At 35.5% G+C, this 72,089-nt stretch overlaps 1 protein-coding gene, 1 long non-coding RNA gene and 1 pseudogene across 4 annotated transcripts; 2 read left to right on the forward strand and 1 right to left on the reverse strand.

Moving 5' to 3' along the window:
- Positions 1-5,089: 5,089 nt before the first annotated feature.
- On the forward strand, positions 5,090-5,726 carry LOC147492900 (protein SMALL AUXIN UP-REGULATED RNA 12 pseudogene; annotated as a pseudogene).
- Positions 5,727-20,820: 15,094 nt separating this feature from the next.
- On the reverse strand, positions 20,821-26,137 carry LOC147492901 (uncharacterized). Of its 3 annotated transcripts, none has more exons than XR_015199313.1 (5): positions 25,211-26,137; positions 24,967-25,042; positions 24,607-24,688; positions 21,319-23,057; positions 20,821-21,201 (listed from the first exon to the last, which is right to left on the reverse strand). It is a non-coding gene; the product is annotated as an uncharacterized LOC147492901 (long non-coding RNA). The 3 variants fall into 3 exon arrangements; XR_015199314.1 differs by having other exon boundaries at positions 20,821-21,500; positions 22,916-23,057; positions 25,211-26,068; XR_015199312.1 differs by having other exon boundaries at positions 20,821-23,057; positions 25,211-26,062.
- A 42,563-nt stretch (positions 26,138-68,700) lies between these two features.
- Positions 68,701-69,537, forward strand: LOC147492902 (uncharacterized). Its single transcript, XM_086567686.1, has one exon. The coding sequence runs from the start codon at positions 68,701-68,703 to the stop codon at positions 69,535-69,537; it is 837 nt and encodes a 278-aa protein (XP_086423812.1).
- Positions 69,538-72,089: the final 2,552 nt, after the last annotated feature.

Consider the following 72,089-nt stretch of genomic DNA (forward strand, 5'->3'; position numbering starts at 1 on the left):
TGTGTTGACTATGTTTTCAATGCATCTTTGCAACCTGATTAGTGGAAGGGAGACCTTTGAGTTTTTATAAAGTTTCTTAACCACCAGAAAATGGAGGTCTAACAACAAAACTTATGCTAATTCAATAAGACCAAAGTATGAGAGAACCAAATTCTTCCTCATTAGTATTTTCTTCTCAATTTGACGATACTGGACAAATTTGGTTCAACTCAAATTCGATGCTCAAATTTGGGAGGTTTATACAAAACTCTGTAAGGACAAAATTGTCAATATGCTAAATACCAACATTTGTGTAATAGAAAATTAACGGAATGGGGGGCAAACTCAATTGATTTTCAAAATGGGTGGTTAACTCAAAACTCATGGTTTTGGGGGGTTAAGTTAAAAAACCCCTTGTTTTTTATTATGTGCATATAACTTTGTTAAAGGACTTGCCATTCTTTGCCACACTAAGGTGTCATATTTGCAACAACGTGACCAATACAATGAGTGAGACTTAGTATAGCTTATGTACTCGGTTACATGTATTTACTGCATGCTTATCCCCTCTAACGTGCATGACGTTGTACATGTGATTCCTCTTGATATTGTCCCATCTCGTACCCTCTTTGTACATTGTAGGCCCTTCCCAAGGGATGCAACATTAGACCCTTTGGTGGTAGGATGCTACATTATGTTTCATCTAATGTCAATGGTTGTAGGGTGTCTTGTGCAGTACATGTGGGCATAGCTGTGGATCATATCTGCAAGTCCTTTGATGCTTTAAATTTTGGAATTGATATGCAACGGGTCCAGCATTCTTATATTTGAGTAGATATGAGCTGTCAGTGTCTTGCCAAAGGTAATTCCAGATTAGCTATGTCTCTTGCCTTGGGTTTCTGTGTAGGTGTAAATGATAATCCCTTTGTCTAAATAAAAGATGCGCGAAGTTTTACCAAATTGTGGGAGATATAGGAAAATATCTGCATTCTTTTTCAAGTTTATGATGTGAAACTTTTCCATGATCGGGTGTACGTGATGGATGTTTAGCTTTTTCTGGTATCTTAGAAGTTTCGCTGCAAGCAACTGATATTCTCCTTTAATTTTTATGGTTTCGTAGTGAACAAGCAACCAATTTTCTGGTAATCTATTGTGATTCACTTTTCATCCCTTAGCACAGCCTATTGTTTTTTGTTTATACAGATTGCATCATTCGGTTGTTATATTTGTCTTCCGTGTCATAAGTGTATACTGTTACTTTTTAATTCTGCATCTCTAGTTTTAAGTAATCAGTAACCACTGCTGTAGCCTGTAGGCAGGTTAAAAAGGAGGGCCTAATAAAAGATACCAAGGGGGTAGTTGGAGTTCTTGGAAATGGTTTAGTATTCTAGCCGTTTAAAGCAGTTGGAATGATCTCACGGGACCTTACATTGTTGTCCTTATAAGGACTCTTGGAGGCAAGAGTAACATGGCTTTCATGTGCTATACATAAGGCATGGTCACCATCAAAACCAGATATATATTTGTTGCTTAGCTATTATAGTCGGTGTCTCTCAATGAAAATGGTAGGCCAACAACCCTATTTCTTCTGCTTTTATCTTCCGTTCACCAACCAATCTCACTTATAGAACATGGGTGACTCCCTCTTAAGGACTGAAACCCAGTACCGATCGGCTGTTTACTTCAGTTCTATACCCTGTTTTGTGACTATATGTCTTGCCTTTTTTTTTTTATAAGTATGTCTTGCCAATCAGAGATGGGTAATTTGTTTAAATGTGAAGTTGGACTCTTAGAGGATAGTTGGGTAATAGGATTTCTTTTACTGGGTAGACAGAGTTCTTAATCATCTTAAGTAGTTCCCTTGGTGTCTATGAGTGTATATTGTGTACAAGTGTATTGTTGATGGAATAGCTGGGCTGAGAATAAAACAATTTGGGAGATGAGACAGTAAGACCAGACAATGGTATCAAGCATTTACTCACCTGCTTTTGCAGATTGCTTTCTTGGCCTTAGAACATGGGAAAAAAGAAAATAAACTTTTCTGGAGTAAGGACAGGCTAGATTTATCTGTGGTGCAAGTTTGAGGTAGAATTATATCTGATTGCAACACCTCTTTGGCGGTATAGCCTGTGTTGATTTTATAGGACCACATGGGAGTTTTTCGATGTGCAGAGCATTAAAAAGCACTTGTATGAGTAGATAGTACGGGTACATGTCCTTGCCTTGCTTTATCTTTAACCCATCTTAACTGATCATCAAAATCTGTTTGTATAGCTTGCAAGTCGCTAAACAGGTTGTAGATAGATAGATAAGAATAAGACTCTTATATAAATGTATATATATAAGAGAATACAAGGCGTTATATAGTCGAGGGGTTTAGGTATAGGATGGATTGCTTAGAGATGCTGTTTAGGCGAATCACGTAATGGTTAGGACTGCTAGAGAATTGTATGATGAATGCGTAGGTGCCATATATTCCCTATTAGTTAGGCCTGACAGACTATTGCACCATTGACAAAATCTTGGTCGGCAACGTGGTTATCAGATAATGGTATGGAGGACAACATTGATCAATGCCATTAGTGCTGATAGAATGGAGTTCATTTGTTCATTTGGATGTGCAATGAATCAATCAAAATGGCAATTTTCTTGAAGTGACCTGTAGTTTGCAAATACAAAGACACAGGGAAGGATAGATGATTCAATGGTTTTCTATTGTCCAACTCCACCTGATGCCTAACCATCACTACCGGATTGCGATGAATACCTTATTTATGCCTTTTTTTCAACGAATAAAGCGCTCGTTCGTAACTACACTCAACCGCTTCTTCTAGACCAAAGCACCTCGCAAAGCTCCACACGTCATGCTCTTTTCCCAAACAGAATAGTTCAATGATGCGTGGAAATGAAAAAACATCAAACCCATCTCCATATTACCATTTACCATTTGGGTTTATTCAATTTTGCCCCTTTTTAATATGGTATTTAGGGTTTGGCTCTTATTGTTTAATTTGTTTTTGGTCCCAATTCTGTCAGTTGATCCAATCAACTTTAACTGCACAGTATGTTTTGCTCATAATTTCAAAATGGTCTAAATATCCTTCACACGTGCCACACTTGACTTTTTTTTTTTAAAACAAAACAAAATGACACGTGTTAAAATCTTACGGTTGACATCCAAGGGTCATTAGCTACTAGCCATTGGAGTTTTGAATGTTGCTCCCAACGGGTATACTGATTATCTACATGTACTGGACCAATTGCTTATTAGTTTTTGCTCATGTCTGACTCCAAATCAAATAATACAATGAGGGTAGCGAAGTTGTCATTGTTGGTGCACCAAAAGTTTGTATTTTCTTTGAAAGATATCACACAATCCATTAATAGAGGAGAGGCTAAAAGCTTAAAAGTATTTTTGAAATAGGGGCCAAAAACAAAAATATATGTAAATGGAATTAAAGAGGAGTTAGGGTGATGAAGCGATATGATGACTTGAAAAAGAGTATAGTTTTGGAATGGGTTTATGAGAGAGACAACAAATTAGTTAATGAGAGAGACGATGATTTCATTAAGAAAGAAGATAAGTTGTTTTCCCGTAAAACCCTAAACATTTTAATCCAAGCCGTCAATGTTTGTACTATAGATACTTGCCACATTGACTTTTAAATCAATATTATCGAAATGAAATTTATATTGGGTTTCAAAATTGAAATTTTATGAAATTAGTATTTACTAGATTCACGCGCAAATCATATAGGTAAAATTGTCATTTTGAAAATATACTACGGTAAATTGACCAAGTCAACTGATAGAACTGGAGCCGAAAACGAATTAAACAACTTAAATGCTGAATACCCTATTAAAAGTGGGGCCAATATTGAATAATCGCTTACCATTTTCTTAAGATGGTCAATATATTTCAGTTTGATTAGGATGCAAAGGGATTTAAGTGAAACGAATTGTCTCTCCGGTATTGGTTTTTGGTAAAGATGTCTCTCCAGTATCACAGTATGTAATAAAGTTCACAAGGGAATACATGGGAAATGTGCTGTGTCGAGTATGGAACTAAAAGAAATTGTGTAGCTACGTTTTGAATAAACTAGGTTATCCATTCTGGAATACAGGAAGTACAGAATTGTTGTTCTCTGACTAAAGGAAATAAAGAGAATACAAGGAAGATAAATGTAGTGGCATCTGAGAAGGCTGGCCATTAAAGACAAAGAAGTAGATACAGGGAATTATTGTTTGGGCCTTTGGGGTCAAGAGTCAACCTCCAAGGTTACACAGGGGGTTCTGTTTTTATGGCTCTTTTATTTGCCACTTTAAATCACAATCCCAACAATCATAAAAAACCAAACAAACCCCAGGTCCCAAAGGGGTACTCCACGGTACACGGTACACAGTACACAGTACACTTAGAGGGAGAGAGAGAGAGAGAGAGAGAGAGAGAGAGAGAGAGAGGTGATGATGGCTTGATGATACTAACAAAGTTGGAACTTCGAAGATGAGTCAACAACCAAAAGGGTTTTGACAGAGTATCTTTATGAGCAATCACTAGAATTTGGTGTGTTTTTGGAACTTAAACAGAGAGCATCTAGAAATCGGAATCCCCTAGAAATATGTTATGTCAGAGGAATTATGAGAAAGTTAGGTGTTTAACATTGTAGATTTACAATCTAAAGTTATATTTTCATTTTCAGACAGAAGAGTCATAACCCAAAAAAAGAAGGAAAAAATGGAATTAAGAAAAGGAAGATTGGTGCTTTACCAAATTTACAGTAGAAACCATAAGTTGAAATAAATATAGGCAGAGGGAAAGGGGTGTTTTTCCAACTCGAAAATGAATGAAGGACAAGGTGGAGAGAGAGAGCAGAGAGAGGGTCCATGTTGTCTTTGGGAGGGGTAACAACTGAGATTATAACCAAAGGGTTAGGCTGCGAACATGTCCTTGTAACACACAGACCTTGTAACACCAGTGGTCTGCTATTTGCCCCCACACACCACATGATTTTGTTTCTTTCTTTCCTACTTATTCCCTCCATATATACCCAACCCACCTTTACCATCCTCTTCACCACCCTCAACTTCACTTCTCTCTTCAACCTCTCTTTTGTTTCTTGCCAAGCACACACTTCAGGGAAAAACATGGCTCTCACAAAATCGAATAAGTTATATCAAACAGCAGTTCTTAAGCAAATTCTTAAGAGATGCTCAAGCTTAGGCAAGAAACATTGCTTCGACGAACAAGGCCTTCCCGTTGATGTACCAAAAGGCCACTTTGTTGTCTATGTTGGAGAGAAGAGAAGCAGATTTATCGTACCAATCTCATTCTTAACTCATCCAGAGTTTCAAAGCTTACTTCAAAGAGCAGAAGAGGAGTTTGGCTTTGATCATGACATGGGTCTAACAATTCCTTGTGAAGAAGTTGTCTTTCGCTCTCTAACATCTATGCTCAGATGAATAACAAAACCTTGATGGTTGTTTTGAAGAAGTTGACCAAGATGAAGCTGCACCACTGCTTCTCTTTTTTCTTCTTTTATATATTTTTTCCTTTTCTTAGTTCTTGAGGTTCATCTGATATTATTGATTCTAACCCCAAGAAAACCCATGAAGATTTGTGGTTTTAGATTTGTACACTTTTAAGTTTCGGTTTTTCCTTGAGGCGGTGCTTTGTCTGCACCCTTTAAGAGGCTGATTAAGTGATTAATGTAGCAAAAGTTTGCTTATTCTCTAATTTATGAAGCATCTCTCCCTCTCTCTCTCTCACTCAAATACCAGTAATACCATTCTACCACACACACATAGTAACATAGAGCAAGCTAGTATGCTTTTGTTAAACAGGCAAATGTCAAGAACATCACTTTCTATAAGTGATCAGAAATTTCAGAATGAGTAGTCAACTGATATCTCTGTCTGCTCACCTATTATGATGTAATGTTTGTCAGAAATGTGAGTGAAAGTCCATGGACTTGTTCATACTGGAGTTTCAGGCTTTGGTATTTTTCCCGTACAAGATGGCAGTGGTGGTTTTGAACTTGCATTCTACAACCTGACCATGATTGCATTGTGAACTCATGTGGGATCCACACATATGGTCGTTGGGGTAGGGATATCTTTTGTTACTAATAGTTTGCATCTAGCTAGGTAAACTTGCTACTGCATATTCTATAGCCATGGGAATAGGGATGGTGTGTGTTCCAAGATGGTTTGTTGGACAGTAAAGAAATCTCCTGTGGGATGTTTTGGTGAGTCATAGCATAATGAGTCACGATAAATTCAATGGTGGCCATCAGATGGCTTGGCCCTGATCGAGTCCGGTTCAGAGCCTTTGATTTCCGTTAGTTGGCCCCGATCGATATCCACCAATCATCATCGTTTTGTTTGTATGGTCTATACAATTCATCTGGTCCATGAACTAGTGTAATAATTATATATGTTCTCCAAAACAATGGACTATGAGGAAATTTATTTACGGATAGTCATCTTTAACAATAATAGTCCAATATGGAAATTTCTAACCTCACCAAAAAGACCGAAGGATTTTTATAAAATTGATGGTTGAACACCATTAGTTATCCTGAAAATTGTGAGCTAGTTTATTGTGGAAAACAATTGTGAGCTAGATCTTGCAAAATTAGAAATTCTGAAAAGAGTTGATCGTTTTGTATGATGATGTCCCCATAAGTCCATAACGCCGAAATCATCCTCGCAAAAGGATCTAATAATGCCATGCACGTTGTTTCATATGAGTCTTCACTGGACTTTTTTGTGCTATAATCAGTCTATTTAATGAATTCCTCTTGCAATACGCCTATCAACAAGTTCGAGTGTTTGAGCCTTTGAGGTACATACCAATATACCATTGGTTTGGATAGAGATTCATTTAATATATTAAAACAGGCTAAAAAGAATATTAGAATGAAAGAAAATCAGAATAACTCACAACACAAAATGAAAAACGTACTTTACTATTATGAAGAAATTGAACAGGGAATGAAATGTGATAACGATATTGCATGGTTGATATTATGCATTTATACCAACTTGTTTCAAGTAGGTTTCTCTATTTGTTCTTATATTGATTCCTTTTGTTTTTCTCATCTTTGAATTGTGTTGAGAGTCCCTTCCGTTGAAAGTTGGGACATTTTGTAGGGTAGGTATGTTGAGTCCTAATAGGGCAGGAAAACAACTTTGCTGTCCGAGTTTGTGTCGGACATTACTTCAATTTATATTTCATTTCCCTTTAAGATAGGGGTAGTGCAGGGAATCGGGTGGGGTTTGACCCGAACCCGACAGTTTTTATAACTGTTTATGGTTTTGGGTCGGATTCGGATACGGGGTTTGAATTTTTTCAAATTTTTAGTGTTACCCAATCCGAAATTTTTGCAGTTCGGATTTGGATTCGGGTTTGGGTGGGATATTTGGTTTCGATTTGGGTTCAGACATTATTAAAAAAATTCAGGCTCGAGTTCAGATATGGCAATGAGTCGTGTTGGGTTGGGTTCGTGTCATGTCATATTCGGGTCATGTGTTAAGAGAGCAAACCTAAACCCGACCCAATTACTAATCGTGTCAAGTTTGTCAAACCCAAACCCAATCCAACCCACCTATATAACTAGTTACCCAATGGGTGACCCGCTAAGCCAACGGGGTTAATTTTGGATCAATTTTTGGATCGAATTCACATACACTTATATGCAAAATATTTAGTATTTCACGATTTTATATATATAAAAGCAAGTTCTGTTTACCACATTTTTTATACTATAGTTTATACCATGCCCTACAACTTTATCTACAACGTGAATTACATCTTAGTTTTTTTATGGATGTACTCAACTAACAATGAAGATCACCTCTATAAAATTTCAACTCATTTGATAATGTTTAACTATGTCAAAAGATGATTGCAAAATCGAAAATTTTGAGCCGTTAAAAAAAATTCAAAGTCGGCAACGATTCTTAACTAGGTTAGAGATTTCCAAATGAAATGAATTTTTGTGGAGATGTTATCAATGGTTAGTAGATCATATCTACAAATTATTAATACTTAACTCATCTTGTAGGGGGTGTGGTATAAACCATGGTTTATATACCACACCCCCTTACAAGATGAATCAAGTACTAATAATTTGTGGATATGATCTACTAACTATAGATAACATCTCCACAAAAATTCATCTCATTTGGAAATCGATCTCTAACATAATTAAAAGTTGTTGTAAACTTTGAATTTTTTTTAACGGTTAAGATTTTTCGATTTTGCAATCATCTTTTGACATAGTTAAACATTATCAAATGATGTAAAATTTTATAGAGCTGATCTTTATGGATAGTTGAACACATCCACAAAAAAAACTAGGTTATAATTCATGTTGTGGGGCATGGTATAAACTATAGTATAAAAAGTGTGGTAAACGGAACCTATAGCCACATTCTCATGCACACATTATAGCCACATTTTTTATATATAAGTGAATTAAGGCTTGGTTTTTTGTGGAGATAATCCCCCACCATGAAGATCATTCTCACAAAAAAATTATAATATTTAAATATGTCTAACTATGTAAAAATTAGTGTTCATTTTTAAATTTTTCATCTAACGGCCAAAAACTTTTGTGAGCATGTTCTAAGGTTAGACTTCTTTGAATGAGCTGAATTTTTATGAGCATATTCTCCATGGTGGGGAGACTATCTACAAAAATTCAGCCCTTAATTCAACTTGTAAGTCTACGATTTTGCTTGGATCCATTTACAATGTGGCTTGCTTATATATATACGGCTGAGAAAAAAGGGTTTATTTCGCCTCCTTCACTTCTTCCACCACTCCAAACCCTTTCTTATTATTTAGGAGATTTGTTTTTAAAACAATTCTACAAGCAAACATTGTATATGGCAATTATTATGTAGAAACATTGCAGAAACACTTTATGACAATTTATGATAAGTTTTGTAGAAACACTGCAGAATGATCAATAGAAGTGGCTATTGGTTTATACCACACCCCCTACAAGATGAATCAAGTGCTAATAATTTGTGGATATGATCTACTAACTATAGATAACATCTCCACAAAAATTCATCTCATTTGGAAATCGATCTCTAACATAATTAAAAGTTGTTGTAAACTTTGAATTTTTTTTGAATTTTTTTTAACGGTTAAGATTTTTCGATTTTGCAATCATCTTTTGACATAATTAAACATTATCAAATGATGTAAAATTTTATAGAGCTGATCTTTATGGATAGTTGAACACATCCACAAAAAAAACTAGGTTATAATTCATGTTGTGGGGCATGGTATAAACTATAGTATAAAAAGTGTGGTAAACGGAACCTATAGCCACATTCTCATGCACACATTATAGCCACATTTTTTATATATAAGTGAATTAAGGCTTGGTTTTTTGTGGAGATAATCCCCCACCATGAAGATCATTCTCACAAAAAAATTATAATATTTAAATATGTCTAACTATGTAAAAATTAGTGTTCATTTTTAAATTTTTCATCTAACGGCCAAAAACTTTTGTGAGCATGTTCTAAGGTTAGACTTCTTTGAATGAGCTGAATTTTTATGAGCATATTCTCCATGGTGGGGAGACTATCTACAAAAATTCAGCCCTTAATTCAACTTGTAAGTCTACGATTTTGCTTGGATCCATTTACAATGTGGCTTGCTTATATATATACGGCTGAGAAAAAAGGGTTTATTTCGCCTCCTTCACTTCTTCCACCACTCCAAACCCTTTCTTATTATTTAGGAGATTTGTTTTTAAAACAATTCTACAAGCAAACATTGTATATGGCAATTATTATGTAGAAACATTGCAGAAACACTTTATGACAATTTATGATAAGTTTTGTAGAAACACTGCAGAATGATCAATAGAAGTGGCTATTACATACCTCAAAACACATAACGGTATGAGAATAATACATATAGAATATGCAAGGAGAATGTCTTAATGTCTTGACAAGTATAGTTGTGCATTTAAAATGGTGTGTCTCTTTTCGTCTAATCAAAATAAATTCCTACGATCACGTAGTTTTTGGGTATGTAATTTAATTTGGTAGGGCGTTCCAACGAATCATATATCATGCTTGATTACAAGTTGGTGATTTTTTTTCCGAATGTTATAGGTTGACACTTTGGCAATTTTGAAGTTTCAGAATGTCACTTACAAGCATTGTCACCAAATATGGCGTTTTTTGAAAAAAAAACGTGTTTAAAACCCGAGATATTGGCAAGGCGTCTGGTTCCAGTTTAAAACCCGAGTTTTTAAAAAAAAAACACGTTTTAAACATTTTAAACCCATTTTAAACTTAAAAAATGTTTAAAACCCGAGATTTTGAAAATCTCCTGTTTAAAACTTTTTTTTTTCCCTAAAAGAAAACGCTAGAAAAGAAAAGGGTTTTGGAGTTTACCTTTTTGAAGAGTGGGCGTTAGATTGACTTATTGAGACCGTTCTATTTTGCTTTGGACTATTAATAATTAATTGAAAATTTTAAAGTTATTAACTTATTTGTAATACTTAATTATGCCATTATGGTTGGTAATTAGTAGTATCTTATTTTGAGTCGTGTTTTGGCATTGAATCTAAAACTTCTAGTATTTGAATGAGTAATGATAATTTGATACTTTCATGTATTTGAATTTTCTTTCATTTGTATTATTATTATTATTATTTTATGTGTCTATTCTTTTTTCCACTCTTATAAAAAATCAAACTCCTTATTTATTATATTATTTATCATCGGTTTTTACCGTTTTTTTTACGTATTATACGTATTATACGTTTTAAAACCGTTTTACTGTTTTAAACCCGTTTTTTATGTCCTACGTTTTTTTACGTTTTTTTTTTTCCGTTTTTTTCCCGAGACATTCCGTTTAAAACACGAACTAAGTTTTTTTCAAGTACACCGTTTTAAACCTGTACCGTACTTGGTGACAATGCTTACAAGTGATTGAGCTTATTCTATCCAATTGATTACTTGCTTAGCAAACAATTTAAATGGCAACTACGACTACATATAACATTTATCAATTGATAGTTACAAAGTTACTATAGTACAATTTTTATTTATTTATTTTTTATTGGTAAGCCTATTTTTAAATGAGATCAGTAACTTATTGGTGCGGCGGGGATTCGAACCCCAGATCTCTGGTATCATCACTCAGAGGTTTTATGTACTTTCACATCAAAATTTCACCATGACCGATCACTTTAATTATACTTATAACATATCTTATTTAATATTTCTAGGTGATCTTTGGAGATATTTCAATATATTAGGTCAAAAACCAAAACCTAATCCAGCGTCCCTTTGTCAATCTTCCCTAGTAGGCAATTTCAAGCTTAAGACTTACATTTTTGTTTCACTTATAAGGTATTAATTTTAAAAGAATGTAATCCAATCCTAGTTATTTATCATTTTAATTCAATATGCTACGCGTATTTATTCAGCATTATTATTACATTTTTTTCTTGACACGTTATTTATATGTTTAATTAGTTTTTTGTTTTTTTCTTTGTCTATATCTTCTCATATATGCTATACAATTAAATTCTTACAACATTTAAAAATTACACTTTAGTATAACCACACGCGTTCATATGCTACTACGTAATGGTCTACATGATTAGAGAGTATGGAGAGTTATTAAGTTTTGTAACTATTTTCATTAGCGGGTTATGAGTAGTCAGTAAATCAATTTTATTATAATTCATTAATTAAATAAAATTATTTAAAAATGATACCCGTTTGTTGAACGGGTATGAAATCTAGTTCTTACTAATGTACCCAACCTTAGACTGGAAAGGAACAAGTTTATGTAACACGAAAAAATAAAATAAAAAAGGTCATGCTTTATCCCTTTCACTTTTGATACCGTACCGTTGGTTTTTTAGCATTTGAAATCTATAGAACTTCTTAAGAGATTGCAAAAATTCATGGATAATAATGTGATGTCCATGGGTTCGAAGTAGGGGCGGATCCAGGATTGCCACTCAAGGGGGAGCTGCTACAACTAACATACACTACAAATATATTTATTTTTTGGTGAATTATACACTATTATAACTAGTATTTTTTTTCGACAGAAGAGTTGGGTGTGCTGCAGCCCACCGCACTATTGTCACCAAGTACAATACGGGTTTTAAAACGGTGAATTTGAAAAAAAAACTTAGTTCGTGTTTTAAACGGAACATCTCGAGAAAAAAACGAAAAGAAAAAGAAAAAACATATAAAAAACGTAGGGCATAAAAAACGGGTTTAAAACGGTAAAATGGGGTTAAAACGTATAATACGTAAAAGAAACGGTAAAAACCGATGATAAATAATATAATAGATAAGGAGTTTGATTTTTTATAAGAGTGGAAAAAAAAATAGGCACATAAAATAAAAAAAATAATAATACAAATAAAAAATGAAAGAAAATTCAAATACATGAAAATATCAAATTATCATTACTCATCCAAATACTATAAGTTTTAGATTCAGTACCAAAACACGACTCTAAATAAGATACTACTAATTACTAACTATAATGGCATAATCAAGTACTACAAATAAGTTAATAACTTTAAAATTTTCAATTATTAATAGTCCAAAACAAAATAGAACTGTCTTAATAAGTCAATCTAACGCCCACTCTTCAAAAAGGTAAACTTCAAAACCCTTTTTCTTCTTGCGTTTTCTTTTAGATTATTATTTTAAAAAAAATTAATAAAGTTTTAAACGGAGATTTTCAAAATCTCGGGTTTTAAACGTTTTTTAAGTTTAAAACGCGTTTTTTTTTTTTTTAAATCCGGATTTTAAACTGGAACAAGATGCCTTGCCAATATCTTGGGTTTTAAATACCGAATTTGGTGACAATGCACCCCACCCCCACCGGATCCGCCCCTGGTTTGAAGGAATATGTATTTAGGAGGATTGGATTTGCTATTCATAACTTGCAGTGCAACTTATAACACGCTTGTCCTCTCCTATTGTGTAATTTCACTTATCTTAATAAAATATTTAGTTTTTGTCAAAAATAAAAAAAATAAATTGTCGCCTTAGGGCATCTCCAATGGGGGGTGTAAACCGTATAAAGTGAAAATTTTACACCCCAAATATAAAAAAACTCTCTCCAATGGGGGTGCTATACCGTAGGTAATAGTGTATTAGCTAATAGAGAGGGGTGGGGAATTCCCTCTCGCCTATTAGTTAATAAAAGCCCGGACGTCACTTAAAATAACGTCTGCTTAACTTAAAACTTCGGACGTTACTTCAACACACGTTTGAAGCTTTATTTTTAACTTCGGACGCCACTCCAAGTGGCGTCCAGTTTAAATTAAAGAGGACGCCACTTGGAGTGACGTCCGAGTTTAAAAATCTATTTTTTTACACTTTTCCATTGGAGAGTATAGAGTGTGGATATTTATGAGCTATACAATACTATATAATTAGAGGTGTAAAATCCTAATGGCACCTACGTGGAGCCTAGGTGGAGGTGTAATTTTACACCCCCCATTGGAGATGCCCTTATACTTGTATGCGTCCACCTCAGCTTCTTCCCAGGGATTAAATCCACTTCTTGCATTTATTCTTTATTAGAGCAATGCAAAGGGCATGCCTTTTAGCGCCATTCCATTTCGAAGAGTCCAATACAATAGTAGCCTCCTGGATGTTTCATTGTGGAAAATTCCTCCCGCTCTATATATTGAATATCACAATAGAATTTGAACAATGGGCCAATTCCCAAACAGTCTCTTGTAGTATTCATCGTTAATCATCAAGGTAGAGCTCCATTAAAAATACAAGAGCTATATTAAGAAGTGGAGGATGAGAGACGACCCCAGGAATCAGTCTTACCAATTTAGTGGCCGAGCTAAGTACTGAGGATTTAAAGAATCAACTTTCTTCACACATAAAAATAATTCTGTACTCCCTAGCCTTTGGGTGGAAGAAAAACCCGCAAGCAGAATAGTGTGATAGTGGCGCAAGAGGCAACGCATTTACTGTAAAACCTTGTCGAGTAACGGAATTCCAAATACATATACTTGCATCTCGAAATGTTTTTTTTTTTATCAGAAGAAACCCATTGCAAGAACTATGAACTCGTGGCTTACAACGTAACAGATGGTCGATAAAGCTTAATTCGAATTTGATGCTTTTAGTCACAATCTTCTTATCCTTTGCATGAGTAAAATTCATACTGACTTTGCGACTGGTTTTTTTTTGCTATCAGTGCTTTACACAGAATACCAATAGAAAGCAATAGTTGGAGAAGCTCGATGGAGGTGCATGTCTACAAAGAATGGAGTCGGCCTAATGACATGAAGTACAGACTCAGCGGAAAATCTATTATTTCATAAGGGAGAGGTTCTCCATTATTTACCCAGGGTAGGCATCCTGTTATTATGCCCATACTTCTGTTTTTGTGAAGAACCAATTATCAGTTATTCACCTGGCAAATTGTAGAAATAAGAAATCCATGCACCATATAAAAAACGTACAGAAAAATGTAGATTTTAGGATCCAAAACTATTGCAGGTTAGAATTTTGAACCATCAATTAATGGAGCAAACAAAAAAAATAATAAAAAAGCTTATAAGATGCAAATTAAACTTGGAATTGGACCCGTAGAGCCATAGATCACCCAAAAAATATATAAGAGAAGCTTCTTGTAGTTAGTGGAGGATTTTTCGGCTCTTATTTATATATATATTATAGTTTTACCTTCTTCAATTGAGGAAGCGTTTATAGGGTGTCCACATGTCATGACTAATTAAGAAAAAGTAGGAGATAAAATAGAAAACAAATATTTATCTTTATCCTTAGATATATATTATAACTATATCTCACCAATCTATTTTTTAGAACACTTGAAGAGACTCTAATTTTTCTAAATTCTATTACTAATTATAAAAAAAATAGGATATAAATAAAAAAACAATCTCAAACATAAGTTTCAATTGAAAAAAACAGTTTTTTAAAACTAAATTTTTCCTTAAACACTATAGCTAATTAAATGTTTTCAAAAGAAAAAACAACCCCATCTAGAGTTTCACAGATTTGAAAACTTTTCAAACAATATATAACGGTAATTTAAAAAAAAAATGAGACAAAAACTAAATTGTTAAAAACAATAGTTTAATTAAAATGTGAAATATGATTTTCTTAAAAAACTTAATTTTTCGATTTGATTAAACGGGTGTAAAAAACCATCCCAATTTCTGATTTAATCTAACATTTATTCATAGTTAAGGATTCCAAAATCATAATTTCACCAATCTATTTTTTAATAACGACATATTCTAATTCCTTAGATATATATATTATAGCTATACCCTCACCAATCTATTTTTCAAAACACTCTGAGAGACTCCAATTTTTTCTAAATTCCATTACTAATTATAAAAAAAAATTTTTTGTTTCAATGATATAAATAAGGAAACACTCCCATTTAGAGTTTTACGAGTCTCTAACTTTTCCTAAATACTATAGCTAAATACTTCAAAATTTATTCATAGTTAATGATTCCAAAAATCATAATTCCGACCACAATAATATTCATGATATATTCCCCAATTTTATTATATATATATATATATATATATATATATATATATATATATATATATATATATATATATATATATTATAGCTATATCCTCACCAATCTATTTTTTGGAACACTCGGAGAGACTTCAGTTTTTTCTAAACTATATTACTAATTATAAAAAAAATATGATATAAATAAATAAACAATCCCATTTAGAGTTTCACAGAGTCTCTAACTTTTCCTAAACACTATAGCTAAATACGAAAAAACAATCTTATCTAGAGTTTCATAAAGTCTCCAACTTTTCCTAAACAATATAGCTAAGTACGGGGAAAAAAATATGAGACAAAAAACTAAATTGCTAAAAACAATAGTTTCTACCGAAAACGATTTTTCTAAATCCCTTTTGATTTGATGCGCCATCCACTGTGGGATTTAAACATTTATTCATAGTTAAGGATTCCGAAAATCACAATTTTGGCCACAATAATTATGACATATTCCAATTAAATTTATGAATTTATAATTTTTTAACACTATTATATAAATTTTCAACTCTATAATATTATATATTTGGCAGAATAACGAGATTCAGTTAAAGTGGACATTGGACTTAAATAAATTATATACCAAACCAAAACAAATTACATGTGGAAAATTAAATTTTACAAAAAATAACATCACAAAATATATAATAAAAAAAAAAAATAACGGCAAAACAATAATGACAAATATTTAAAAATATATATAATACTGAATGAAACTAACGTCAAAGAACAATTAATGGGGAACCAAAAACTGGATGTAAATGCATCGAACTAACCTCAAATAATATTTAACGGGAAATCGGAAATTGGATGCAAATGCAAGCATTAAACTAATCTTAAAAAGTAATTAATGGAAAACCAGAATATGGATAAAACTGTATTAAACTGACTTCAAAGAATAATTAACAGGAAATCAAAATTTAGATGCAAATACATCAAACTAACATAAAAAAATAATTGTTGGAAAATCGGAAATTGGATGCAAAATGCATTAAACTAACCCTCAAAGATTTAATTAATGGAAAATAAAAAATTGGATGCAACTCCATTGAACTAATCTCAAAGAAAAATTAATTGTAAATTGGAAACATGATACAAATGCATGAAACTAATCTTAAAGAATAAATAATGGAAAATCAGAAACCAGATGCAATTGTACTAAACTAATCTCAAAAAATAAACTGGATACAAATACATTGAACTAATCTCAATAAATAATTAACGGGAAATAAAAAACTGGATGCAAATTCATTGAACTAACCTCAAACAATAGTTAATGAGTAATCGAAAACTAGATGCAAATGCAACTTTATCAAATAATAAACGAGAAATCGGAAATCGAAAATCGAAAATTGGATGCAAATGTATTAAACTAATCTCACATAATAATTAATAGAAAATCAGAAACTGGATGCAAATGTATTGGACTGACCTCAAAGAAATAATTAACAATAAATTGAAAATTGGATGCAAATGTATTGAACTAACCGCAAAGAATAATTAACGAGAAATAAAAAATCAGATGCAACTGTATTGAACTAACCTCAAAATATAAATAACGGAAAATCAGAAATTAGATGCAAATGCATTGAACTAACCTCAAAACATAGTTGTGTTATATGTTGTGGGAATGTTTCCATAAGTACAATTTTGCATTTAAAATGGTGTTTATCTTATCTCTTTCCGTATGATTGAGAACTCCTTACTATTCAAGTAGCTTCAATATATATGAACTTCACCTTTATTAGGCAATCTCACAAAACTTCAATCAAATTTCTATTATTTTGAATTGAAGGGTTTTATCAAAGGCGAGTTTTTTTTTTTTTTTTTTTTATTTTTTATTTTTTAATGGAGAGTGAGGTTTTCACATTATAAGAAATTTAGATGAGTGATCAATATAATATTAATATATAATAGTTCTGCATATTTGCAAATATTTTTAAAAATAATTAATATAACAATACACATTCGTAGATAATCTTTGAAGATTCTACATAGTGAGTAATGCATATAATTTAAATAATAATTGATGGGAAATCGGAAACTGGATAATCTTCGATGATCCCACATAATATATCAAACATAATTTATTTTTTATGTCATGTTTGCAAGGACACTACAGATAGATCACTAGAATTTGGTATTACACACCACATTGGATAATTAAAAGAAAATTGGAAACTGGATTCAAATACATAACTGAGCTCAAAAAGTAATTAACGGGAAATTGAAAACTTTATGTAAATATAATAAACTAAACTCAAAAAGTAATTAACCAGATATCGGAAACTGGATGCAATTGCATTAAACTAACGGCAGAGAATAACTAACAGGAAATTATAAATTGGATGCAAATCCTTAAAAAATATTTAACGGAAAATTAGAAATAGTATGCAAATACATCAAACAAACCTCAAATAATAACTAATGGGAAACTGGAAACTGGATACAAATGCATTGAACTAAACTCAAAAAATAATTAACAAAAAATAAAAAACCAAATGCAACTGTATTGAACTAACCTCATAGAATAATTAGTGAGAAATCATAAACTAAATGCAAATGCATATAACCTCAAAGAATAGTTAACAGGAAATCAGAAACCGGATGTAATTGCAGCGAACTAACTTCAAAATATAAATAATCAGAAACTAGATGTAGATGTATTGAACTAACTTTAAAGAGTTATTAACGGAAATCGAAAACTGGATACAAATGCAATGAACTAATCTCAAAGACTAACTAACAAAATATTGAAAAATGGATGAAACTGCACTGAACTAACCTAAATGAATAATTAACAGGAAATTATAAATTTGGTGCAATTGAAGTGAACTAACCTCAAAAAATAATTAACGGAAGATAAAAAACTTGATGCAAAAACATTGAACTAACCTCAAAGAACAATTAACATAAAAACGAAAATTGGATCAACTGCATTGAACTAACCTCAAAGAATAATTAACTAAAAATCAGAAACTGGATGCAGCTGCATTAAACTAAAATAAGAGATTAACTAACGGGAAATCAGAAATTGTATGCAAATGCATTGAAATAACCTCAAAGAATAGTTAACTGAAAATTGAAAGCCGGATAAAACTGTATCACATTGACCTCAAAATATAAATAACTAGAAATTGTAAACTATCGAACTAACCTAGACAAATAATTAACGAGAAATCAGAAGCTGGATGCAGATGTATTGAACTAATCTCAAAGAGTAATTAACAAGAGATTGAAACCTGGATGCAAATACAATGAACTAATCTCAAAGACTAATTAACGAAACATCGAAAACTGGATGCAACTGTACTGAATTAACCTTAATGAATAACAAATAGGAAATCATAAAATGGATGCAATTGCACTGAACTAACCTCAAATAATAATTAACAGGAAATCGAAAACTTGATGCAATTATTGCATTGAACTAACCTCAAAGAATAATTAATGAGAAATTGGAAACTAGATAGAACGTACTATATTGAACTAATCTTAAAGAATAATTAATGGAAAATCAGAAACTTGATGCAAATCCATTGAACTAATAACTCTAAAACATGTTTGTATTATATATAAGGAAAATAAATGTCTCGACAAATATAGTTTTATATTTTAAGTAGTGTTTATCATAATTTTTTTTATTATGATTGGGAATGTCTTGCTATTCAAGTAGCTTCAATACTATTTTCGCCACATTTGATATTTTCACAAAACTTTAATCAAACTTCTATTATTAAACCTAACAACAAAAAGAAGTTGATGAGTTTTATCAAGGTTTGATGTTTCCTTTTTATAGAGAGTGGTGCAAAAAATTTGAATGAGTGATTAATATAATTTTCATATCGATCTCATAACTATGCATAGCTAATTATGCATATATACATAATTGCTAATATTTTTTAGAATAATTTAATATAAAGGCACCCGTTCGTAGGACGGGTTTGGAAGCTAGTCTTCTTCTAATAGGAATACTCACGTATCAGAGCAGATTAACAAAGATACAAGTCCTTAATTTCAATTCCTAATTAGCATCCAAACTCTGACTACTTCATAAATTAAACCATGCATAATTAAAGACAAAATCCTAAACTATGTATACTTAACTCCAATCTAAATATTGTTGACCACCCTTAAGGCTCTTCTTTGGGAATATGTCATCTCGTCACAACTCACAACCAATCTGTTCTTAGCAACAAATTGCTAAGAACAACCAAATGGAATCTAAACTGATTGTCATTGACAATCTACCGCTCTCGTATGGGTTAAAGTCCCAGGCCTTCGTCTTGAATATTGGGAGGTCGTCATACTAATTGGCAGTGGGATTATAGGATGAACATTGGGCTGTCCTATAAGAGTTGTGTCAATACCGATGCCTAAAAGAAAGTTTCACTAGAGTAGATTTCACAAAATAGACAGTACTTTCATGTCTTGAGTTTATGATTTTCAATTGGCAGTAGCATCTCATTCTCTATTTGACACAATCCTATATGGTTCTTATAGTTCTGTTCTGCTCTGCTCATTGTCCATCAGCTTCAAAAATCTTTTGTTCCAGTACCCCTATTATTTCAAATTACAATCCATGGAGCACCATTTCCTCATTTGTGACAGCTAGGAGAACTTTCAGTAATTACTATTTCTGCAGCTTGGTCTTCTTTCCTTGGGCTTTTGGGGATTCATTTCCAATATTCTTCCGCATAATTCGCAGGCAGTGTGTTCCCGTCACACAGTATTTCAGACCATACTTACCTAGTTACCTAGGAGGGGCAATAGGGAACTCGATAACAAGTGTTCCATGTTCTCCGTCTAGTATTGCAGAATTTATCGTGTATCAAAAGGGCTCTAGCACATACTTGCCAACATAAGAACCTGTTTCTAGGCAAGGGCCATCCTTTATTTCAGACTGGTCTTGACAGTTTTTTTAAGTTACACCAGTAATTGGTGGTGTACTTCCCTGAACTAGTGGCTTGCCAGATTGGAAACTTTTCTCCTGTTCATTCTTAATTTTTGATATGTTCTCAAAATATTGATTCTGCTGATTCTGTTCTCCAGTTCTGTTGATAAGTTCAGGGAAGGACATTTATATTTTACATCAACTAAAATAGTGCTAAATTGTTATTGTTCCATACACATTGATGCTTCATTTTCATCCTGTGATACTGATAGTGCAAGGGCGTATCCTGCAGCCATACGTCATCTTAGATATATGTTCCACTGCCATACTTCACACAATGGATAGGGTACCACATTATCAACTAAAATAGTGCTAAATTGTTATTGTTCCATACACATTGATGCTTCATTTTCATCCTGTGATACTGATAGTGCAAGGGCGTATCCTGCAGCCATACGTCATCTTAGACAGGTGTTGATTCTTAAACATCTCCGTATTTACAGAGAAAGGGTCGCGTTCCAACTTCCAAGCACTAAGCTTAAGCTTCTGATAAAGATGCTTATCAAAAAGCTCTTGGGACTTATCATACATCAACTATGAAGGTCACTACTTTGTTGCGAGCGAAAAAACTATTGAGAACTCTAAAGAAGCAACGGGAGCAGGGCTAGGAATGCAAGACACCTGTATTCTTTAGACTCGAGCTTCTTTGGGCACAAGACACTCTCCTACTGAAAGGGCACCCAAAATGCTTTTATCAGTGTTTTATTCACTGGTCCATGGAAGGTCCCTCTATAAATAAATATTGACATGCAATAGCGAAAATATCCTAAGCTCTTGCCGCTCACCATAGTAAACCTGTGAAGTACGTACGCCCTTTGATGGGATCAGAAAGAACCACTTTGTCTTTCGTAGGAAATGTAGAGTCACTGTAACTGAAAGTAACTATTTGGAAAGAGCCTGGGGTCTGTATGCAAGAATCATTTATTCTCCGCTTTGTCGCTTTTATATATCCCTTCGGTTGGAATGACTGGCGAGACCCATCAAGAAATGACTGTCATTTGGGGAACACAGCTTCGTTTATGCTGAACAACCGCTTAGACTTGCCGGTTACTAATAGCTTGTGGTTGTATTCAAGGCTCAACACTCAACAGGCTCAAATTGTATTCCAGACTTTTAGCTTTATCGTGTAGTCCAATTTGAGCCCGTATTCCATCGAGTCCAGTTTTGCTGTCCCAAAAGGAAGCTGTCCAGCTATCCAACCAATCACCTTCAAGTATTTTAGGACTCCCATACAAATATTGTTTTTTGTATTAATTTGCTAATTAAATCGAAGGCCTCCCCTATACCCCTACACCCAAAAATCATACCGAGATTCCAGCTCATTATTATCGAAAAAATAGGAAACTACGTAAAGTTACTTGGTTCTTCAATGTAACGAAATGAAGGAATCATCTTCTTCACTTCCTAGGACGAATCAAACTATCAAAGTATCCAACTGGTTGAACTAAAACGTTTCATATATATGATCATATAACATGCAGAGAATAGGCTGGAGAATCCGTTCAACAGAGATGAAAGTGTGGAGTTTCACAGAGTAGTATTTGTTGTTGATGATAAAGAAACAGATAACAGTAAGTTGTTTTTATTAATTTTCTTTAAGTGAAACTGTTCAACTTATATAGACTCCATACAGAAACAATCTCTGGAGGATATCTAAGAGTTATCTTTTAAGTTGTTACAGACAATGATCTCTTAAGTTGTTACAGAAAATGGGATCTGCTGACACTTGTATAAGACCAAGTCTTCCAAGTCTTTGAGCTGTTGTAGATTAACAGACCAGTGTGTTCTGTGCTCTATTTGATGATGATGACTTGAGTTTAAATGAGAGTTGAAATTGTAAATTAAATTAATCAATTGCTTAGTTGGTAACAAATGTAACATTAATTGCTTGGAATGATTTGAGTTTCTTGATTAACATATCTGTTTTATAGTCATGAGACCTTGTCAAAATAACTTATATTCACCTATTCTAGTTTCTGAACAAACTCAGATGACTGTAAAGTTATCCAATTCATGATGAACATTCGCAGGGAGGAAGACAGACGGTTATAAAGGAGGAAGAACTAAGAAGTAGTGAAGAACTTCGTTTTTGTATAACCAAAAGCCTTAGAGCAAAGTAACTGAATTGGTGGGCGTTATTTTCTCTTTTTTGTTTTTTAAGGTAACACTGACTGAAATATAGGAGGATCTGCTGGAGTAGTGGAAGGGCCTGGATTTAATTAGCGACTGAGAATTTTAATTGCATGAGAGTCCTAAAATACTTGAAGATGATTGGTTGGGTAGCTGGACAGCTTCCTTTCTGGACAGCAAAACTGGACTCGTATTCCATTGATGGTACAGTAAAACGAGAGGAAAAAAAAGTGAAGTGGACAAGAAATTAACCTTCGTAGTCCTTGATATGTTTCCTGTCATGCACTAAACAGTGTTTTTGCAAGACACTTCTTCATGCAGTCCATTCTCCGTGTACCTTCTGAATATGGACTCGACAATTCCATGCACAGGAGCACAGCCCCAAGAAAAATTCCTGCAGAAGAAATGACTTATAATTGGAATAAAAAAATGGAACTGTTCAGTGACTCGGAACTTAACCCACTACCCAAAAATGTCACTCTTGGTAGACTGTACTAATCTTCAAACAAAAAACGCGATATCAAATACAGCATTACTTTTACTGAAAAGCAATTTGCAGCACGTGGCACACTACAGCAAGTCCAACATAGTGAACACACTTTTCTGCATGTGGCCTTTTGTCCACCCAAAGGTTTCCTTTTTTTTGCTAACCAACCATGCACCCAATGGCTAGGGACTACAGAGTTATTTATACTTATGAAGAAGGTGAGTGCGTTAAATCCGCAGACTTAGCGTGACCACTAAATCGCTAAGACTGATTCCCAGCGTTGTCTCTCATCCTCCAGATGACAATATTGATCCTAAAATCGTAAATGGAGCTAAATGGAGCTCTACATTGAATGATTAACGATAAAGACTACAAGAGCCTAAATGGGGTTTGGCCGCATTGTTCAAATTACATAGTGATATTCAACATGGACAGGGAGGAATTTTGCACAATGCCACACCCAGGAAGCCAATGTAGCTCGACGGGAAGACCCTATTTCATCGGACTCTTAGAAATGGAAGGGCATTTATCTTCTGATAACTCAGTCTTTCGAGGTGGTACTACACATATGGATCCTAGAGGACAGCATAGAGCAGGTTTGGGGCAAAAGGCATGTCATCCACATTGCTCCAGTAACGAGTTTATGCAGTAAGGTCTGTGGAAGTTGAGGTACTCCCTGAAAAGAAGCTAAGGTGGAAGCCAATAGGCATACAAGTATCTGGCGACAATATGTTATTGCGTGTGAATTACGGAAACTTGTTTCTTTACAATCTAAGGTTGGGTACATTTGAAGAGTTGAACAGTGGCATGTTAGATCAAGTACTCAAGTATCCGCAGTCACTCACATCAATAGCCTGGTCTCCTTTAATCCTTTAATATAAATGCATAGATAACTTTATCTCCTTCGTATACTGTACTAATCTTAGGCGAGTTATTCTTTTTCGTTGGCTTAAGAAAATCTAACCTACAGAGCACATCGTATGTCCTACAAAATAAAGATCTCAATACACTTAAAGGTGACCTAATTAACCTCTAATTAAATTTCTGGTGATAACTTGTCTAAGGAAGAGCAAACTGTTCAGAGTTCATACAAAACTTAATACATGGAACCTTGTTCAAACCAACACTAATTAAGAAAGTGGTACACTGTATGTTAGTCTATTATGAAAGTACACTGCATTCAGTAACAACAATTATTTATCGTTAACGAATCAAGTAGAGCCTTATAGGCTCCCAAAGGGTTTGAATTGGAACAGGACAACCAGACATTCCAAATTCTACTATGTAAACACGAAACGCCTAAAATAACACAAAGTATAAAAGATACTCCTGGAACACTTCAGGACACTCTGAGAACCTACATTGAAAAACTCTGTAACTTTCAAGGTTAACTTCTGTACTTCAACCCATGGCTTTGAATTGCTGAGCATAATCGTGTAATGTAACAGGTACTGACCTTTGTATAACGCAAGGATGGGCTGTTGAGAACAAGCTATGAAAACTTAAAACGTTGACTTCTAAACCTTTTATCCAGCAACCTGTGTTCCATTACAACATAAGGATTTCAAAAAACATGCGGGCACAGGGAATTTTCATCAATGTTGTTAGCTATACAAATGTGATGTAATCAATCTGATGTTGATAAGTGCCCTTATCAACACCACCTGGAATAAAAATTGGAGAATGAACGAAGAAAAAATTTGAACACCAAGACAAGGCATTGTTAACAAATATTTCAAATTGTGACAAAAAAAACTCAAAATAACCTCTGTTTCCATCTCTTATATATGCATAAAGTTATTTCAGTAATGCTTACAATAAAACTCATCTTGAACAATGTCTGTCTTCGAATCTGCAAGTAGACCTCTCATATTCTGAGCCTAGAATGGACCCTAATAGACATAGGAAAATTAGTTCATGTAAACCAATTCTAGCAAAACCAGTTATCGTACATACTAAGTCTCTTTGGGTAAGTTTGGAGATAGGAACTATTCAGACCACAAAAACTAAACGCCAAAGGTTTTATAGAACACTAGAAGACAATAGGAGGCTAATATTACCCAATGGGAACTCAATGCAGGTTGCGAAATCCTTATGTGAATCTTCTATTCTTCTTACATCGCTTCACGGTTAGGGTGGATGCAATTTAAGACTCTGGCAACACGGTAATTCCAAAGCTTTATAGAAAATCAAGCAATTGGACGTTATCATTGAATGATTCTGCCTTGACCATAGAACAGCTAAGAATAACAACCAAGTAGAAAGTAATTTGTCTGAACGTATTATATCGATCAGTTGTATCAAGCAAAAAAATTTATCAACCAAAAATTTATTATGTATTTTATCAACCAAGTAACATACAGAAAACAAGAATTTATACAAACAAAATCGAAATTAACCGTCCAACCATGACTTGATATCTATCTCCGAACGAACGAATTCAAGCTTCGAGTCGATTCTCTCAAGAACCGACCTTAACTCTTCCTCTGTAAACCCATCAAATTGAGAATATTCCACCAACTCATTCTTGTTTCCATTATACCGATCAAGTATTCTATTAAACTCCTTCTTATCCTCTGGCCATGTTTCAAAACTACATGAATTACTACCACCATCTAGCTCTTTAGGCCTTACAATGATGAAACACGCATCTATGTCACATAATGTAGATAACTCTTGAATTTTTTTCTTCAATCCTTGTTTCCTCTTCATGAAACTAACTTTTTTTTATTTTGGTTTTACACTAAGCACCATCTTGAATAATCACCAACTTCACTGAGAGAGAGAGTTGAGAGTGATGATTGAGAAGTGAGAGCGTGTTTTGTTATTACTTGGGAGTGAAAGAGTTCAATAAATAAGGAAAGTTTTTTACAGCTATTGTCCACCACTTTGACTAATTTTGACCGGCTTGTTTCCAATTTGATATCTATGAGATCTTTTTCTCTCTCTCAATTTTGATTGTGCACCTAATTTTGTGGAATTAAGCTCAAAGCCCAAAGAGGTTAATGCTTCCGAGCCCAGGTCCAGTTCAGATTTCGACTTCAACAGATGTGGCCACACTATCAGCCCCAACTTGAGAATTTGATCGAATAAAGAGAGAACTAACTAACCTTGTCCGGAATATCCACAATATTCTCATGAATTTAAGAATCATCCTGTATCGTGAACTAAACTTTACAAAGTCTACATTCATGGAATTGCTTAATGTGTGATGTTAGTGCACCAACTATATCATTCAGCAACCAGTCCTTGTAGTTCAGCTTGGATTAATGTGTATTCAGAAGCAAATATCCTGAAAATTGACAAGTGAACAGTATTTTGATCCATTGGGATTTGCTTGATGAAGTTATTTTTTTGTTTGATTTTACAATAAGGAAAGGCGGAAAGCATCAACTTATTAGGCATCTAAATTTCAAAACCACATTACATTACATCTAAATCATCAGTAGTGAATAAGTTGCTGATCTAAACCATTGAAATTTGAAACAGATATCCGAGTTCTGTCACGTGGGTGGGGGAGCCAAAACCCCAACTACCAAACTGCAAAAGTACAAAACAAACACAGGGCAATATAATTCTTTTTGTTCACGACAAGCATCATTTGACTTAGCACTGAGTTAGTGATTTTGACTCCAATTTATGATATTTGACAAGACAATTATTTTGTCCTTCAAATCTTTTATTAATAGAAATTTTGAACCAGCTAGAATAATTGTGCGTTCGGCGAGCTTGCTTAGGAACGATCCTAGAGCAGTAGAGCCTAAGTTATGGGCCTAAACGAGCTTTTGACGGAGTAGAAAGGTGGTTAATGGTGGATATTGCACCTTCTATTTTCCAATGCGCATGACAGTACGTAAATTAGATTCAAACAAAAAAGTTTAGTTGAGTCCAAACTAAAATTCAAGCTAAAGAAATTCTAATAGAGAATCAACTTATAAATTAATCAATAATTGATTCTATTCCCATATTCTGAGATTGCTACATTTTTTTCACTAAATGTTTACAACCAATGAAATCAAACTCTACAGTCTACATACAGACTCAAATTTCAACTCGGGACGACTCAGTTCACCTCTTTGCCGTCTCCACAATTTATCCTTTTTTTTTAAACAGAATAAATGCAAATTGAATTGTTCCCATCAACTCAATTTCGTCAATGGTAACAGAAATGTGTATAACCCGGATTGAGTCAACCAGTGAGGACTCAGCGAAAAGATTTCTCAACTGATAGAAGAGGCCGGGAATCATTCAAAAAGTCAACGTAACAATGTCGTTGAAAATCCTCGAGATTAACGAACCGAGCTGATGAAGAGTTTTTAGACTCAGATCGTGAAAGGAATCGGAGAATGTCTTCGAAGAGCAACTCATCACAAGGAATACATAGTGGGCCTTGTTGGTGTGAAAACCCGTAAATTTCTTCGGACTGAACGAGAAGTTTTTGGAACAGTGGGTGGTTCAGGTACGTTGTTCGTACAACAAATCTCTTACTACTTGTTCCTACATTCACTGCCACGTGTCCTGATGGAACATCAGATGGGATTCTATTGCTTTTGTTGCGTGACGCTGCTTTGTGTCTCCATCGGCGGAGTATTTGTCGCAGTTTCACTATCTGCCTGATTTTGCTGCATTTGCCGATAAATACTGGCATTTTGGTCAAGAGATAAAGAGAGACAGAGTTTAGCTTGTTGTTGGTTCTGGTTATTTGGGTGACTGGGTGAGAGAGAGGAGTGAGGGAGTGGAGAGGGGCTTTGTTCGGAGAGTGAGAGATGGTTTTATAAGGATTGGCTTCAAAAAATGGCACTGGACTTTGAGATAATTACAGCATCTTTATATATAGAGTTTTGTTTTACTGAACCCCCCAAAAGTATACCCTTTTGACTTAACCCTCCATTTTAAAAATCATTATGGATTGCCCCACTCTTTCTTTTTTTGTGTGTAACGGACCTTGGTATTTCTCATATTGGCAATTTTGCCCTTATTTCAAATTTGTAAAACCCCCCCATTTTTAACATACGTGCAAGTCTTCATAGAACCATTGAGATTTCTCAATCTTATTGACCGACTGAACCACTCTAAGAGAATCAGAGGACACTTCCATGCATTTCAAACTCATACCTAGGCAGATAATGAGACTTTGCTCAATAGTTTTAAGCTCCTGAAAGATGACTGACTTCGTTGCCTTCAGTACCAGAAAATGCGCGCAACTATGACGACCTTATCAATACTTAGTTAATGATAAATCAGTTTTGATAACTAAGTAGTATTCCTATTTTAATTTATTTTCTGATTTATCATTAAAAGGAGCATTGTCTTTAGATATATATTATAGATATACCCTTTTGGCTCTATTTTTTGAAGCGATTTTAGAGTGCCCACGTCATGTGGCTAATTTCAAAAAATCACTTTGCAAAAAAATAAAATAAAAGAGAAAACAGAAAAGATACCAAATAAGGGGACAAAGAATCGAAAACATTTTTGGAGAGTGTCCACTAAAAATGAATCATTATTAATTCTTTCACTTAAAATCACTATTAACTCTACACTTAAAATGGAAGAAGATTTCAAAACAGATCCAGGCCAACAATTAGTGTGATCAACAAGATTATAAGGGATATCAAAGCTTATTTGCAGGTTAAAATCTCAAAACTGTCAGATACTGTGAGAGGATTGACATTTAAGCTAAATTGTGTCCCTGGATTCCCAAATTGGATTTAATTAGGGATTGCCCTGGTAAGGTCATAGCTGCGCACATTTTCTGGTACTAGTGGCACGAAGGCAGTATCTTTCAAAAGCTTAAAGCTATTAAGCAAGGTCTCATTATCTGCCTAGGTATGAGTTTGAAATGCATGGAAGTGTCCTCTGATTCTCTTTGAGTGGTCCAGTCCATCAATAAGATTGAGAAACCTCCATGGTTCTATGAAGACTAAATTGGTTGCATCTATATTGATAAGCACCCAAAAGTGTATTATGAAACCCCATTGAGACATATAAATTTGGTTAATTATGTGTGTAATAATCATGAAATAAATATGTTTTCATACTTTTGCAGGTATTTGCAGTAAACATGGAAATATTGGTTAAACCTGAAATAAAGCACGAGGAACGGCATTATATCTGAATTCTCCCAAATCCACACGAAGCATCAAACTTCCAAAGCTCTTACCTCTCGAACCAGGACTCCAAATGCGACCACGAGAGATGCTTAGACAATCGTATGCGATGAACTCTACGCGATAGGCGGAAATTGTAACACTTGCCCAAAATACCGGACCTCCATCGATCGCCGCGTGGACCCACTATCTGGGGCCACAAGATTGGATGAGTCATCAATCATGGAGCATGTCAAGACAAAGATAACAAATTATTGGTGCAAAGTTGACACCTTGCATGTAATAAATTAGATTAGGTGTTAATAGTGAAAAAGGCAAGGTGTCACTTTGTTTTAATGTGGTAGATAAAAATGAATCAATGTGGTTTGATAATTCACGTGGGAGGAAATGAGATTTCTCTCAAATGGAGAAGAAATTAGACAAGGGTGGGGGACACTCCATTTACTCCCTTGACTTATTTTTCTCACATGGCATTATTTTAGTTCCTTAGTGAAAATGAGAAGTTAGTTTTAGTTTTTATGAAAAAAAAAGCTTGTAATAGTTTTAATGGAGGAACACTTGTTCTTCTAGAAAATAATAGAAGTGAGTTTGGTTGTTGATATTGCTTCTCTCTCTCTCTCTCTCTCTCTCTCTCTCTCTCTCTCTCTCTCTCTTTCTCTTTTGTGTTTTTTCTTAGTTCATAAATCCTTGTCCCAAGGATCATGAGCTAACTTCCCTTTTGGGGAGTTAATCTAACTCATGTGAGGGTAAACCAATTATTGTTGGTTTGGTAGGTTTAGGAAGAACAACTAACTCTACATCCTACCCCAAAATGGTAGTTGGTGTAGAGTTTAGTTAGAAATCAAGCAATGAGCTTAGAGATAAGTCATTGTTTGGTTTCACTTGCTAGCATGTATGAGCTCTTTAGTGAGCCATGCATGCTAGGGATCAAATCTATTTTTCCGTTAGGGACTTGTCTATGAGTCTAGGAAGAATCAAAATCTTTTTCAAATCAACATTAATAATAGTTTCACATGAGGAGGATTAACTCTCCAACTTCTCTTTCAAATTTCTATTTCGGTATTAAGAGCATGTTTTCCTTGTTAATGTTTTTTATTAATGTTTGTGTAGGAAGGAAAAATCCCACATTTATATTATATCCTTACTCCTTAATTTCCCTTTATTGTAACATCTAATTTTTAGTTGTTCTAAGCTTTAGGTTAGTTCGAATCCTTATTCAAACTCTACCTAAACGTAAGATCGTGAGTAATGAACCTTGATTGCTTTTACATTAATTTAGAGAGTTCAAAACTCTAAGTAGTGTTCTCCAAGTATATATCAAATGGCGCTTTCTTTGTTCTAAAGCCATAGAACTTGTGCTAAAGATCGGAAGTTGCATCAAGGGGAACCCCATTCTCTTCCTTCCTTTCCTTTTCGCTTTGTTTACGTTTTTTTTTTTTTTTATTTTTGCCTTGAAATAGACACGTAATCTAAAAAATTTCGCTTCACTTCCGGTACCAAAAAGTTAGGACTGGGAAAGATAAATACAAAGCGATTATAAGACTTTTGAGAAAATTTGAAAAGTATTCTGAATTATTGGACAAGCGTCTTGCGAGGTGTAGAGTCGCGTCTTGTGAGTGGGACCAGCGTCCTGCGGGTGAATTTCTTCAGTTGTTGCTCGGTTCAACCATCTACATTGATCCATTTCCGTGCCTAAATATCCGGCATTGTACCTGAAAATATCGATAATCCTTTGGGATTAATCGCGTCGACGAATTGAAACGTTTGTTTCAAGGGCGAAAACGCGGGAAGCTACAGGTTCCAATTTTCAGTATTATTGTAATTTTTTTATTATTATTATTATGTTTTTTTGCATGTATGCCATGTATATAGTATTAGGAAAAACTTATGGATTATTATTTAAGCTTTAGCCTCGAATTATGCATGAATCAAGTTTGTATACCGGTAAATATTTATATAAGATTATTCGGACATGATTTGCATATGAATGTATATTTACATATTAATGGTACTGTTTTGCATGGGTATATGTCTTTCTACGTATAAATGTTGCTTGTTCAATGTTTGATATTTCTCACGATATCTCGCTGCGGTATTGTCTAATAAGTCGATTTTGTCAAGAAAGAGGAGAACATTCCAACGAGGGTTAAAATCTGAGTTGGGTAAGTTGTTTCTAAACCCTACGGGGTAAAGCTGCTCTCTATAGGACATTCACAATCTCAAGGAGTATTGTCGAAATCGATTTATTATGCAATACAAGAGTCGTATTTTAGTTTAGGTATAATACTTTGCATGTTTAGTTTTGTCATCTCTCCTGCGTATGTATACTGTATTCGTATGCTAATGTATTTAGATACGTATGAGTGATTCAAATTCGACTGCACCTGTTCTTGTTGATATACATTTACGTAATATCGATTTACAAATTAGCGTACATATACGAGTATTACTGATGTATATTTGCCTGTACGTATGGAAATATTTATCGATGACACAAGCTTGCCTATTCGTATAGCTATACGTATGAGTAGAGTACCTTCACATGCTACTGCACCTAGCATTGTATGAGTAGATCGTATTTGTATGTTTGTATTTTAAACCTTGCATAAATCTTAAAAAAAAAAAAAAAAAAAAAAAAAAAAAAAAAAAAAAATTAATTTAATACCACCCTTGCATAAATTTTAATTCCATAAATCTTAATCATATTCCAATGGTGTCTAGGAAACTTGAAAGATTGAGGTTACTTAATTAGAATCGTTTGCACGAAATCCTCCCTCATATCTCTCTTGTGACTGGGCCGTTGGTTTATGCACACGTATTCCTAGCTTCCCCTTTCGTTAGCGGCAGCTTAGGCATATGTTGTTCAACCCTAATGCTTAAGATAATAATAAAATTCGAGTCCTCATAATTCCTTCTGTAAGTTAGATTTAATTTTATGCTTGCATGAGATTAAGGTCTGGTTCCACTAAAGAAATTGAACATACCTATCGTCGAAAAAAATACGATAAGCAATTGCGTAAGTTCTCACATAAAAATTGTTCTTCTTCTGCTAATTACCTTCATCACAATCCTTCGTCACCATCAACTTCTGTCATTATGGCCGACGATCCTACACCAGCAGAGAAGCCCCTCTCGGACTTCTATCTTTGCATTCATGGAAGGACCTTCTTCCCCGCATCAAACTTGAGGACATTGTCGGTGATTTTCGTATCCCACCAAACGTTTTCAGTTTGTTACCAATATATCATGGTTTGGAGCACGAAAAACCATACAATCATCTTCGTAGACTTCAACAAGTGGCAACAACATTTCATCATCCAGCAGTCTCTAAGGAACAACTCTTGCTTCGACTGTTTCCATTCACTTTAGCGGAAAAAGCGTCAATCTGGCTAGCAGGACAACAATCACAATCCATAGACACATGGAATAAACTAGTTCAAGCTTTTATGCTTCAGTTTTACACTCAGAAGAAAACAACTGAAATGCTTCAGAAAATTCAATTCTTCCGTCAAAATCCTCATGAATCCTTTACGGAAGCATGGAGTCGTTTTACTGATCTTCTGTTAGAATGTCCTCACCACCAACTAGAAAAAGTTGTCCTTGTTCGTTCATTCTTTAATGGTCTGTCTGATCATCAAAAAGAAACTCTTGATATAATGAACGGAGGTTGCTTCATGGACAAAGGAGCTACTGAAGCTTATACTTTTCTTGAAAAACAAGCGAAAAAAGGTACACACTGGGGTAACACCGAAGTCGCCTAGATCATCAAAGGATCTTGTTACAAAAGCCACATCTATTTTTTGAGGTAAAACCCGATCCCGAAATAAAAATTTGATAGAATCCCTAACTAAAAAGTAGATGCCCTTGCGGTTCAAGTAAACGATCAACTACCAAAACCGGTCATGAGCGTTGACACCACTCCTTGTGTCCCTTTGTCTTAGTCCCCGATCATCCCGATGCATATTGTCCCTTGTTATATGCTTCCCCTACTCAACAAGCGGAGGAGGAGGCATGTGCATTCAACATTCCTAATGCACCGTGGAGACAACATCCGAATTTAAACGGCTTGACGTCAAAATAACCAACAAATGAGGGCTCCTCCCGGTTTTCAAGCTAATCAACCCGTTCGACCTACCAATAATTTTATTCCATACCGCCAAGGAAATAATCAACAATACCAACAAGGTCAATTTCAAAATAATTCTAATGCTAATTATCGGACCAACCGCACCTTGTTCCAAATTAATCCAAATCCTAACTATAATCAACAACTTCTAAGCAATAATCGAGAACTACTACATTGCCTGCACAACTGCGCCAACCATTACGGATAGGACAAATGAGACTTTCTTGGCTTACATGAACCAACAAATCTCAAATTTTAACGTCTATCCAACAATCACTTCAAAGAATTGGCGCAAGAAAAGAGTCGAAAAGGCGTGTTTTCTGCACAAGCGCTTCCAAACCCTAAACCAACAAACACGACCTTTGAACTCCACCAATGCCCTCGCACAAGCACCCCAAACAAAGGTGAGGTGCATGCAATCACTACTCTACGATCTGGAAAAACTGTCGACAATCAGATACGTATGCGAGATGATCAACCAAAGGAAAAAGAGGGTTCCAAGGAATCTAGTTCTAATAATAAACCTATGGAAGATTCCCCTGATACAACAAAGTCAACACCTCCGAATGTAGGAAACAAGCAAGTAGACCCTTTGCCAAATTCATACTAAGGCACCGTTTCCTGCACGCGGCAAAGAATAAACCCGATGACAATTTTGTTTGAAATTCGAGACTTTTCAAAATTTAACAATCAACTTACCTTTTCTCGATGCCTTAAAACTATTACCAAAACATGCAAAATTTCCGAAGATATGTGCACCACAAAAAGGAGAACTAATGTTCCTCAACAAGTGTTTCTCGAACGGTTTCCTCCATCACCAACACAATGGTATAGTAAAATACAAGGACCCCGGTAGACCAAGCGGTTCCATGCACCTTAGGTGACAAATACACGGCTCTTCTGGCTTATTAGACCTAGGAGCTAGTGTGAACTTACTTCCATATTATTTATTTAAACAACTAGGACTTCATGAGCTCAAACCTACCACCATGACTCTACAGTTAGCTGATCGTTCCATAAAGTATCCAAAAGGAATTGTGGAAAACGTCCTTGTAAAAGTCTAAGATTTCTTCTATCCTGTAGACTTTGTTATTTTGGATACAGAAGTTGCATGTGATTCCATTCCTATCATCTTAGGGCGTCCGTTCCTCGCCACTGCTAATGCTCTTATTAACTGTAGAGATGGTTCCATGACCATGTCCTTCGGAAATCTTTCGGTCGAGGTGAATGTGTTCAAGTTGATGAAACAACTTCCGAGCGACATTGATGGTGAGGTCAACGGGGTTGACAAACATTCCGCAAAGAGTATTTCACAAACTCTTTTCCCCGAAGATGAAGTGTACCAATTTCTTTCCTTTAGCTTAATCTGAGTTTGAGGGCGATGATTACACACAAGAAGTAAATGAGTTATTAGAGTCAGTACCATTATTTGACCCTACAACAGTGATGTCAAGTAACTTGGATGATCATCAATCTGTTTACTACATGGATGGTGACCTTCCTCAAGAATCTTTAATACCCACTCCGCCCACCCCTGAATTAAAACCACTTCCTTCGAAATTAAAATATGTACAAACTTTGATGTTGATGGTCGGTCGTCCCGGTTATTATTTCTTCACAATTATTTGACGATCAGGAAACTCGTTTAATTAATGTCATTCAACAACATCGTTATGCTATTGGATGGTCCCTCGATGACATTAAAGGCATTGAACCTAATGTGTGCACCCATCGCATACACGGAAGAAAATGCTAAGACGCGTCGATGAACCACAATTACGCTTAAACCCTACCATGAAAGGCGTGGTCCGAGAGGAAGTGTTAAAATTACTAGATGCGGGTATTATTTACCCTATCTCCGATAGTGTTTGGGTGAGTCCCGTACGCGTGGTTCCAAAGAAATCGGCATTACGGTTTGTGCGAAATGATAAAGATGAATGCATTTCCGCTCATATCCCAAAAAAATGGCGAATATGCATTGACTATCGCAAACTTAATGCGTCACTCCGTAAGGATCACTTTCCACTTCCATTCATCGATCGGATGCTCGAACGTTAGCCGGTCATGCCTATTACTTTGCTTTCTTGATGGTTATTCGAGTTATTTTCGGATAGTCATCAACCCTGGCGATCAAGAAAAGACAACGTTCACTGTCCATTTGGTACATTTGCATATAGGCGAATGCCTTTTGGCCTTTGCAATGCACTGGTACTTTCCAACGCTGCATGCTTCATATTTTCAGTGATATGGTTGAACGGTTTATGGAGGTATTCATGGACGACTTCTCAATTTATGGAGATTCTTTCGATAGCTGTCTATCAAATCTTGAAAAAGTCTTTACACATTGTGAAGAGAAAAACCTTGTTCTTAATTGGGAAAAATGCCATTTCATGGTTACTAAAGGAATAGTTTTAGGACATATCGTTTCAAAGGACGGAATCGAAGTCGACAAAGCTAAGATAGAAAAAATTGCTTCACTTCCTATACCAAAAACAGTTCGAGACATTCGCGCATTCTTAGGACACGCAGGTTTCTATAGGAGATTTATTCAAGATTTCTCAAAGGTTGCTAGACCTTTAACCAATCTCCCCGCTTAAAGATGCCGCTTTTGATTTCAGTTTGATTGCAAACAAACAAGCCTTTGAGGTATTAAAACCGCTTTAACTACCGCTCCCATAATTCAACCACCGATTGGTCTAAACCTTTTGAATTAATGTGTGACGCGATATGCTATTGAGCTGTATTAGGGCAACGCCGAGAAGATAAGTCGGTTGTCATTTATTATCGAGTAAAACCCTTAATGAAGCTCAACGTAACTATACCACCACCGAGAAAGTTTCTTCGCCGTTGTATATCGCTTAGATAAGTTTCGGCCTTACCTAGTGGGTTCTCCAACTATTGTCTACACTGACCATGCGGCACTTCGTTATCTGTTAGCGAAAAAAGATGCAAAACAAAGGTTGATCCAATGGATTCTCCTTTTGCAAGAGTTTACTCTCGAAATAAGAGATAAAAAATGTAGCGAAAATGTGGTTGCAGACCATTTATCAAGACTTGTCAGTGATGTTGATACTGATACCGAACCTATCTGTGATTCCTTTCTAGATGAACACTTGTACTCTATTTTTTCGTCCCCTTGGTACGCAGACATTGTAAATTACTTAGTTACCGAGGAAGTTCCTTTATCTTGGTCTCGTAATGACCGGAAAAAGTTTTTATCCACTGTGAAATTCTATTTCTGGGATGATCCCTATCTTTTCAAGTATTGTTCAGACCAACTAATCCGCCGTTGCATTCCCCGACCGAACACAACGATGTGTTATCCTTCCGCCATGAACAATCTTGTGGTGGTCATTTTAGTGGTAAGAAAAAAACGCGCCAAGGTTCTACAATGTGGTTTTTATTGGCCAACACTGTTTAGAGATGCACATGAGCATTGCAAAGCATGCAATCGCTGCCAGCAGTTAGGTCGCATTACTCAACGCAATATGATGCCCTTAAATCCCATTCTAATTGTGGAAATCTTTGATGTATGGGGCATCGACTTCATGGGTCCATTTCCAAATTCTCATGGCTTCCTATACATACTTGTAGCAATTGACTATGTGTCAAAATGGATTGAGGCATTGGCATGTCGTGCTAACGATCATAAAACGGTCGTTTTGTTTGTAAAAGAAAATATTTTCTCTCGATTTGGTGTTCCAAAAGCTATAATTAGTGACGGGGGAAAATATTTCTGCAATAAAATTTTGAATCATTAGTAAAGAAATATGGAGTCACGCACAAAGTGGCAACTCAGTATCATCCTCAAACCGTTGGTCAAGTAGAAGTCTCTAATCGAAAATAAAATCCATTTTGGAAAAAGCTGTCAATCCATCTAGGAAAGATCGGTCTCTACGATTATCGATGCCTTGTGGGCATCTGAGAATAGCTTTTAAGACACCTATAGGGATGTCTCCGTATCGCCTCGTTTTTGGAAAACCCCGTCATCCGGCGGTTGAACTTGAGCACCGTGCTCTATGGGCCATCAAAAGCCTCAATTATAACACTAACGTGGCGGTAAAAGAGAAAATTGCGGTTAAATGAGCTTGAGGAAATTCGAGAGTGATGCCTATGATCTCTCGAAATCTATAAAGCTAACATGAAAAGAGTGCATGACAAGCACATATTGCGAAAAGAGTTCAAAGTCGGTCAAAAAGTTTTGATGTACAACTCAAGATTACACATCTTTCCGGAAAATTAAAAACTTCGATGGTCCGGGTCCTTTCAATCGTCTCTCTGTCACTCCTTATGAGGCTATCTCGTGAAAAACGTAAATGATGGTAGCGAATTTCAAGTAAATGGCCAAATAGCTTTAAACATTATCATGAGTTGCGCTCTCCGGATGTCGAAGAGACTCTTCTCAATGATCCAAATTACACATCTAATAGATTCTGGGTGTACTTCTTTCCATGTATTTAAACAGGAAAAGTATGCCATTAGGGTAGCCGGGCCCTCTTCTATTTTATTTTCTAACAATCCCTAGAGTGTGTGGTTGCAAAGCGCCCGAACCTTAGTCCACAAAAACTCTACTTCGTGAACCGAGTATAAATGTCTTCGATAATCGAGCAAACGCGTGCCTCCGGAAAACAATGGGTACCAAAATTTCAACTCCTTCTTTCTCCTCCCTTTTCTATTCTCTTCCTCGCGAACTCCAACTTATCATTTGGTCCAAATCTCTCCCATCTCGAATTGGTAATGGTCGGTAGTACTTTTGCTTTCGAAAGCGGCGGCGGGATGGGATGGTGTATGAACCTGCCAAACTCCTTTCGTCCAGGTCTTGATCTTTTATCTGAGATGAGCCGGTATAAGGTATATTATTGTCTGACACCAGCTCAACAGGATAAACTTCGTCGTCGTCCCGTTGCTCCCACAGGTTGGGATTCGTCTTGAGGATCTGACGTTAAAAGACTCACATTCGTCTTGAGGATTTGACGTTAAAAGACTCACATATCTTGAGGATCTGACGTTAAAAGACTCAACATGTATATACTCGTTTTGTTTTATTAGCACCCAGCATGGTGCCCAAAGAGAGTCGTGATATGCACCATCGGACATTTCCTAGTTCGTACGGGCAATGGATTCCACCAGGCCAACCCCGTTCAGTTTTTTATGTGATTGTTTCGGGGCGGTTTGAGGCTATACCATATGTACTAAGGGTAATATTATTATTAGACCATTGCACATTGGTCAAGGATGGTACCGTCCCAAACCCTAGGCCCCAAAACATAAAGGATAAGCCACAATCATTTGGATTGGGTTAAGCCGAGCCGACATGAAAAAGTTGCCCGAGTTAAGCTATTGTGATGTGTTGTTTTATTTGGATTTCCGGTGTTGTTGACATGTTCTTCTCGACTTGTACATTTGTATATAAAAGTATAAATAAATAAAACCAAAAAAAAAAATGTTTGAATGTGATTTTTCATATTCTAGTGGATGGCATTTTTAATACTGATCGTTTCGATATCTCATCCGTTCAATTTGGAGTTGAAACGAATCGAATTTCCACGTTTGAAATTTTGGAATATTTCGGGACATAAGAGGAATTTCTGTAATTCATTTGTACTTGGGCCAAAATTTTGACCCGACCCAAAAACCAAAGATCCGGGTACAAAGCCCACGCGCGGGGCACCCACGCGTCCACCCCCCTCACTTCTTCTTCCACAAAAATCGGATCTTGGTCCCCCCACAATCCACTCCACTTTCCTTGCATGCATACCAAAGATGAATTCGACCACAAGATGGGCCAAACTCCACCAAACTCAACCCCCTTCCTCCAGCACCACCTCCTCCACCTCCTCTTGCTATTTGCACCATCAAAACTTAATTTACACCGTGCTATGGCAGCACGAAGAAGAATTACAGTCGAGAGAAATTTCACAAATCTCTATAATTTCGGGATGTTTCACCCATTTTTCGATGAGGAAATTGCTAGTAGAGAGTGGGAATATCTATTGCATCGAATCCCAGCTCAATATTCCGAAGAATTGGTGTTGAAATTTTATAACAATGGAGGTTTCCGGGGTGACGAATTTTGGATTACGGCGGATGGGATGGAACGTGAACTCACGCTGGAGTTGATTTCGAATACCGCGCAGATTCCGACATTAACTCGATAGCCCGACCATTATTGTCGAGTATCCGACCACGAGGGATTTGATGTTTGACACGCTTCGAGGGGAGTACAACACTGGCTCGAATTGCGTGTACCAAAGATTCGCCGAGGCGTAACCAATTAGCCGTCACTCAATGGGTGGGCGACAACGTCCATTGGAACTTCAAAGACGTCTGACGTGAACAAGACTTTCTTGCACCTGCTGTGGATCCTACAGGAGAGGAAGCACACTTTCTGTATGGTCCATTTCCTGGGCCATATTCTTACGACCGCGTCAAATAGGTCAGCTCCTCTTGCTGTACTTGTTACTCAGCTTATGCTTAACTTAGGGTTCCAGTCTGCTACTCCTTTCATTGAAACAAGGTCTTTCGAGAATTTTGGAATTTTTGAGACTTGTGTTTTAGACCATTGGGACCCAGTAGCTAGAGATGACATTGAGCATGATAACGTACCTCCTCCTCCTCCTTCACCACCAGACTGTTTTAATGAAGATACCATGCGCCGAATCAATACTCCTATGGATGCCTTGAGGAACATGAATTCTAGTATGCGCAGGATGTTTCTTCGCCAGGAAGAGATGATTACTTCCCAGAATGAATTCCAGCAAGAAATGAGAAATCGCCAAGGCCAATTCCAGAGAATGATGATGGCAAATCAGCAGCAATTCAAGATCGGTTACTTTCTGATCTATAGGCCACATTCCGGACCGGTCATTTCGGCTGAAGTTAAATTAAGTGGCGAGGCGTAAAACCGAGTTCATCTTCTCGCTAACCCGGAGGATTCCACGAGTGTTTATTTCCTTTGGTTTAGAAATGACTATGTCATTTATTTCCCTTATGCATTGCATTTTTATTTGTTTAGCTAAATTATTATTATATATCGGTTGATTTCTCATAATTTTGTATCTCCGACGGTTTGAATGAGAAATTATTTATGCGAATATAGTACTTCAAAAATATGAGTTTGCTCATTGATTCATTGGGCCTACTCTCAAAGCCCAACGGTCAGAACCCAACGGACTGATCCAAACGGTCAGATGCCCAACGGTCAGAAATCAAGTTATAAATACAACTCTCCTTTCCACTTTCACTCATTCCCTTCTCTCACTCTTCACACATTCTTCTTCACAAATTTTCAATTTCTTGAACATAATGAATAAACTAGAGCGATGGGAAAAGGAGCAACGCGAATGGGCTATCACATTAATCGTGATAACAGTGTTTATCATTATTCTCTTGTCACTCATGCACAACATGATCCAGAACATCTAGATCTATGTAACCGTTTTCTTTTTTGTGATTTTCATTTTGTATATTAGTATGGTGTGTTAAATAATTCTCCCACATTTGTACGGGTTACGTATTAATTGGAGAAGTTCCGTATTAAATATTTGTGTATATTAGTTGTCTTTTCCTCTATAAATAAATAAATATATATATATATATATATATATATATATATATATATATATATATAATAATAATAATAATAATAATAATAAGTAAATAAATAAACAAACCATAACAAAGAAAGGCCATCCAAAACTCACCAAAATAATTAATGGATACACATAGTGTTCGGAGAAAATCGCAGATGCTACAAGGTACACATAACACTTGTCACACATGCAGCTTCGATTATTCTATCCATATTCTATTCTTGAGTTATGATCATTATTTCTGAAATTACGTGTAAGTTTAACTACCCCCGTGAAACTTTCCTCCGTATTTTCTAAACATTAAACCATCTCATTAATTGTATTTGGATATCGACATGACAACAAAGACTTACTTTGTGGATCCCCTATGATCTTTGTACATAATCACATGGGTCATTAAATACACTTGGACTCAGATTGGTATAGCCTCATAGATTGCCTATAAATCTCTTCTTTTTAAGCCATTCTTATTCATACAATTTTCACTATCCTTCCTTCAGTAATGGCTCAACCAAGAAAAATAACGGCAGAGAAAGACTACCTAAAAACTTTCGAAGAAGGCCGGTTTTCTCCTTATTTTGACACCGAAATCATACGTCGCGGATGGACGCCTCTTCTATATCATTCAGCATCTAGTTATTCCCGAGAATTGGTTTTGATGTTCTACCAATTTAGCGGATATGAAGATGGAAAATTCTACTTCAATGCCTATGGACAATGATTGGAATTGAATACGGAAATGATCTCCGACATACTTCAAATCCCAATAAAAACCCAGGAGTCCCTTGTTCAAGAGTCATCATTCGATTCCGTAAAAACTTTACTGTGAGCTACCGTATCTCATGGCGACGTCGAAAATACACATCACATGGTTCTTCAACGCTCTTTGAAACGAGAATCAACGTGTTGTGCTCCAATCGGGTGGGACATAATGTGGTAGGTACATCACACCAAACTGAAGTCACAAAGCCTCAACTTCACCTACTTTGGATTTTGCAAACTCAAAGAGATGACTTTTGTGTCAGATCCAACACCTCGAACGTAATCACCAAGAAAACAAGAAGGTCAGCAGCTCTACCCACTTTGGTTATGCAGATTATGATGCGTTGGGGTTATCCAATAATTTCTCCAGAGACACCCCTTCAAAGAGCATATATAAAGGTACTTCAAACAGACTACTCCGTTGGTTTTTGGACCCCTGATACTCTGATAGATGAGTAGAACACCCCAAGCTCAAATTCTGACCATTTATTTGATGAAAATGCCATGCTGAATATTATTAATCCCATGGAAGGCATTAAACTTCTTCATCAGGGTTTGAGGGAACTACACGCTCGTCAGAATATCATCATCACAACTCTTGATTTCCAAGATCGTCAAGCAACGCATGATGTTGAACAGGAGGAGATCTTGGAAAATCATTCTCAATTCTTGCAAAATCATGCTCTCCTAATGGAAAATCAAACTGTACTCTCTGCCAACGAAGGGGACATTCAGATGCAGCTCGGCCAACAAATAGAAGACCTAAACAGTTTGGTGCAAAATATGCATCTCCAAGAGCAAATTAAGAATCCATGATATTACTAAGTCAATAAGTATATAATCATCTATGTTATTACGTTTTTCCGTCTTACTATGTATTTTGTCTTATCTTTTTGTCTTCTTTTGTATGCAATGCTTAATAGGATTGTCATCATTTCCATTGTGACTAATATAATTTTAACATGTGCTACAGGAGGGTCTATTTTCTTACATACTCATTTTTCCATCCAGGTTTGCTCAGATCGTTACCCATTTCTTTACTTCATCCACCATGGCATCTTCATCAAACATTGCATCTTCATCATCCATGGTACCTCCCAAACTCATTCCTGAGCAATCCTTTCAGTCTATGATGGATTCCAATGCCTATGGCCATCTCTTCCATGATTACATCACAAACATTGGGTGGTCTTCCCTAATTCTTCAACCTGACCAAACTTATTCTCCAAGTTTGGCTGCATACTTTTATGCTAATATGGATGACACACCAGCATTCAACCATGCGCATGGTTTCTACTTAGACGGGTTCACAATCCGAGTTGGTGACACACCTCATATCTTTTCTGAACAACAACTTGCTCTATCTTTGGACCTTCCATACCACGAACCCGCTGCATCTTGGCAGTACATCTATCATAATTCTTACCGTTCCTTTCGAAGGGCAAAGCGTTTTCGCGACTCTTATGGTGATGGTCTTGAGATCAAACGAGAAGGAGATGGCCATGTGCCATGGCGCAACATCACCATTCCATTAGCAAGCATGACCATGAACATGGGGATTTGCCATGTTATTTGTATTCCTAAACATTATGGGAGATTAGCATTTTTCTACGGCCAATGAGGCGCTTGCGTTGTATTCATTGCACTAGCTCGTGGTCATGCATTATTTAACATTTTAGGTTGTGTTATCTCCAAACAAATGAGCTCGCGACTTTCGGATCGGTATATACTTTTACCACCACCGCTTGCGGATCATGAAGACACATTTCCCACGGTTTGCGGCCACTTTTCATGATCGGGTCAAGGTAGATTCCATGTGCCCGAAAAAAAATAATCATTCGCTCATTGAGGTTTCATCAATGGAAGCGTCCCCGCCGATACCGAAGCATGTTCGATATTACCCAAAGGACGAAAAAGATGAAGACCAAATTGAGGGAATCCGGAGACAAAGAATGGGCAGAAATTTGGCGGACTATTATCTATTGGTAGCGATGCTAAGGAAATGCATTTCCTTAAAGAGGACTTGAACTTCTTCGCCCTGCTGGATGGTAAACTTGAGTTTGCCATTGTACATATATCTAGCTAAACCTTCGTTGGTGTGCTATGGTTTTCATGTTTCAGATGCTATGGTTCATTATTTAGGTGGTGCTATGTTTAGTGTGCTATTGAACATTTTCTTGTTCTTTCTGAATAATATATTATGATCTCCAACCTCTCTGTTCCAAAGAAATCTAGCCCTAATTTTGCTCACGGGTTCTCGGTACTTTCTCTCTTTAATTATTGATCCTTGAGGACTAAGCATCATTCGTTTGGGGTGCTTTAAACCTCAGAGTAAAAATTAGGCATCTTGTAGCCTATATATAGTTTTTTATTTTCATATTAATAATTGTACTTAGTGACAAAGTCTTGTTTCCTTTTTAATGATGAAAATTGTCTAGAAATCTCACATTAGTATCCGAATTAGGATTTGTTTTTAAGAAACTTTAGATAATACATATGCAATAGTTTATACATCTTTTCATGAATATTCATGTACTGAGTATCATTGATGGTACATAGCAGTAAGTTTCTGGAACCAACGGTTAGTTACTTAAACTATAAATCCTGTGAGAATCTAACCAAAAGCCTTGATATGAGTGATTTGTGTGTGATGACACAGAGGAGTAGTTTTTCCGATTAGAGGAAATTACGCATCTACTTACTTGATCACCACCCGAACCCTAGGCGAGAATTTAGGCCTTCTTTGGATCGACATAGCTAAAAATTCATACCTGTTACAAATATTACCGCTAGTCACTCCACTGAACCGTTCATCAAACCTTTCACTTTCACCAAAAATTCCTTACCCATTTATTAAACCAAATGAAAGAACCTACCTAAGTGATGAGTATGAGAAATAGGATGAAATGTGGAAAGAATAAAGAGAAAGACTTGTCCTAAATATAAGTAAGTTATTTGCTTCAGGAAAGAAAAATAGAATCATGTTCTTAATCCATATATATATATATATATATATATATATATATATATATAGGGGATGGTTATATGAACTCCACTAAAACGAACTCCGAATGAACTTCACCACTTAACTCAATGAACTAGAAGCTGATTTTTGGTGGAGATGTTTTCCACACAATAGAGATCATCCTCACAAAAAATCAGCTATTTGAAGATGTACAACCTCATCAAAAATCATTTAGAAAGTTATGAAATTATCCAACGGTCCAGATTTTTTTAATTTCGATACAATTTTTGACAAAGTTAAACATATTCAATTGAGCTGATTTTTTGTGGGGGTGTTCTCCATCATGAGATATACACATCCACAAAAAATTAGTCCTCAGTTCATTTTGTAAGTTCATTTTTATGAGTGGAGTAACTTTGGAGTCGCTATAAGGTGGAGTTCATATAACCATCCCCATATATATATATATCCAAAAAAAAAAAAAATCAGTATCCAGAGGCTTAAGAACAAGGTTGGAAAAACTCAGCTAGAAGAAGGAAAGGAAACAAGGATTTCTCTAGTGTAAATATATGAAGACCCTATTCTCTCATACTCGTAAATTTTGATTTCCATTTTCTTGTACACTATCACATAAGCCCCACAATACCTAATAAAGACCTCTAGCTCAATTAGGAGTAGGGTGGTGTGATAATAAGTAGTAGACGTGATTGATCGACATCGGCTCCTCTGACTGTCATTGAGATGTAAGGAAACGTGTGCCCACTGCACACTAGAGTTAACAAAACCTGAGTGGAAAAAATTTGAGTGAATTTGTGTTTCGACACATACCTGTGAGAACCCATTTAGGTACGCTCTCCAAGGGATCCAGAAAAAACTCTGCTAGTATATTTCAATGAAAAGTTCACTGCATGAATAATCATATGTAGATGTTTTAATTATTGAATACATATTAACTTGAGTTTCAAAGAAATCAATCCTCATTCCCTGCTAAGGAGATGTATGGATATCTGAGATTAATTTAGGAAACGAGTTTCTGTCATATATATATATATATATATATATATATATAGGGATGGTTATATGAACTCCACTAAAACGAACTCCGAATGAACTTCACCACTTAACTCAATGAACTAGAAGCTGATTTTTGGTGGAGATGTTTTCCACACAATAGAGATCATCCTCACAAAAAATCAGCTATTTGAAGATGTACAACCTCATCAAAAATCATTTAGAAAGTTATGAAATTATCCAACGGTCCAGATTTTTTTAATTTCGATACAATTTTTGACAAAGTTAAACATATTCAATTGAGCTGATTTTTTGTGGGGGTGTTCTCCATCATGAGATATACACATCCACAAAAAATTAGTCCTCAGTTCATTTTGTAAGTTCATATTTATGAGTGGAGTAACTTTGGAGTCGCTATAAGGTGGAGTTCATATAACCATCCCCATATATATATATATATATATATATATATATATATATATCCAAAAAAAAAAAACAGTCAGTATCCAGAGGCTTAAGAACAAGGTTGGAAAAACTCAGCTAGAAGAAGGAAAGGAAACAAGGATTTCTCTAGTGTAAATATATGAAGACCCTATTCTCTCATACTCGTAAATTTTGATTTCCATTTTCTTGTACACTATCACATAAGCCCCACAATACCTAATAAAGACCTCTAGCTCAATTAGGAGTAGGGTGGTGTGATAATAAGTAGTAGACGTGATTGATCGACATCGGCTCCTCTGACTGTCATTGAGATGTAATGAAACGTGTGCCCACTGCACACTAGAGTTAACAAAACCTGAGTGGAAAAAATTTGAGTGAATTTGTGTTTCGACACATACCTGTGAGAACCCATTTAGGTACGCTCTCCAAGGGATCCAGAAAAAACTCTGCTAGTATATTTCAATGAAAAGTTCACTGCATGAATAATCATATGTAGATGTTTTAATTATTGAATACATATTAACTTGAGTTTCAAAGAAATCAATCCTCATTCCCTGCTAAGGAGATGTATGGATATCTGAGATTAATTTAGAAAACGAGTTTCTGTTACTGAGTCGTTGTAGTATAAATGAAGTTTGTGAGTATCTTTTATGGAAAACTCTCACGAGGCTATAACTCGTCCACTAGGGAATTCCTAGTGGTTTAAGGCCTTGTTGCATATGGTCAATGCAACCGCACTCTGCGAAACGAGAATTAGTTTAGGACTACACATATTTTGGCCACTTATTTATTTTAGTGTCTCTTCTTTGCTTGAGGACAAGCAAAGTGCTGTTTGGGGGTAATGTGATAAGCACCCAAAAGTGTATTATGAAACCCCATTGAGACATATAAATTTGGTTAATTATGTGTGTAATAATCATGAAATAAATATGTTTTCATACTTTTGCGATTTGCAAAGAAAACATGGAAATATTGGTTAAACCTGAAATAAAGCACGAAACGGCATATATAATGAAATTCTCCCAAATCCACACGTAAGCATCAAACTTCCAAAGCTCCTACCTCTCGAACCAGGACTCCGAATGTGACACGAGAGATGCTCAGACAATCAGGGCGATGAACTCTACGCATAGGCGGGAAATTGTAACACTACCCAAAATACGGACCGCACATCGATCGCATTATGGACCCACTATCTATAAGGGCCACAAGATTGGATGAGTCATCAATCATGGAGCATGTCAAGACAAAGATAACAAATTATTGGTACAAAGTTAACACCCTGCATGTAATAAATTAGATTAGGTGTTAATAGTGAAAAAAGGCAAGGTGTCACTTTGTTTTAATGTGGTAGATAAAAATGAATCAATGTGGTTTGATAATTCACGTGGGAGGAAATGAGATTTCTCTCAAATGGAGAAGAAATTAGACAAGGGTGGGGGACACTCCATTTACTCCCTTGACTTATTTTCCTCACATGGCATTATTTTAGTTCCTTAGTGAAAATGAGAAGTTAGTTTTAGTTTTATGAAAAAAAAAAAAGCTTTGTAATAGTTTTAATGGAGGAACACTTGTTCTTCTAGAAAATAATAGAAGTGAGTTTGGTTGTTGATATTGCTTCTCTCTCTCTCTCTCTCTCTCTCTCTCTCTCTCTCTCTCTCTCTTTCTTTTTGTTTTTTTTTTCTTAGTTCATAAATCCTTGTCCCAAGGATCATGAGCTAACTTCCCTTTTGGGGAGTTAATCTAACTCATGTGAGGGTAAACCAATTGTTGTTGGTTTGGTAGGTTTAGGAAGAACAACTAACTCTACATCCTACCCCAAAATGGTAGTTGGTGTAGAGTTTAGTTAGGAATCAAGCAATGAGCTTAGAGATAAGTCATTGTTTGGTTTCACTTGCTAGCATGTATGAGCTCTTTAGTGAGCCATGCATGCTAGGGATCAAATCTATTTTTCCGTTAGGGACTTGTCTATGAGTCTAGGAAGAATCAAAACCTTTTTCAAATCAACACTAATGATAGTTTCACATGAGGAGGATTAACTCTCCAACTTCTCTTTCAAATTTCTATTTCGGTATTAAGAGCATGTTTTCCTTGTTAATGTTTTTATTAATGTTTGTGTAGGAAGGAAAAATCCCACATTTATATTATATCCTTACTCCTTAATTTCCCTTTATTGTAACATCTAATTTTTAGTTGTTCTAAGCTTTAGGTTAGTTCGAATCCTTATTCAAACTCTACGAAACGAAGATCGTGAGTAAGGAACCTTGATTGCTTTTACATTAATTTAGAGAGTTCAAAACTCTAAGTAGTGTTCTCCAAGCATATATCATATATCCAAGTTGTATGGCCAATTCACTTATATCTCCATAATCCACGAGTTTAGAGAAACAAACAAAGTTGCAAACTATTTGGCTTCTCTTAGTTGTAATTAATGTAGAATCTCCATCTCTAGTTGTTTTTATTCCTCATTTAGATAGAGTTCTTCGAGATCATGTATAGAATAATGCTTTTGGAGTACAATATGTAAGACATGTTTCTTGATATATAATACAAGTGGAGGTTTGCCTAATCCTACCTTATTTTTTAACAAAAAAAAAAACACTCTACACTTAAAATTCTTTATTCTTATATCGTCTTCTTTACAGTACTCCTTTTGGAGGCATGCATGATTTAGCAGTTAGAAATCCCAAACAAAGAAACTAATTAAGCTTCTTCCTCTCTCTATCTGTTGATTTACCTACTGATTCGTTTTCACTAAACTTCTATTTACCTACTTTATTGATAAGAGCCCAAAACTGTAGATCATATCCTTTAATAATATTTATATTTAGCCAATTGTGTTATTAATAATATAGATTTATATCTAATTACGTGCTTTTGAGTATTTCAGGCTTCGAAGTTGAATAAATATCAATTCGTTACTAATTAGGCGCTAAAAGGAGCTAAAATGATTGCTAGAGAAGTTCCATAAGGAAAGCCCAAGTTTTATGGAGAAAAGGCCCTTAAAAAGCTCAAGTCAACACTGTTAAGTGAAAGTCAAACCGGATTAGAGAGCTGAAGAAAAGTCAATGTAACTTCAAAATGTCATATCTTTGGACTCAGGCCTCGGAATTGGGCCCATTTTATATCAAAATGACCGTCTCAGAAAGCTCTTTCCAATGACCCATGTCTTGACTCGATCAAAGCAGTATAAATTAGTGAAAACACGTGCTACAGTAATACGACCAGAATTGGAAGTCTTGGATTCAACCAATTTGGTTATGGACTTGATTTATGGGTCCATAACCTAGCCTAAAAACCCATGCACGATTTTGTATAATTATATAAGAGAATAAAAACCCTAAACTATCTCTCTCCCTCCCATTAGTTAGAATAAATTAGGGTTCTCTCTCTCTCTCTCTCTCTCTCTCTCCTTTTTAGTTTTAGTTTATGAGTTTAGTTTGAAGCCTCCATTAGAACCTTTTAATAAAAACTTTAGTTTATTCAATTCAATTACTTCTTCTTTATATTATGTCTTCCTTTCATTATTTTAGTTTAATTAATCCAATGATATTAGGCTAATCCCCCCATTAGAGGGAGTGATTATGAAGCCTAATGAGGAATAAAATTTTTAGTAGAATTATTGAATTGTGTATGTATTTCAATGAGTTTAGTTTATTATATGACTTTCAAAATAAGCATATAGTAAATTAAACTAGGGATTGTTATAATTAAGTCGAGAGACTTGGTTGTAATAATTCTACATGCTAGTAATAATAACTATAGAGATATAGGTTGTTACGAGGGATGATAAAGTTTGAGGCTTTAGGTTGGATCATTGTGTGAAAACCTAAAGATGATCTATTTTCAATGAAATAATTCTATTCTTGCTTGAAACTAATCATTAGGTGGATTGATTACTCTTCTCTATAACTTTCTCTTCCATCCAAACCCTATTTCTATTAGTTTAGTTAATTTAGATTTATTTGAATCCGTAGTATAATCATAGAATAGAAATATCTCAGCATAATATTACTCTCACCATTGTTTCTTTGTGTTTGATTAGTTGAATTTCTTTTATGTCTTGGTAGTTTAGGAGTGGAACGAATCCGTACTCTTCATATTACTTCATTATTATTTGATAGTAGGAATATTGATCTAAACACTTGTTTAGTTCATTGATTATTTGTGTTTACGCATAGATAGTTAGTTTACATAAATTTGTCTCTATCATTTATTTTGATTCATCTACCTATTTTTTTACTTCATGTTAAGTAATTGCATACAAGTTCAACAAAAGGTTCTAATAGGATTGCAATTTATATCCAGAGTAAGCCAAGTGATTAAACGAAGTGAACTATGAGTTGACACAGATAAGGTGGACTGAAGGTTGATAATAAGCTATGGAAAACAAAAGGTTTAAGTGGATAACTCCACTGTTCTCCACTTACAGTTTCACGAAGTGACACATTAAAAGTGAAGTTTACATATACACTTTACAAGGTTAAATAGATGCAAGCATGCATGTCTCATAATGTAAACATGTTATGGACGCATAGATCTATCTTTCTTCTTTAGCACCGTAGTTTAATTATTTGGGTCATTTTGGTGAAACCTTTTGAATTACATTGAAACCCCAATTCCTACCTAGCTATTTCGGCACTTTTTCACCATAAAAAACTCTTTACTTATGAGGAAGGTGTTCTTACGGTTTATTTAGTTTAACCATTGGAGTGTCATATTGGATAAAATAGATTATGGTGCTCCTGCTTTACCTGAATTGGAGAGATGCGCAAATGTCGTCGAAATTAACTGACTTGAAAAAGTACAACTGTACAAGTATGGTTATCTTAATTAAGGACACCGACCGAAAGGATTGTCAGTGAGAAGGGTATGTGTCTAAAACAATAGCACACAGATACCGACAGTGAGAGGCACATGTACGTACCAAATTTGTTATAGAGACATCTGTGTTAATTATATGTTCAACTTATAAAAAAAATCTTGCCAAATTAATGAGGATGAGCTTCGTAGATTTTTTTGATACTCATCATATTGGTGTTGAAAGGAGTTACAATTTGTGCAATAGCAGCAGGAGAGATTAACTATATGACTGGAAACCAATACATCAAAAATTAAAGATGATCGATGGCTCCCCAAATATAATGTAACTTTATTGTTGTTGTGTCAATCTTTGGTTTGTGTGATAGACCAACTAAATGATTTAATTTACTAATTTTTGTGATTGGGTGTGATTCTTTGTCGATTTCTAGAAAGAAAAATCTCCAAATATGGGATTAGCTTCCAAAGGTTGTAACTATTACTCCCTTTGGTTTTTGGTCACACCTTTAACCAAATCCACTTACATTGTGATTGAGTGTTGTTGGTTAGTGTATAAAGCATGTGCTTGAAACTATTTTGTTTGTAAATTTTATTAATTGGTTGGGCTGTTTTTTGGTTAGTTATTAGTTGATTAGTTAATTATCTCTTTGGGAATGATCAATTATAATTGGAGAGGACTTTCAAACTTATTAAGTAAGCTTGCTATTGATATTATTGATCGTAATTCTAATGCACCTCCCAACTTAAATATGAATTTTGGTCTCAAGTAAGCATGTTACATGCATGTATACTGGATATTATTATGGATTCTTAGGCAACGTATGCTCGAAGTAAATAATAATTATTATTATTAAACACACACACACACACACCCTTAAAGAATACTTAACGGAAAATCAAAAATTGTATGAACATTGAATTAACCTTAAAGAATAATTAACGGAAATAAAAAACTGAATGCAAATGCAGTGGACTAATTATAATCTCAAAGAATAATTAACGGGAAATCGGAAACTGGATTCAAATGCATTGAACTAACCTTAAAGAATAATTAAAGGGAAATAAAAAATTGAATGCAAATGCATCGAATTAACCTCAGCTCAAATAATAATTAACGGGAAATCGGAAACTAGATGCAACTGCATCGAACTAACCTCAAAAAATAATTAATGCGGAAATTCGAAAACTGAATGCAACTACATCGAACTAACCTCAAAGAATATGTAATTAACGGGAAATCAGAATTGGATTGAGCCAACTTCAAAGAATAATGGACGGTAAATTGGAAACAGAATGCAACTACATCAAACTAATCTCAAAGAATAATTAATGGAAAATTAGAAACTAGATGCAACTGCATCGTGCCGTGCATCGTACTAATATCAAAGATGAATTAACGGGACATCGAAAACCGAGAACTAACCTCAAAAAATGATTAACGGGATATAAGAAACTATATGCAAATGCATTAAACTAACCTCAAATATGAATAATTAACATGAAATCAGAAACTGTATGCAAATGTATTGAGCTAACTAACCTCAAAGAAGAATAAATAACAGGAAATCAGAAACTGGATGCAAATGCATTGAACTAAACTCAAAGAATAATTAACGAAAAATTGAAAAGTGGATGCAATTGCATTGGAACTAACCTAAAAAAAGAATATATAATTAGTGGGAAATTGAAAACTAGATGCAACTATATTGAACTAACCTCAAAGAAAAATAATTAATGGGAAATTGGAAAACTGGATGCGTTTGAGATGCAGTGAACTAACATCAAAGAATAATAATTAATGGGAAATCGGTTCATTTTCATTTATTTTAGATAAGAGTTGTACAACTGCATTGAACTAACCTCAAAGAATAATTAATTAGAAATTCGGAGGATTCAAATGCATTGAACTACCCTCGAAGAATAATTAACTGAAAATCTGAAAATGGTTGCAAATGTATTGAACTAACTTCAAAGAATAATTAACATAAAATCGAAAAACTGGATGCAAATGCATAAAAGTAACCTCAAAGACTAATTAACGGAAAATCGGAAACTAGATGCAAAATTGCAAATCCACTGAACTAACATCAAAGAATAATTAATAGGAAATCGGAAACTGGATGAAAATGTATTGAACTAATCTCAAAACATAGTTGTATTATATGTAGACTCGACAAGTATAGTTTGCATTTAAAATGAAGTTCATCACATTTCTTTTCGTATGATTGAAAATGTCTTGCTATTCAAGTAGCTTCAATATAATCTTTGCATCATTGGGTATTCTCACAAAACTTCAATTAAAATTTTATTATTAAACAACAAAATTAAAATATGTCGAATAGTTTTATCAAAATTAGGTTATTTATTTTTTATGGAGAGTGAATGATCAATATAATATTCATATCTCATAGCTCTGTATAATTACTAATATATTTAAAAATAATTTAATATAACAACACCCATTCGTAGGACGAGTTCGGAAACTAGTGATCACAAATAGACAAGTAGTGAAGTAGTAGTGTATTGTTGTATTTGGTGAGATGGGAATCAGGTTGTCGGACCAGCATTTCTTATTAGCCTAGCCCATATTGGTACCGTGACCATGCATATGTGATATGTAGTACAAAATGTTGCCATTACACTTTGAAATATCACAATATCTCGGTTTACATGCATGTGTTTGCCGGTTGTCAGTGTACTTGTGTGTGTGGACTATGGACTGACTGTGTGCGTAAGTGTGTGTGTTTTTGGAGTCTGGTTTTGTTGTCCCAAAGGAAGCTATCCTAATTGTCCAACCAATAGGAACTAAGCATTTTAGGAGGCCTTATTAGCAAATTAAAATTCTGTAAGTTTACCTATATTCAGAAAAAATCCCTCCCCATTATCCCATATCTAACTAAATTTCCTCTTGATTTACCAAAAAAAAATGACACTCAACTAAGGAAACAACTATCACGAAGTAACTAAATCTTGGGTTTATCATATTTTCTTCTTCCCCAAAAAAAAGACAAAAAACAAAAACAATGAAACTAAAACAAAAAGTTCTCTAATAGAATCCATCTTCTTCACATCTTTTACATTGACAAAACAAATTGATAATGAACCAAAATATAATATTCTTAACAAGGACGTGCTGTAGAGTAATCTTTCAGTGTTGTTTTTGGTGCGATAGAGCATAGTACAAAATATTGGAATATGGGTATTTATCGATACTCAATTTCTTGATATGTATCGTGGATATATCCTTCTCTTTGGGGATATTTTACATTATTTCACATACAAATATCGTAGATATATCCAAAATATCAACAAATATTATAGATATTATAGATATTTTTTGATATATCATGGTATATCTTTTGTATTTATTTGAAATATAATGGTAAATATTAAATAAAATTGTTACCTACACAAAATATCGCCAAATATCGTAAATATCATTGAAATCATCAATATTTGCAGTCTCATATACCTCAACACATATCGTGATATTTTTGTATCAATTCTTAAAATCTCGATAGATATCACGATATTTCGTGATATTTCACGATATTTTGTACTATGCGATAGAGTATAGATTAAAAATCATAATGAGCAATATATAATACTAGTACTTATAACAATCACATTGTGCTTCCCATCCGGCCAAGTAAAATTAGACCTCAATTATTATTATATCTTCTCTTGGTATTCGACCTCAATTACATGCATTTGAAAGAAGTTTCAAGCCAATCACGTTTTAGCTCAATTGCCCTATTCATACTTAAGTAATGGGTTTTCACCGTCAAATACTAACCCCTCAAATTTAACTGAGTTATTAACTGATTAAATCATATAAGCCTTATCCCTAGAGCTTTTTCAAGCTGAAAAAGTTAGAAAAGAGGTAGGCCGGAGACACAATATCACTCGTTCAAGAATTCACAACTATTCACGATCGAAATACAAATCGGTGAAATACTGTTTCAAAGAGTTACAATAATAAAACTTCTTTCAAAGTGTCGTGATATTCCTTCAATACGATCAACTGAATAAAATAAGATCAACCCAATATTCAGTTGATAATCATTCGTGATTGTTTCCTTAAATGGGTGTCTTTTGTTAGTAACTAACTAGATTTTGAACCCGGGCATACGCCCAGGATCTATTAAATATTTTGTGTGCTGAAAAGGCTTTACAAAATGTCTCACGCAAATTTTTGAATCAGAATATATTTTTATTGAAAATAAATCGAAATACGTTAATGAGCAGCGATTATAGTGCATAAGTACTTGGGAACTAATAAGGGATCAAATTGATATAGCCTCTTCACTTTGTGGTTTAGGATATTAATCCATAATTTTCAAATAGAATTATCTTAAACTCGATCTAGCTTGTATAATCGTTTTCTTAGATTTATGGTGATTTAGATGCAAATTTTTGAATCAGAATATATTTTTATTGAAAATAAACCGAAATACATTAATGAGCAGCGATTATGGTACATAAGTACTTGAAAACTAAGGAATCAAATTGAGATATCATATTCACTTTGTGGTTTAGGATATTAATCCGTAATTTTCAAATAGAATTATCTTAAACTCGATCTAGCTTGTATAATAATTTTCTTATATTTATGGTGATTTAGCGACAAATTTTCAAATAAGAATATATTTTTATTGAAAATAAACCAAAATACGTTAATGAGCAGCGATTATGGTGCATAAGTACTTGGAAACTAAGGGATCAAATTGAGATAGCCTCTTCAATTTGTGGTTTAGGATATTAATTAGTAATTTTCAAATGGAATTATCTTAAACTCGATCTAGTTTGTATAATAGTTTTATTAGATTTATGGTGATTTAGAGGTAAATCATCACCGTTCGGCTTATGTACTAATGTGTACAAATCACTAAAACAGATTGATTGTTTCCATATCCTCAAATAATACACTACTCCCACTTGAAAAGATTTATCATATGAATGTTTCCTACGAACGGGTGCCGTTATATTAAATTATTCTAAAAAAAATTAACAACTATGCATAGCTATGAGATATGAAAATTATATTAATTACTCATTTAAATTTCTTATACCACTCTCTATAAAAAGGAAGTATCAAACCTTGATAAAACTCATCGACTTATTTTTATTGTTAGGTTTAATAATAAAAGTTTGATTGAAGTTTTGTGAGAATGCCCAACGTGGCGAAGATAATATTGAAGCTACTTGAATAGCAAGACATTCCCAATCACAATAAATGGATTATGACTAACACTACTTAAAATGCAAAACTATATTTGTCAAGACATTTATTTCCTCTACATATAATACAAATATATTTTATGGTTATTAGTTCAATGCATTTACATCAAGTTTCTGATTTTCCATTACTTATTTTTTTAGGTTAGTTTAATGTAGTACGTTGCATCCAGTTTTTAATTTCTCATTAATTATTCTTTGAGGTTAGTTCAATGTAGTTGCATCAAGTTTCCGATTTCCTGTTAATTATTATTTGAGGTTAGTTCAGTACAATTGCATCCACTTTATGATTTCCCGTTAGTTATTCATTAAGGTTAATTCAGTATAGTTGCATTCGGCCAGTTTTCGATGTTTCGTTAATTAGTATTTGATATTAGTTCATTACATTTGCATCCAGGTTCCAATCTCCTGTTAATTAATCTGTGAGGTTAGTTCAATACATCTGCATCCATTTTCTGATTTCCCGTTAATTGTTTTTCTAGGTTAGTTCGATAGTTTACAATTTCTATACAGTTTGCATACATGTAAGAGTCTATTTTTATAAACTCACTTTCGTTTTGGGTTCCTAATTACTCGTAATTACTCAAGTGAGAAGGCTAAAAAAGCGGACATTTATTGTTTGAGATCAGTGCGATGCAGTTACATCCGACTTCCAATTTCCAGTTAACTATTTTTTGAGGTTATTTCAATGCATTTGCATCCAATTACTGATTTCCCGTTACTTAATCTCTGATTTTAGTTTAATGCAATTGCATCCAGTTTTTGGTTTTCTGTTAATTATTCTTTGAGGTTAGTTCAATGCAGTTGCATCCAATTTTCGATTTTATGTTAATTATTCTTTGAGGTTAGTTCAATGCATTTGCATCAAGTTTTCGATTTCCCATTAATTATTTTTTTAGGTTAGTTCAATATAATTACATCAAATTTATAATTTTTCGTTAATTATTCATTTAGGTTAGTTTAGTGCAGTTTCATCCATTTTTCAATGTTTCGTTAATTAGTCTTTGAGATTAGTTCATTGCATTTGGATCTAGTTTTCGATTTCCCGTGAATAATTCTTTAAGGTTAGTTCAATACATATGCATCTAGTTTCTGATTATTTATGCTTTGAGGTTAGTTCGATGCAATTATATCCAGTTTCTGATTTCCCGTTAATTATTCTTTGAGATTATTTCAATGCATTTGCACTTAGTTTCCGATTTCCCACCAATTATTCTATAAGGTTAGTTTAATGCAGTTGCATTCGTTTTTTGATTTTCTATTAATTATTTTTTGAGTTTAGTTTAATGCATTTGCATCCAGTTTTCGGTTTCCCATTAATTATTATCTGAGGTTTGTTTGATGTATTTGCATACCGTTTCTGATTTCCCGTTAGATATTTTTCAAGAATTTGAATCCAATTTCTAATTTCTCGTTAGTTATTATCTGGTGTTAGTTTAATGCAATCGCATCCAGTTTCCAATTTCTAGTTAATTACTTTTTGAATTTAGTTTATTGCATTTGCATAAAGTTTCCGATTTCTCGTTAATTACTCTTTAAGCTCAGTTATGTATTTAAATCCAGTTTCCGATTTTCTTTTAATTATCCAATGTGGTGTGTAATACTAACTTCTACTAATCGATCTGTAGTGTCTTTGCAAATATGGCATAAAAAATAAATTATGCTTGATTTACTATGTGGGATCATCGAAGATTATCCAGTTTCCAATTTTCTATTAATTATTCTTTAAATTATGCATGACTCACTATGTGAAATTTTCAAAGATTATCTACGAACGGGTGCTGTTTTATTAATTATTTTGAAAAATATTTGCAAATATGCAGAACTATTATATATTAATATTATATTGATCACTCAACCAAATTTCTTATAACGTGAAAACCGCACTTTCCATTAAAAAAAAAGAACTCACCTTCAACTTCATTTTGTTTTTTAATAAAAGAAGTTTGATTGAAGTCTTGTGAGATTGCTTAATAAGGTGAAGTTCATATATATTGAAACTACTTGAATAGCAAGGAGTTCCCAATCATATGGAAAGAGATAAGATAAACACTATTTTAAATGCAAAACTATACTTATTGAGACATTCCCACAACATATAACCCAACTATGTTTTGAGATTAATTCAATGCATTTGCATCCAGTTTATGATTTTCCATTATATTTTGAGGTTAGTTCAATGCAGTTGCATCAGATTTCCAATTCCCGTTATTTATTTTTTGAGATCAATTCAATGCAATTGCATCCAATTTCTAATTTCTCGTTAATTATTCTTTTCGGTTAGTTCAATACATTTACATCCAATTTCCAATTTTCTGTTAATTGTTCTTTGAGGTCAGTTCAATGTATTTGCATCCAGTTTTTGATTTCCCGTTAATTATTCTGTGAGATTAATTTAATGCATTTGCATCCAGTTTTCGATTTCTCGTTTATTATTTGATAAAGTTGCATTTGCATCTAGTTTCTGATTTCCTGTTAATTATTGTTTGAGGATAGTTCAATAAATTTGCATCCAGTTTCCGATTTCCCATTAATTATTTCTTGAGGTTAGTCCAATGCATTTGTATCAAGTTTATTTTTTGAGATTAGTTCAGTGCAGTTGCAACCAGTTTCTGATTTCCCATTAATTATTTTTTAAGATTAGTTTCACGTATTTGCATCATGTTTCCAATTTATAATTAATTTTTCTTTGAGGTTAGTTCAATGCAGTTGCATCCAGTTTCCGATTTCTCATTAATTTAATCTTTGAAGATTAGCTTAATGCATTTGCATCCAGTTTTCGATTTTCCGACAATTATTTTTTTATGTTAGTTTGATGTATTTGCATCCAAGTTTTGATTTTCCGTTAATTATTTTTTGAGGTTAATTTAATACAGTTGTATCAATATTCTAATTTTCTATTAATTACTTTTTAAGATTACTTTAATGCTTGCATTTGCATCCAGTTTCCGATTTCCCGTTAAATATTATTTGAAATTAGTTCGATGCATTTGCATCCAGTTTTCGATTCCCCATTAATTGTTTTTTTATGTTAGTTTCATTTAGTATTATATATTTTTAAAAATATTTGTCATTATTGTTTTGCCGTTATTATTATTATTTTTATTTTCTATTATATATTTTATGATATTATTTTTTGTATAATTGCTTTTAACTATGTTTTGAGGCCGTGTTAAGGATATATTCGAAATAAGTCGGTTCTTTATCATCTACTATATATATACTAAAGCAAAGACTTATAATGGAGAATTTTCTCTCTCCCGTGGCACTATAATATGAGAGTTAGTTTTTTTTTCTCTCTCCTATGTGGCACTCTAATATGAAAGATAGTCTTTTTTAATAACCTACAATCTCACGTACATAGAACCTCTTTAGAGAGTTTGAGTGTATTTCTAATTCTTATATTTGGAGAGTTTGGGTGTATTTCCAATTCTTATATATTTGATCAAATAAAAAAAATTGCTAAAAAATAGGTGGTTTGTAAAAGATAATTTCCTATTACAAATCAAGCACTTTTAGTGTCCCAATTCTTATATATTTGATCAAATAAAAAAAAATTGCTAAAAAATAGGTGATTTGTAGAAACTAATTCCCTATTACAAATCACACAATTTTAGTGCCTATGAGAAAGCACTAACTTATTTCGAATATATCCTTAACACGGCCTCAAAACATAGTTAAAAACAATTATACAAAAAATAACATCACAAAATATATAATAGAAAATGAAAAAAAAAAAATAACGGCAAAGCAATAATGACAAATATTTTAAAAAATATATAATACTGAATAAAACTAACGTCAAAAAACATTTAATGGGGAACTGAAAACTGGATGCAAATGCATCGAACTAAGCTCAAGTAATATTTAACGGGAAATCGAAAACTATATGCAAATGCAAGCATTAAACTAATCTTAAAAAGTAATTAATAAAAAATTGGAATATGAATACAACTACATTAAACTAACCTCAAAGGATAATTAACGGAAAATCAAAACTTGGATGCAAATACATCAAACTAACATAAAAAAAATAATTGTTGAAAAATCAGAAACTGAATGCAAATACATTGAACTAACCCTCAAAGATTGAATTGACGGGAAATCGGAAACTAGATGCAACTGTATTGAACTAAACTAAAAGAAAAATTAATTATAAATTGGAAACATGATGCAAATGCGTGGAACTAATCTTTAAAAAAAAAATAAACAGGAAATCGAAAACTGGATACAACTGCGCTGAACTAATCTCAAAAAATAAACTGGATGCAAATGCATTGAACTATCCTCAAGAAATAATTAACGAAAAATCGGAAACTGGATGCAAATTCATTGAACTAACATCAAATAATAATTAACGAAATATCGAAAACTAGATGCAAATGCAACTTTATCAAATAATAAACGAGAAATTTGAAACTGGATGCAAATGCATTAAACTAATCTCACAGAATAATTAACGGGAAATCAGAAACTGGATGCAAATGCATTGAACTGACCTCAAAGAACAATTAATAGAAAATTGGAAATTAGATACAAATGTATTGAACTAATCGAAAAGAATAATTAACGAGAAATTAGAAACTGAATACAACTGCATTGAACTGATCTAAATAAATAAATAATTGGAATTGAAAATTGGATGCAACTGCATTGAATTAACTTCAAAATATAAATAACGTACGGAAAATCAGAAACTGGATGCAAATGCATTGAACTAACCTCAAAACATAGTTGAGTTATATGTTGTAGGAATGTCTCGATAAGTATAGTTTTCCATTTAAAATAGTGTTTATCTTATCTCTTTCCGTATGATTGGGAACTTTTGCTATTCAAGTAGCTTCAATATATATGAACTTCACCTTATTAGGCAATCTAACAAAAATTCAATCAAACTTCAATTATTAAACAACAAAATGAAGTTGAAAGGTTTTATCAAAGGTGAGTTTTTTTTTTTTTTTTTTTTTTTTTTTTTTTTATTTTTTATTTTTAATGGAGAGTGAGGTTTTCACATTATAAGAAATTTGGTTGAGTGATCAATATAATATTAATATATAATAGTTCTGTATATTTGCAAATATTTTTCAGAATAATTAATATAACAACACCCGTTCATAAATAATCTTTGAAGATTCAACATAGTGAGTCATGCATAGTTTAAAGAATAATTAATGGGAAATCGGGATCTGGATAATCTTCGATGATCCCACATAGTAAATCAAGCATAATTTACTTTTTATGTCATGTTTGCAAGGACATTACAGATGGATCAATAGAAGTTGGTATTACACACCACATTGGATAACTAGGTGCAATTGCATTAAACTAACGTCAGATAATAACTAACGGGAAATTAGAAATTGGATGCAAATCCTTGATATTTAACGGGAAATCGGAAACAGTATGCAAATACATTAAACAAACCTCAAATAATAATTAATGGTAAACCGAAAACTGGATGTAAATGCATTGAACTAAACTCAAAAAATAATTAATAGAAAATCAAAAACCGAATGCAACTGCATTAAACTAACCTCATAGAATAATTGGTGGGAAAATCAGAAACTAAATGCAAATGTATTGAAATAATCTCAAAGAATAATTAAGGGGAAATCAGAAACCTGATATAATTGTATCGAACTAACCTCAAAGCATAAATAATCAGAAACTAGATGCAGATGTATTGAACTAACCTTAAAGAGTTATTAACGGAAAATCGAAACTGGATCCAAATGCAATGAACTAATCTCAAAGACGAATTAACGAAACATTGAAAAATGGATGAAATTGCACTAAAGTAACCTAAATTAATAATTAACGGGAAATTAAAAATTTGATGTAACTGCATTGAACTAACCTTAAAAAATAATTAACGGAAAATCGAAAACTTTATGCAAATCCATTGAACTAACTTCAAAAAACAATTAACATAAAATCAGAAATTGGATGCAACTGCATTGAACTAACCTCAAAGAATAATTAACAGAAAACCAAAAACTGGATGCAACTACATTAAAGTAAAATCAGAGATTAACTAATTAGAAATCAGAAATTGGATGCAAATGCATTAAAATAACCTCAAAAAATAGTTAACTGGAAATCGAAAGTCGGATGTAATTGCATTTCACTGATCTCAAAGCATAAATGTCCACTTTTTTAGCCTTCTCACATGAGTAATTACAAGTAATTAGGAACCTAAAACGAAAGTGAGTTTATAAAAATAGACTCTTACATGTATGCAAACTGTATAGAAATTCTAAACTATCGAACTAATTAACCTAGAAAAACAATTAACGGGAAATCAGAAATTGGATGCAGATGTATTAAACTAACTTCAAAGAATAATTAATGGGAGATTGGAACCTTGGATGCAAATACAATGAACTAATCTCAAATACTAATTAACGAAACATCGAAAACTGGATACAATTGTACTGAATTAACCTTAATGAATAACTAACGAGAAATCATAAAGTGGATGCAATTGCACTAAACTAACCTCAAATAATAATTAATGGGAAATCGAAAGCTTGATGCAACTGCATTGAACTAACCTCAAAGAATAATTAATGAGAATTTAGAAACTGGATGCAACGTACTACATTAAACTAACCTTAAAGAATAATTAATGGGAAATCAGATATTTGATGCAAATGCATTGAACTAATAATCCTAAAACATATTTGTATTATATGTAGGGGGAATAAATGTCTTGACAAATATAGTTTTGCATTTTAAGTAATGTTTATCATAATTCTTTTAATGTGATTGAGAATGTCTTGCTATTCAAGTAGCTTCAATATTATCTTCGTCATATTGGGCATTCTCACAAAATTTCAATCAAACTTCTATTGTTAAACTTAACAATAAAAAAAAGTCAAGGTTTGATGCTTCCTTTTTATAGAGAGTGGTACAAGAAATTTAAATGAGTAATTAATATAATTTTCATATCTCATAGCTATGCACAGTTGCTAATATTTTTTAGAATAATTTAATATAACGACACCCATTTGTAAGACACGTTCATGTGTTAAATCTTTTCAAATGGGAGTAGTGTATTATTTGAGGATATGGAAACAATTAATCTGTTTTAGTGATTTGCACACATTAGTACGTAAGCTGAGCGGTGATGATTTACCGCTAAATCATCATAAATCTAATAAAACTATTATACTAACTAGATCGAGTTTAAGATAATTCCATTTGAAAATTACGGATTAATATCCTTAACCATAGAGTGAAGAGGCTATCTCAATTTGATCCCTTCGTTTCCAAGTACTTATGCACCATAATCGCTGCTCATTAACGTATTTCGGTTTATTTCCAATAAAAATATATTTTGATTAAAAAATTTACTGCTAAATCACCATAAATCTAAGAAAACTATTATACAAGCTAGATCGAGTTTAAGATAATTCTATTTGAGAATTATGGATTAATATCCTAAACCACAAAGTGAAGAGGCTATCTCAATTTGATATCTTAGTTTCCAAGTACTTATGCACCATAATCGATATTCATTAACGTATTTCGGTTTATTTTCAATAAAAATATATTATAATTCGAAAATTTGTGTGAGACATTTTGTAAAGCCTTTTCAGCACACAACGGGTCCAAAATCTAGTAGATACTAAAATTGTATGATTTGTAATAGGGAATTAGTTTCTACAAATCACCTATTTTTTAGCAATTTTTTTTTATTTTATCAAATATATAAGAATTGGAAATACACTCAAACTCTCAAAATATAAGAATTAGAAATACACTCAAACTCTCCAAAGAGATTCAATGTACGTGTGATTGTAGGCTATTAGAAAATACTATCTTTCATATTATAGTGTCGGGTGAGAGAAAAAACTAACTCTCATATTAGAGTGCCACATAAGAGAGAGAAAATCCTCTATGAGAGGTCTCTGCTTTAATATATAAATAGTAGATAAGAGGAAATCTCGCTAGATATGAGATAATAGGAGGGGCTTTTGTTGAATATTAGTAAACTTACATAATTTAAATTTGTTAACCTCCTAAAATACTTAATTTTTATTGGTTGGACAGCTAGGATAGTTTCTTTTGGGACAGCCAAACCGGACTCGTGTTTTTGACATGTGTGTCATGTATATGTGTCAGTATGCGGGTATGCGTGCTTGTGTTATGCGAAGACGGGGAATTGGGAATTTTTTTGAGAACAGGATGCTGTCTGTTGAAAGCTAATGTTCCATTTTGAGACCATTACAATATAAAACCATTAATTGTTGGTGGCTGCCAACATATAAATGATATAATCGATCACCATGAAACTCAATTTTACAACAAAGAATTTGTTTGGACTTTGGAGGCTTACATTTTATGTACCACCAGCATCCATCACGTTTTAATAAATTACAATGTGTGATATGCATGCAACATTGATAGACGCTTCCTGTGTCTCATGCATTCATCACCAACATGCGCGCGCCTTCGGCTGATAAAATTTTTTTGGATAATTTAAACTTTAATAAAATTAAAATTAATGTTTTGACAATTAAAATTATTTATTTTTTGTTTTGATAAGTGTAGTGGCACGATGTAGCAAAATTGGACCAAGTCCGCGTTATAGGGGATAGGAGGCAGCATAGCGGGGACAATGAGGAGCAGCGAATCAAGGCCGCGGAACCCTAGTCCACGGGGTGGTAGGTGTACGGTCGGTAGGGGAGTCGTAGGATGAACAGACATGTGGGCGGTCCAGATGAGAGGGGGGAGAATATAAAAAGGAGAAGATGAGGAGGAAAAGTGGAGGCCGCTAGGGTGAAAGAAAGAAAGAGAGAGAGAAAAGAAAGAGAAAAGAGGAGCTTGTAGAAAAGATAGTTTTAGGGTCAATACATTTGGCGTCGTCTGTAGGGACTAGAGAAAAGCAACTTAGAAATGGCACCAAAGAGAGCAGTGGGTAGGCCAAAGAAGGTTAGGGTTCATGAACCGACGCCGAAAGCGGTGATTGAGGAGGGGGAAGAACTAGAAGAAGGGCGAGCAGCGGAAGAAACACGACTGATGCGAGAAGAGATTGAGAGGCTGAGAGAGGAGAACGATGAGCTGCAAAGAGAGAGAGAGAAGATGGAGGAGGAAGCCGAGGAAGAGCTAAGCGATGGGTCCGAAAATGAGGGATCTGAAGATGAGGAGCAGCCCTGACCGAATCTAGTGGAAAACCCGGTAGCGGGGTTGACAATGGAGCAAGTCCAAGAAATAATAGACAATGATAGGGAGGCAAATCGGCGGCAGACAAAGGAGCGCGGGGGAACGACAAGTCAGGTGGTGGCTAGCAAATGACATATGGGCTTCAGAGGTTCCAAAGCGGTTCGCCCAACCGAGGTTCGAGAGGTACGACGGCAAAGGAGGCCCAGCGGACCACATTCATTATTTTCGACAACAGATGCCACTCTGGCAGGAGTCTCGGTATGATGGTCTGCGATGTATGATGTTCCTGGCTAGTCTTAAAAGAGGGGCGTTGGATTGGTACTACAGACTGCCAGCGGGGAGCATCAAGAATTTCTAGGAGTTAGAGCAGACGTTCATAGATCACTTCATACATCAGAAAAAGCGGGTGGTGGACATCGCGGCTCTATTCAATGTGCGACAAAGATCCACAGAATCAGTTAGGGTGTTTCTGTGTCGGTTCAAGGCAGAGACACTGAAAGTTGAAAATTTGGATGAGAGGACAGCAGTGATAGCCTTTGAGAGAGGCTTGCGCCCGGGGACAGGAGTGCATCAATCCGTAGCCAAGAATGAGATTGCGACACTACATGAGTTGTATCCACGAGTGGAAAAGTATATAAGATATGAAGATTCTGTGCAGAAGGATTCCAAGAGGACGGGGAAGGCCGTGTTGTCTTTGGAGAAGGAACGGGAATGCCAGAAAGTGAGGACGTCGGAAAAAGAAAGTGGGAGATACCGCGGGTACGGAGCGCGAGCAGAGGGAAGCCGGGAAGGAATCCGAAGAGAGTACAGGGAGAGAAAGCCATTTCGTGAGATAGAACTGACTCCGTTGAACAAACCGCTCAGTGAGATCTTACCCTTAATAAAGAATCTACCGGGGTATGAAGGACCGCGAACCTTGCCAATGGAGATACCGGAGAAGCCCTTCTGTGCATATCATAAGATAAAGAATCATGAGACGAATGACTATTATGCTCTAAAATGGTTGGTTTAGAGAATGGTGGAAAAAGGGAGGATAGGAGAATTTGTGAGAGACGGTCGGAATGAGGAACGCATGCCACCGCAAGGAAGGATACTGGGAACCATCAACGTGATTTACAGCAGGGAGGTTATGAGTTATAACGCTCATAGAGACAAGATACGGCGGACCGCGAGCATCCAGCAGATTAATGAGAGAACGGATAGGCCATGGCAGAGAGTGGTGGCAGCAACAGAAAAAGATAGAATCATGTTTAGCAATGCGGACCTACGAGCAGTGGACTCACCACATGAAGACGCATTGGTCATTACCGTGGCAATGGGGAATTACATGGTGAAAAGGGTGTTAATTGATTGTTGGAGTACGGTAGATCTGTTGTTCAGAGGTGCTTTGGAGGAAATGGGAGTCGATCCTAAGCAGCTGCGTCCTTCGCGAACTAATTTGTATGGATTTAATGGAAGTATGACAGAGCCCATGGGGGAACTTTTATTGCTCGTGACAACAGGGCGGTGACAGTCTTCGCCCGTTTCATGGTGGTGGATTCGGCTTCGCAATATAATACAATCTTGGGAAGGCGGTGGATTCACGAGATGAAGGTGGTCCCATCAACGTATTATCAGGTAATACGATTCCCCACCCCTACCGGCATGTACGAGGTCTACGGTGATCAGGTCACGACAAAAAATAGTCATCGGGGAACCGTGAAGCGGCTGATCGGCGGATTGGAAGGAGAGGCTTCCAATCCTAGGAAGAGGCTGGCATAACAATTACAGTGCACCTCGGGGGAGGGGGAGGGTGAGGGTGAGACAACGGCGGATCCAAAGACGCTCGATGAGATAGAGGTGGTGAATATTGGGATAGGGGAAGAGGAGAAGTTCACGTCGATAGGATCTAGTTTGCCCGAGGAGTGGAGGGGTAAGTTGATACAGTTCTTGTCAGATAATAAAGATGTCTTCGCTTGGACAATAAAGGATGTTACCGGTTGGACCTAGAGTTCGCATGCCATCACTTACATATGAGAGAGAATGCCAAACCCGTGAGGCAAAAAATGCGCATTATTAGGCCAAAATATGCTGAAGGGATCCGGGAAGAGGTCGCTAGATTGAAATGGGCGGGGATAATATGAGAGGTGGAGTTCACAGACTGGTTATCTAATATAGTCGCGATACCAAAAAAGAATGGGAAAGTGCGTATGTGCGTGGACTTTACTGATGTAAATCTAGAGTGCCCAAAGGACAACTATCCCATGCCGCGAGTAGATGAGTTGGTGGACAAGACGACCGGGTTCAAGATATTTTCCTTCATGGACACATCGATGGAGTATAATCAGGTTGCAATGTATAGGCCAGATCAGGAGAAGACCTCGTTTGTGGTGGAGGGCGGTATTTACTGCTATATGAGGATGCCATTTGGTTTGAAAAATGCAGGGGCAACCTTCCAGCGGTTGGGGGAAAAAATGTTCGAAAACAATATTCGGAAGGGAATCGAGATTTATATAGACGACATGGTGGAGAAAAGTATGTCAGAAGATGAACATATAGAGGGGTTGCTAGAAACCTTCGGGATACTACGTAAATACAACTTGAAACTGAACCCTGAGAAGTGTACTTTCGGGGTGACTATAGGAAAGTTTTTGGGCTATATCGTTACTCATAGGGGGATCGAGGCTAACCCCGAGCAGATAAGGTCCCTGGTAGAGATGCCATCTCCGTAGAATGTGAAGGAAGTACAACGGTTAGCAGGAAGGGTCGCGGCTCTGAATAGATTCATTTCCAAGTCATCTGATAAGTGCAGACCGCTGTACCGACTGTTGAGGAGCACACTGGATTTTGTATGGACCGCGGAGTGTTAGGAGGCATTCCAGGAATTGAAAAAATATTTGGGCAAAGCGCCTTTGCTGTCACAGCCCGAGACCGGGGAGAAGTTGTATTTGTACTTGGGGGCCACAGAGTATGCAGTCAGCTCGGTTCTAGTTCGGGTGGTAGACAAGGTGGAGAAGCTGATATATTTTCAGAGCAAGACTTTATTAGATGCAAAGACACGATATAATAGGATCAAGAGGTATGCCTTGGCATTAGTTTTTTCAACCCTAAAGCTGAAACCCTACTTTGAAGCGTATGTGGTGGTGGTGGTAACAAACTTGCCTCTGAGACAAGCACTGAGGACGGAAAAATCTGGTAGAATGTTAAAGTGGGCAGTGATGCTGAGTTCCTATGAGATACAATATCAGATAAGAACCGTGGAGAAGGCGCAGGCGATGACTGAGTTTCTGGTAGAGTTTTCCGCAGAGGATCCCACGGGGGAGAGGAAATGATTATGGAACCGAAACGGGAAAGTGAGCCAAACCTTCTAGACCCGTGGGATAAGAGGAATGGGTGGAGGGTGTTTACAGATGGATCGGCTACTGATGCATGCAATGGCATAGGAGTCGTGTTGGTTACACCTGATAATAGCAGAATAGAGCAAACCATGAAACTTGGGTTCGCGGCGTTTAGCAATGAGGCAGAGTACGAAGCGGTGATCGCAGAATTGAGAATGGTCGAGGATTTGGGAGTGAAGGAGCTGACAGTCTATTCTGATTCAAACTTAGTGGTATGTCAAGTGAATGGAGGGTTCGCCGCCCGATTCCCCAGGATGGCAAGATATTTGGATGTGGTGCGTAAACGAGCTGCGAAATTCACAAAACTATGTTTCCTTCACTTGGGCCGAGGGGAGAACAGACACATCGATGCCCTAGCATATGTAGCAGCTGCAATTCCCGGGTCAGAGGAAAGAACAATACGCGTGGGAAGATTGGAGAAACCGAGCACAGAGGATGAGATGGAAATTTGTGAGGTCGCGGAAGAGAAGGAGGGTTGGATGGAGCCAATTAAGGACTTTTTGGCAGGAAAGGAAATCACGGATAAAAAGGAAAGAAGGAGATGGGAGCAGACTTCTCGGAGATATGTTATACTGGAAGGAGAGTTATATCAGAAAAACTTAAGTGGACCACTTCTAAAATGCTTGGGTCCGCGACTATCCCAGGAGGTGTTGGCAGAACTACACGAGGGGGATTGCGGGAGCCATTCAACGGAGAGAACGACGACACATCAGCTACTAACACAGGGGATATTTCTGGCCCCACATGAAGAGGGATGCTATGGAATTTGCTAAGAGGTGTGACAAATGTCAGAGATTTGCCCAGTTGATATTTGCCCCCGCGGAACCCCTTCATAATGTCTCAAGTCCGTGGCCTTTTGCTATGTGGGCAATGGATATAGTGAGACCGCTGCCCATGGCCAATGGTAAAAGGAGGTTCATGCTCACGGCCACGGATTATTTCACAAAATAGATTGAAGTCGTACCCTTACAGCAGGTGAAGGAAGCTCAAGTCATCAAATTTTTATGGGAGAATATTATCTACAGGTTTGGGTTGCCGTACACCATCATAGCAGACAATGGGACTCAGTTTACGGGAGCAAAGGTGGCCAGGTTTTTGCAAGCCTACAAAGTGAGACAGGGGTTCTCGGCCCCTTACAACCCCGAGGGCAACGAACAGGCGAAGTCATCCAACAAGACCATCATGAACAACCTAAAGAGGAAGTTGGAAGATAAGAAGGGGGCGTGGGCCGACAAGCTGAATCATGTATTATGGGCCTACCGGACCACACCTCGGTCGTCCACCCAAGAGACCCCATTTTCATTGGCTTACGGGGTGGAGGCCGTGATCCCGTCGGAGATGGTGCCAGCTACGACGTGAACAAAGGTCGTGGAGGAGGGTTCAAACTGGAGAATCTTAGCAGCGGATCTGAATCTAGCAGAGGAGAGAAGAGACATTGCCTGTATAAGGCTGGAGGAGTACCACCGAAAGTTGCAAAGAAAGTACAACAGGAGGGTCAAGCCAAGGCAGTTCCAAATAGGTGACCTGGTGCTCCGCCAAGTGACACCGAGTACCAGGAAAGAGAAAGATGGAAAGCTGAGTCCAAACTGGGAGGGACCTTATGCGGTGGTGGATATCGGAGGGGCTGGCACCTACAAATTGCGGACACAGGAAGGCAAACTGATAAAGAAGTCGTGGAATGTGAGAATGTTAAAAAAAAATCACACTTGAATGTAATAGAAATCTAATGCCTGAATCTGTGGCTGTATGTAAATATATAATGCAACAACACTTTTGAGAAGAGATCATCGTTTATAAATATAGGAGTCCAAAATAAAAACGAGACATGGAATGACCAATGAGATAGTGGAGGGATGAGCCCTTCGCTGAGACAAGGTCGGGATTGGACCTGGGGCAAGGCGAGTCCCCAGTAATTTTCGAAAGCTATGAAACCCGCGGAACGGGGTGAGAGGCGCAAATAATACGTGGGGCATAAAGCCCAAGGATGGAGAGAGAGACAGCAGAAGGGATGAGTCCTTCGCTGATACGAGGTTAGAGATGAGCCAGGGGCAAGATGAGTTGCCTCAAGGGACTTACTGAGGCTGTAGAACCCGCTGAGTGGGATGAGCCCTCTGCAGGGGAGAGATGCAAATCGCACATGGGACAGGAAGTCCCAGCGTGGAGGGAGACAGCGGAGGGGAGGAGCCCTTCGCTGACGAGAGGATAGAGTCTACGGAGCGGGGTGAGCCTTTCGCAGATTAGGGATGCTAATATCATGTGGGGAATTAGGCCCAAACATGGAGAGAGATAGCGGGGAGTTGGAGTCCTTCGCAGATATACTCAACTATCATAAAAATAGCAGGAGGAACGAGCATGGAGACTGCCTTACAGTTGATGGAATAGCCAAACATTGAGACAAATTAATACAGGGCAATGGCTACATTGGAGTAAGGTAAAGAGACCAAACCACAGAAGAAGAGATGACAAATATGCCAAGCAAAACCAAACATCACATGAAAGAGATTAATATTCAAACATAAACATAACAAATGTACTGCAACCAGTGACCCAGATGGGATAAAGTGACTTATTACAAAAAAGTGCGAAAGACATAAAGTATTTTTAGTGCTTCTCGGAGGGAGAGTCGGTGGAAAGTAGGACATCAGAAACTTCTTCAGAAGGTGCGGTGATGGTTGCTGTGGTAACGTTCTCCAGGGTCTCGGTAAGGGCCTCTTCGGTAGCCGCGACAGGGTTGGAACTCTCTTCATGCACTGGGGAGCGGGGAAGGATCTCGGTGGCAGCTACTTCTTCCTGGGCGTCTTCGGAGGGGGCTGCTGTTGGGGTGTAGGGCTTTTCAGGCAGAATCCGTCCTTCCTGGGTGAGTCGGGCAAACTCTTCCTGGATCTTCTTGGTTACCCTTTTATCAGCAAGGAGCTTGAAGCGTTCGTGAAGAATAGCCATGTCATCTTGGTGTTGCTGAAGTAGGGCGGTGGTAGCAGCTTTCTGTTCTTGAGTAAGGGTGTTGATGGCAGCTTGGTGTTGTTGGGCTAAGGCAGATAGGTTGAGCTGATGTTGTTCAAGGAGCATTTCCCGCTGGCGACTCAGACGGTCATTGACCGTATCCATGTAGTTCTGATGAGAAGATTCCGCGAACTGCAGTTCATCATGGGCCTTGAGTTTGGCCAAGTTAGCAACGGCTAGATCGGATTGAAGCCCTGTGTAGGTAGCTTTTAGACCAGAAGGGTCATTGACCTCCTTCTCCAAGGCAGCCAACTTGTTCTTGGTGCTGAGAAGACCGCGAATCATGAAAGAAATGTCCAAGCTCACCTAGAAATAGAAATAGAGA

This window comes from Coptis chinensis, chromosome 6 (assembly GCF_015680905.1).
Source record: "Coptis chinensis isolate HL-2020 chromosome 6, ASM1568090v1, whole genome shotgun sequence".
NCBI lineage: Eukaryota > Viridiplantae > Streptophyta > Magnoliopsida > Ranunculales > Ranunculaceae > Coptis > Coptis chinensis.

What these genes read in the sequence shown, in the direction of transcription:
- LOC147492902 (XM_086567686.1), top strand. Translation starts at nt 68,701, where the DNA reads ATGGAACCGAAACGGGAAAGTGAGCCAAACCTTCTAGACCCGTGGGAT.